General features: G+C 42.1%; 1 long non-coding RNA gene across 1 annotated transcript; it reads left to right on the top strand.

Moving 5' to 3' along the window:
* Positions 1-2,713: 2,713 nt before the first annotated feature.
* Positions 2,714-50,344, top strand: LOC142491069 (uncharacterized). Its single transcript, XR_012800256.1, has 3 exons — positions 2,714-3,093; positions 4,600-4,655; positions 49,109-50,344. It is a non-coding gene; the product is annotated as an uncharacterized LOC142491069 (long non-coding RNA).
* The last annotated feature ends 21,745 nt before the right edge of the window (positions 50,345-72,089 follow it).

The raw sequence follows: 72,089 nt of genomic DNA on the forward strand, positions 1-72,089 counted from the left end.
TTTGTGATGGGCAGATTTACTCTGGGCACATACCGGACAAGCACTAGTGAAATAAAAAATGTCCTTGTTCATCTTAGGCCACCAAAAAGTCCGTTTAATAAGGTCCGCTGTCCTCTTGAAGCCTGGATGACCGGCCGATCTAGAAGAATGTCCCCAGAGTGTGCCCTGCGGGGAACGCGCAGAGACGCCGGGAGAGCGTCAGGGACTGCAGCAGAGGGACTGATGCGGGAGGAGGAAGGTAGAACCGAACGGGGAGGCGAGGAAGGGACATGAGAGGCAGGAGGGAGCACAGTGCCAGGGACACATGGAGGGGAAGGAATCCCCTGAACCGTCACACCCGCCTTCCCCACTCCTGCCGCCGGTGAGGAAGTCGCTCCTTCTGGGACTACTCCATGTAAGGCGCACTCATGCGCACCCTGCTCCAGGCTTAATGCCTTTTCTTGCGGCGTGCATCCCCGCGCCGATGTTAGGGGCGTGCGGCCGGGTCCTGCCTCCTCGGACCTTGTCAGGAATCATCATCCCACCTGATCCCTGCTCCGGATTCTCCCACCACGTCTCTTGCTCCTGACTTCTCATTGGTTGCTCTCTCCTACTTATGATCAGCTGCCCCACTGGCAAATTGGCTGAGCATAATCCAAAGTTCCGTTGTGTTTATTGCTTCCTAGCCTTGCAGTCTCGTCTTGTCCTCTTGTTCGCAGCTCTCTGTTATTTACCCGGCTTGTTTTGGACTCTGCCCTTCTGTATTCCTGACCCGGGCTTTCTATGACAATCCGCAACTCTCCAAACATGACCTCGGCATCCGTACAAAGACTTTTCTCCTCTCTCCAACTCAGACCCCGGCAAATATATCGACTATCCATACCTCTCCAATCCAGAACCGGCTACCTTGACCAACCTGCACTCCAGACGCTCCGCGCAGCTGTGGGTGGTGTTTATATCCATCCCCACCTCGGCCCTGCGGTCACGCCTTGTTTGTGGTTAGCACATCGTGACAGCGGTTAGCCGCTAAGGTAATGAAGTTGCCTGTAAATGCATTTTAATTGCATGGGATTCATGCTGGGTGGCTCCGGTGCTGATATTAATGGGTATCAGCTGCGGAGACCCCCGGCATAAATACAATGCAGAAAAAAAGCATTTTATTTTCTAAGTCCCATCTCGCCGCTTCTCAGCAAGTTCTCACCACCTTCACGCCAACTTTTCCTGGTGTGAGTATTTCGTGAGAAACTCGCCATCCTAGAGCCGCGATAGGCCTCAACCTAATTGCGGCTACAAGAATTGCACGAGTTTCAGAACCTGCCGATAAGTGGCGTTTGGTCACTTACTCTGCGATTGTTTTTGTTCAACGTTGATATTTTTGAAGCATCATTATTTTATCGCCCACTTATCGACAGAATTACTTTTATAGAATCGTAGTAGGCATTTTGGGCGATAAGTGCTCGATAAGTGGCTTATGTACGCTTAGTGCATAGGCCTCATAATCTTTCAAGAGTTAATCTTAGAAATAATTTAATCAGCATGCACAAACATATGCTTCCATCACATTACTTTCAGTATAGCAGCTGCTGTGTTTAATTGTAAGAAGAAAAAAAATTCTAAACTGCAATCAGATAAAAGAGGATGAAAAGAAAGCTCAGAACCACTGTCAAATAGAATAATATATTAGAATAGAATAATATATATAATGGTTGTATGAACAAAAAACATGTAATCTGAAATGCAGTAGCAAGAATTGCTGTGTGAAGGCCTTTTCAAAGACTTCAAATTTAGTTCCTGTTTGAAAGTGACTTATCATCACTATCTCTATTTAATGAATAACCCCTTTACATTAAAAGGCAGAATGATTTGAATGATCCTGCACTTACTTAACATTCATGTTCACCTTTTTTGTAATGCTTTTATTTTGGAATACTAACACAGTTCTATTCAAGCCAATTCCATCACATACCCCAACACAGGACTTAATACATATATAATAGAATAAATATTCCTTTATTCCATAGTACATGTGTACAATGCCTTATCTGATATTATTTATTCTAGAAAAGCAATGTCTATGGGTAGAAATTTTTAAAATATGGATCCTAACACACACACACACACACACACACACACACACACACACACACACACACACACACACACACACACACACACACACACACACACACACACACACACACACACAAACACACACACACACACACACACACATATATATATATATATATATATATATATACAGTGTTCGACAAACCTATTCCCCCACTCGCACCTGGCGAGTGGAAATTGGCTCGTGGCCAGTAGATTTTCCCTGCTCTGCAAAAAAAAAATCCCCTGCACCAAAAAAAAAAAAAAAACATCTCTCTAGCTCTGTGGTTCCCAATCTGTGCACCGCGTTGCTGGCCTACAGGGATGCCGCGAGTGTGTGTGTGGATTCCCCCTCGTAGCCCATCCGTCCTGTGCTGGAGTCCTGTCCACCGCACTATACCGGCAGAGAGAAGAGAAGCTGCAGCACGGAGAGGAATCTCCACCCCCCCCCCCTCCTTCCTGCACCGGCAGCCGCAGGGACAGAGGAGAAGCTGCAGCAGGGAGAGGAATCTCCCCCCCCTCCTTCCTGTACCAGCAGCCAGGGATAGAGAAGAAGCTGCAGCCCGGAGAGGAATCTCCCCCCCTCCTTCCTGTAACGGCAGCCAGGGACAGAGGAGAAGCTGCAGCAGGGAGAGGAATCTCCCCCCTCCTTCCTGTACTGGCAGCCAGGGACAGAGGAGAAGCTGCAGCACGGAGTGGAATCTCCCCCCTTCCTTCCTGTACCGATAGCCAGGGACAGAGGAGAAGCTGCAGCAGGAAGAGGAAGCCATCCCCCCCCCCCCTCACCTCACTCCGGTGACTTCTGGAGAGGAAGAGGAAGCTCTCCCCCTCAGCTGCAGGGAGAGAGAGAAGCCAGCCGGCTCCAGCCACTGCATGAATGTAAGAGAGACCTCGGCTGCAGGGATCCCCTCCCTCAACATTCCACCCAGGAGCCATAGTCCGCCACAGCCTTCTGAGACCCCCCCTTCCTGGCTGCCCACATACCACCACCCCCAGGGTGCCCAGGTACTGATCACCCCCCACCCCCCCACCGCTGCTCAGAGCCTCCTTGCAGCAGCACCCTTTCCCATCCACTCCTCTGCTGCAGTTCCCCTGCACTTTACGCCCCTCATGCATGTGTATATGAGTGTGTGTGTGTGTGTATATGAGAGAGTGTGTCTGTGTATATGAGAGAGTGTGTGTGTATGGGAGAGAAAGTTTGTCTGTGTCTGGGAGAGAAAGTGAGTGTGTGTGTGTGTGTGTGTGTGCAGGACACCAGAAGTATACCCCCCCCAATCAGTCACCCCCCACCCAGTCAGTCACCCCCCCCCACCCAGTCAGTCACCCCCCACACCCAGTCAGTCACCCCCACCCAGTCAGTCACCCCCCACCCAGTCAGTCACCCCCCCACACCCAGTCAGTCACCCCCCCACCCAGTCAGTCACCCCCCCAACTCCCCACCCAGTCATTCAATTCAGTCACCCCCCCACCCAGTCAGTCACCCCCCCACCCAGTCAGTCACCCCACCCACTCAGTCCCCCCCCACCCAGTCACCCAGTCACCACCCCGCACCCAGTCACCCCCCCCACCCAGTCACCCAGTCACCCCACCCAGTCATCCAGTCACCCCACCCAGTCACTCCACCCAGAAACCCAGTCAACCCACCCTCTACCCAGTCACCCTGTCACCCCAACCCACACCCAGTCACCCCCCCATGAAGTCACCCAGTCACCCCCCCACCCAGTCACCCAGTCACCCCACCCCCTACCCAGTCACCCAGTCACCCCACACCCCACCCAGTCACCCAGACACCCTCCCCCACTAAGTCACCCAGTCACCCCCCCACCCAGTCACCCCCCACCTAGTATCTGTCTCCCTCTCTCTAAAGCTCTGTTTGTCTCCCTCTCTCTCTCAAGCTCTGTCTGTATCCCTCTCTCTCTCAGGCTCTGTCTGTCTCCCTCTCTCTCAAACTCTGTCTGTCTCCCTGTCTCTCAAGCTCTGTCTGTCTCTCTCGCTCTGTCTGTCTCTCTCGCTCTGTCTGTCTCTCTCGCTCTGTCTGTCTCTCTCGCTCTGTCTGTCTCTCGCTCTATCTTTCTCTCGCCCTGTCTGTCTCTCGCTCTGTCTGTCTCTCGCTCTCTCTGTCTCTCGCTCTCTCTGTCTCTCGCTCTCTCTGTCTCTCGCTCTCTCTGTCTCTCGCTCTCGCTGTCTCTTGCTGTCTCTCACTCTCTCTGTATCTCGCTCTCTCTGTCTCTCGCTCTCTCTGTCTCTCGCTCTCTCGGTCTCTCGCTGTCTCTGTCTCTCGCTCTCTCTGTCTCTCGCTCTGTCTCATTCTCTCTCACAGTCTCTCTCACACTCTCTCTGTCTCACTCTCTCTCTCAATCTGTCTCACTCTCTCACATTGTCTCACTCTCACACTCTGTCTCACTCTCACACTCTGTCTCACTCTCTCTCACTCTCTGGATATCTTATTTACCCTATATATCTTAACTGCCCTATACCTACACCGAAATAACCTATACTGCTTTCATTCAGATCTGACTCAAGCTTCACATGGGAGACATCGGAATCCCCCCTAACTCAGAAGACAGGTAGGGAACACCTCCCCTCCAATTTATAACATTGCGGGAATGAGGGTACGGAAATCACCAGGCGCTCCTGAGGGTGTTTCAGGTGGAGTGTAATGACATACTGTACAATAAAAAAACAGTGATAATGGTGAAATGACAATAAAAAGTAAAATGGGAAGGAAATATACAACCAGTGTTCAAATGCAGCTCAACCTTCAATGGATCTTCCTTGTTGATCCTTTACTAGTTGCTGTGTCGAGGAGTCAGGGAGCACAGTACACCAGGGTGGACGTAGAACGAAAAAGCATAACACAGATAATAGTGCAACACTATATGATAAGATGGTCTGTAACCTGTAACTGGGATAAGCACAAAGGGAATAGACAATAAAGAATGGCTACATGGATTGTAAGGACATAAAGTGGATTTAGTGCTCTATGCAGTAAGTACCGAAAAAGTCCTCTTGCCAAGTGTTCCTTTTTGGCATTATTTTGCTGTTTTTACCTCGCCGTATGCAATAAGAGCTGAACCCATTCGGAATCAAGCAGAAAACAGTTGTTCCCACTCTGACGATATTTTGCCGATCACACTCAGATGTATCGGCGGCCATGGCGAGGTGGTGTTAGCTTCTCAAATTAAACTTCTTGCTGAATCTGGCGAAGCAAGCATGTTTTTGATTGCGCGGCCCATTTAAAGGAAGCGTGTATTGTTATTGATTCTCTGTGTTGTTGTTGGGAGAGAGAGATAGAGAGAGACACACAGAGCTGGGCAATTTACATATTTCTGATTGACTGACAGAGTTGTTGTGTATTGTGAGTGCTTTGTCCTGTGTTGTTTTGTTAACATCTTTGTCTTGTTATCACTTTGTATTTGTTCAGTGCGATTGTCTTAAACTTTCTTTTCTGTTCTTTGTGAGTGCTAGAGGTATGGCCGATAGGCGTGGGAAGAGTGGTACTGGTAGTCGTGTGAGTACGCGTCAGAGTGAACGGAGGAATCAGGGGAGTGATGTTGCTGCGAGTGTGAGTGCAAGTGCGAGTGCGAGTGATGTTGCTGGGAGTGCGAGTGCTGCTGGTGGCTCTGTTGATGGTGCTGCTGGGGTGTCTGGTGGTGGGCCGTTTTTGGAGTCTCTTCCATTGGAAGAAGGAGAGTCCAGTCAGCAGCAGCCAAGCTCTGGTGCTGGACGTGGTCGGAAGAAACGTGTGGAGCGGCCACATAGTCCTCATTTCAATGAACAGGAAAACACAGTTCTGGTCAATGGGATTTTGGAGCACTATGATTGTCTGTATGGGCATTTACTAGGTAAGTTTATCTTTGCATTCATTGGACAAAGACATGTTATCCTATCTCTTGTGAATTTTTTTCACTTAATTATATTATTATATAATATGTATCAATAAAACTTCATTGCTGCACACATAATCCTTCAAGCGTTATTTTTTTCACTAACAATCATGATCAAAACGTCCACTACGTTCATACAATATTCTATAAACCTTGCTTAGATTTATATGTGTCATCGTAAATGCTCATGTGCTACACATATTATACGTAAAGCAGCAGGTTTGTTTTTTTTTGGACCATGTAGCAGTTTAGCAAACGTCTCTATTTTTTAAAATTGTAGTTTTTTCATTTTTTTTTATGTATTTCAAGGCCGTACAAGATCAGCATCCAAAAAAGAAAAGTGGGACAAAATAACAGTGGCTGTGTCTGCGTGTGGGAATCATGTCAGGACCCGGACGAATTGTAGGAAGAGATTCGATGATATCAGGGCAAACTTAAAGAAGAAAATACAAGCCCAACGGATGCATGCTTCTGGCACTGGAGGTGGGCCGCCAGCACAAGCTCTAATGTTAACACCATTGGAGGAGCAGTTGCGTCAAAAAATTCTTCCTGTCGTCGTGGAGGGATTTGCAGGGGACAGAGATATCGGAAATTATTCGGCTCAATTTCCAGCAGGTGACAAATGTTACTGTACTACGCGTTTAGTATGTTACAAGTCTTATCTATATTTGCGCTTAAACTTATAGTTTCTTCACAATATAAGCATAGCTACAAAAATATATCTGTCTCTCTCTCTCTCTCTCTCTCTCTCTCTATGTATGTATGTATGTATGTATGTATGTATGTATATTTTTTGGTTTGTCAACATGTATTGTCTCACCTATCATGGATTACATCATTATGAGTAGACATATTCAACTTCACCTGCATGAAGTGATTATTTGTAATTTGCTTTCAAATAACACACACTGCATTCCTTCCTCTTTACAAACAATTCAACATATTTGACCTATTTATGAAATAATACAGTATATTTAATATATGTTACAAACATTGTGTTAACATGCATAATCACAAAGCACACACTCACTCATTGTTTGCCACAGTTATGTATAACTTCGAAATACTGTGTTTGTGCATACAAAAGCATCATTCACTATTTCACGTACGTGTCTTACCATATAGACATATATTGATTACATTTATAGATTTTGCAATATAGTAGTGACAATCCATGTTACACCAAAATATAGACCATGAGTGTCTGAACATGTCTTGCATGAAATATTGTGCATTCAAATGCAAGCACAAAAAAATTACACAGAAACACTGTAATTGCTTTATACAAATATATTGCTTCGACCTTTGACCATAAATAGGAACATGTACCATATGCTTGTAAATTGGGTTAATTAGTACCTCATTTTATATGTGTATTTGACTTATGTTACGTTTTAAGTAAACTGCAGAAATTAACATGTAATCACACAATATAGGTTCATACGGGAGGGTGGGGTTGGCAGACACAGAGTAAGATCACACGGTCATGGTATGGTCAAGTGCAGTGGGAGTGCTTACAGGTGGTACAAGTTAATCATAGCTCATGGTGTGGTCACGTCTTGTGGGAGGGACAACAGTTGCTAGAAGCTGACCATGTTAACACAAGTACATCACATTAATTTTAAATGCTAATTACAAGAATACTTTCACCCACAGCTGAACTATATATGTAAACGTACGTTAGTCATTCTTTCACTCCTAGATTCTTCTAACGTTTGTGAGACGCCAACATTATGACACCAGTACCATCTGTGAGCGACACACTGCATGTGTTGCTGAGTGTCAGCCACATAGAGCGCTACGCAAGCTTATCTTCAAATGTTATGCCACATCTGTTAACACATTCATTAACATTACCACAATTAGTAAATGAATGCAAAGGCGAGTCAACTTTGCTTTCCTGCTAGTGATCTACTAATTTGGATGTATATTAGTACACAACTTATGTTTTTATTCAACCTAAATTTTTGTAAAAAAAGAGCATTCCTGCATGAACAATGTCTGCTGTTTCAAATAAATGTGCTGACTATGTTCAATTATCCATTTATGTAAAGATTCATTCTATACAGATTGCAATACCAATATAATTGTTATGTTGTTCCTTGAAGCATAATTTTAGACATAACTAAGTTCACAAAAGAAAATGCATGTATATTCTGATCAAAATACAGTGAACATCTTAATTTAATATTGTGTATAGTTGCTGTTGTGTCACCTGGCAAGGAAACTGTCTCATCACCTGGATCATCAAGCTCACCAGCAATGTCATCATCAAGAATGGAAGGTGAGTGTATGATGTGAAGGCCATATATTGTGTAAATGTTTGGTAATACAATAGACATGCTAAATACATACTTTTTAAATTAACTTTATATCATGTATTGTCACAGAACATGTAATGTAGACTCTCCACATGTATTGTGTGTTTTGTTAGTATTCTGCTATTATTGTGAATGTTACAACATCCTTTCATTAATTCTTCTTTCACACTGAGTCGACACATATTTGTTAATTAAATAATCATTTTTTAATAACACACAAACAACAAAAAATGGTCTGATATGTGTGACACTATGGTTCCAAAAGAAAAAAAAAGATAATTAATTGAAAGATGCATGCCAGTTCATCATGTGTTTATTTTATTTTATAAAAAGATGTTGGCGGCCAAGCACACATTCAAACAAGTGAACATGAAGATGTGCACACTCCTGCATTAACACCGCAACCACGTCCTCCTGCTCGTGACACGTACGCAGCTATTGCAGCTTCAGAAGAAAGAATCTAGTGTGAAGACAATCGTCGCCATTCTGAATTGATGACAATGCATGAAAGGAGGATTACACAAAATGAAATAATGATGTCACAGAATGAAAGGATGTTGACACTGAATGAAAGGATGCAGGAAAGATCAATATCAGAAATGACACAAATTACAAAAATCATCCTACAAGTTCCAAAAGAAATCAAAAATTTAAACAGACATTAGAAGCATTAGTTCTCAATGTAAGTCAAGCCAATATGTTGCGCAGTACAGCAAGAGAACAATTCCACTTTTACCCATCACAGGATGGATCGTTTCATGGTACAACTTTCTCGCCACAGTCATCAGTTCTTCATTCCCCAGTTCATGATGATAACGGTACAGTAGCTGCTACTTCACTCCGTATCCATGACAACCTTCAACCGCTTACATCTGATCAACAAATAGAGAAAAAACCTACAAATGAGACACAGAAAAGAAAGTTAGGCCAACAAATGCTATTAACCAGCTACTGGAAAAAGAGTAAGAAACCAAAATTGGAAATTGGGACACCATCAATCATACAATGTTTCTCAAGTGCTTCACATCTTCCACAACCCACACCCATTGCCCCAGAAGTACCACAAGCCACACAACTTCCACAACCCACACCCATTGCCCCAGAAGTGACACAGGCCACACAACTTCCAGAACCCACAACCATTGCCCCAGAAGTGCCACAAGCCACACAACTTCCACAACCCACACCCATTGCCCCAGAAGTGACACAGGCCACACAACTTCCACAACCCACACCCATTGCCCCAGAAGTGCCACAAGCCACACAACTTCAACAACCCACACCCATTGCTCCAGAAGTGACACAGGCCACAAAACTTCAACAACCCACACACATTGCCCCAGAAGTGCCACAAGCCACACAACTTCAACAACTCACACCCATTGCCCCAGAAGTGACACAGGCCACACACAGTGGCCCTGAAGTGACACATGCCACACTTACAGGCATTGAAGTGCAACAGGCTACTACAAGTGTTATTGGTAAGGGCAGAGTAATTGGCAGAGGGAGAAAGAAAACACAGCAGCCAACAAGCAGGCCAGTTACTCGGTCTCAGAATCTACAGAAAAATTAAAAAAAAACATTATGCAATTTTTTTTTGTAATGGTGTTTACTGCAGACTAAATCATGCATAGTGTATGTATGATCATTTGCATATGCTTCATAATATTCAAATCTGTAATTGTACACAATAATTTTAATTAAGGCTCCTTAAATTAAGTAAGGCATATTGCCAAACATTGAATAATGTACTATTCATCAGTTTAATAATGGAATTACATTATTGCACACTTGTCATGATTACAGAACATTACCTATTGTTAGAAATTAGATGGCATTGGCCTATATTTTTTGGTACATACTCATTTCATGGGTAATGTGATTGATATTTAAATTTATATAGTTACACCTAAAAAAATGCTTTTCAATTTCAATTTTCTTTGTGTCTTCTATCTAAGACATCACTGACCTTATTTATATAGCAAAGTTAATAATGATGGCATCTTACCAGGTTTTTTTTTGTTGATGTTAAATTATTTTAGGATTAAATATCATTTTATCAGCAGTGTCTCTGTATATGTATCTATATATGTACAGACACACACAGTGTGTGTATATAAAGATATATATATTAAAATATATATATATAAATATATATATACATATATATATATATAGACACACACAGTGTGTGTATATAAAGATATATATATATATATATATATATATATATATATATATATATATATATATATATATATATATATATACACACACACACACACACACACACACACATACACATATATATACACACAGAGATATACTTTGGCAATGTTTTGTGCAAACAGGCCTTCTGTTAATGTTATATCAATGTAAGGACTATAGCTACTATTATAGTATCACTCTGGGTGAGGCCCTAATTCACTCACCTGTATTAAAAGGTCAATGTGATTACAACAAGGCCTAGAAACACAGAAAACATTATTTAATGTTACACTATATATACACACACACATATACATATATATATATATATATATATATATATATATATATATATATATATATATATATATATATATATAATCACAAGAAAAAAGTGAGAGAGAGCAAATACACATAGATTAGACAAAACATTCAAAATAACAGAGAGTACAAAATATAACTGGCTAATAGACACATCTTTATGCTTAATTTAACAACAGTATTCTTTGTAAACTAATCATCATACCCAAGGTTTATATTACTCACAAATTAGTTTGTACAAAAAATGACTAAACTTGTTTTTCTATTTTTAAATGCATAATGGCAAATTTAAGTTTCGATTCCTGAGAAAATTTTAGTTTAGATAAAGACTTTCAGCCAATTATTTTAACAATTTGCTTGTGGGAGAAAACTTAGACGTATAGCAGTTACTTTGTCTTATAACCTTGAAAGAGACCACGAAGATAACATTCATGTGTTCATACAGTAAAAACACCACACATCCGCCTGCTTCACAGTTACACACAAAAAACACTAAGGGAGAAGCAATGGCAGAAGCTTCTACATCTAACACCAAACCTGGAAAATCATTTAAATATTTAATCTCTGAGGCCATCGAAAAAACGGTCTCAAAGAAGGCAACAGTGGGGGAAATCTATGAATTGATACAAAACAAATATCCATACTTCAAAGAAACAGGCAAGCAACGAAATTTTAAAACTTCATACGTTACACGTTATCCTCTAGTAAATGTTTTGAGCGTGTCCCTGATGGTACAGCTGAACGATACGGATTCTGGCAGGTTGCACCAGCATTTAAACTTACCATGGAACATGGAACATATCTTCTGCTAAATATCATGTATTTACCTAATACCAGTAACATTGAAGACGCACAGCCTGCTGCGCCTGCTGCTATACCTGCACCACCCATTCAACAACACCAGATCCAAAATGGAGAGAACGACTATGATATGTATGAATACTTATATGGTGAAGACGGTTTTGCCGGTGTAAACAACCAACAAGTGAACGTACCTCAAGACCTCTTGTATGAAGAACCCAATGATGAGCCCGATGACGACATCATGGAGATGTGTGTGATTCAGGATTCAAAAGTTGCATCAAGCATGGATGAGTCTGTTGTGTATTCCTGGAGCGAACTGATGCAGCAACATCAGTTGTAACTTCTACAAGAATGGTAAATATAAATGTCGTTAGTGGTATTGTCAAATAATATATGTGTACATTGCTCAAATGATAATGATTGTATAAAGATTAACATAGCTAACAGCCTAACATGTAGCGTTAAAAAATTATTTAGTTCATATGACACAATACTAAATGACGAACAATTAGTACATATTGTTGAGGCACACAGAAATCCGACATCATTTAAAAAAAAAAAATATCATTTAAACTTGTTGCACTAACTGTAATACACACACATACCTCTTTGTTTAGCATTCAACAGGTACAAACAACATGATGCCCACATATGACATGGGAACGTGTTCATGTTTCAAGGCGTCCTTAAAAAGGTTACCGATGCAAGACGCACCCCCAACACACGTGCGCGCGTGATTATATATTGGCTGTTGTTGTAGCTTATTGTAACGCTCTGTGCAGTGTGTCATGTGCGCGCGTCTCTGTGGCGGTGCGTGCACATCGCTGTAAGCCAATGTTAATGCAATGTGAGGTGTGTTTGTGTACAGTTCACGGTGCCTTAACATGACGTCACCCGTATTTAGTGCGCTCATTGGCTGATCGCTCGTTTTAGCAGTTTACACACGTCTGTTGACAAAGGTTACATATGTACATGTTTATAATTAAAATTTATTCCCATAATTTCCATAAATTTCAGCAATGATATGCGTACTTCTAGCAGAACGATGTAGGGACATTTATTGAACGCACAGCGTTCACATCGTTTTGCGCATGCGCTAATACTTTGTCCACACATTCGTGATGTGCGCACGCCACAGACATTGTGCGCACACATTATTATGTATACAGGCACCGATAAAAAAAAAAAATATATGCCAGCAACGTTACGTTTGAAATAAGATACATATGTATCTGTAGTTCAATACTTGCAGTTTAATAATATACGTTACTTAGGAGATAATAACCTGTATCATATAGAGATGTGTGAAGCGTTGTAATGTTGCAACTTATATAAATGCAGATTGTTTTAAATACTTGTGTTTGGTGTATTTCACAGATGTCGATGAAAAATACATCGGAACAATGTCTGATGTCAGAAGGGAAATCGTTGTATTAGATAATTGAGACTACTAGCGAACAAGTATTTTACAAAATATATAAGAAAGCTTTCACTGTTTTATGCGCAGATTAACATTCACTATGTGATATGTGATATGTAAGCAAATATAACATATGAATAATATAAATGTCAAGACTCAATAGAGTGCACATCATTGTGACACACATGTCACACTACCAACTAAAAAAATTATGTGTCAATATTGCATTAGCTATTGAATCTCGACATATTATAATTATTGTGTATGCATGAACAATAACAACATGAACAGACAATTTGCATGTACGACATCTTTCTTATACACGGACACACAACACATTTCACTGTAAATAAGTATAATCCAACCTGTTGCTGAATGACATACCGGTGCCACATTTAATTTTCCACACAGCAGAGAACATAAAGGTGGTATAGCCATATTCATCTGTTTCCTAAGAGAAGGTTATTTGGAAACATTTATTTGTAATAACAAGGAACGAATCCATCTATGTAGTACTATGAAGATCTAGTTTGTTGCTTACATGAAAAATATGTGTTGATGACATTCCTTCGTGACTCAACACCACTGTCTGTTTGCTCAGTGTCAGCTGGTAAAGTTACGGGATGCTCCTCCTCCAAGACCTGACTAATGTCGGGTTCGACATTATTGCTGAGTGCCAGATTGTGTAAAATGCAACATGCAATGATAATATCTGACACTTTAGCAGGCTTATATTGAAGTGCCCCACCTGTTCGATCTAAGCACCTAAATCGTGTTTTGAGCAGGCCAAATGTCCTCTCTATGACGGATCGTGTCGAAATATGTGCCACATTATACCTCTCCTCCGCATCACATTGAGGGTTTCCTACCGGGGTCAACAGCCACGGCCTAATTCCGTATCCTAAGTCACCTATAATCCATCATGCAACAATAAAAAAAAAATTGACATGACATTCGTACATTACATATGAGATCATAAAAACAAAGTTCTTTGTTAACACATCCTAATATGTACTCACCCAGCAGCCAACCAGGTCCAAAATAGCCTTCTTCTAAAGCATGGAAGACTGATGAGTTCCTCAGGATAGAGGAATCGTGACTGGAACCAGGGAATTTGGCTACAACATGCATAATCTTCATTGTGGCATCGCATACCCCCTGTACATTCAGGGAATGGTAGTGCTTAAGGTTGCGGTAAGCATGCTCACTCTGACTAGGCGGGATCAAGGCAACATGGGTGCAATCGATTGCACCCATCACACATGGGATCCCGGCTATGTTATAAAAGCCAGTCCTCACTTCCAGCCACTCTGTCTGCTCAGTAGGAAAATGAATATAATTCCGAGCGCGTCTATTGAGTGCACATAGAAACTGGGTAAAGGCACGCGAGAATGTAGATTGCGAGACCCCGCCCACTATGCCCACAGTTGTCTGGAATGATGCAGAAGCAAGATAATGTAATGAGCACAACATTTTAACAAGCCCAGGGACTGCACGACCTCTGGCTGTTATAAAATCTAAATCTCCACGTATCTCTTCATAAAGAGATAATATTGTTGCTGAACTCAAACGATAGCGACTTACTATCTCCTCCTCACTCATCCCATCTAAGATGGTTCTCTCCCTGTAGACATGAGGACGAGGCACTACTTGTCTCCTCTCTCTTCTCCTCTCATCTCGTAGCCCTTGCCCTCTCCCTTGCCCTCTCCCTTGCCCTCTCCCTCTCCTCTCCGCGTCCCTGTCCCTTCCTTGGCCTGTGACATCCTGATCCTCAGCTATGCTCTCGTCCAATATAATCTTCCTCCATCTCATAAGCAATCGCATCATTTTGTGGTCTGTAGCTGTGAATGCGCAGGTAATTGCCCTCCTTTAAATACCTATGTGATGATGTTAGGTGAGTTGATGAAGTGCAAGGTGTTACATTAACATATCCATGTAGTTGAATGAAAACTGATATCAAGTACAAAAGAAAAGGATTTTTTGTGTATGTTCAGCAACCAATAATGATATTTGAGAATGATGTAATGTTACGCATTGTCAACCGTTTAGTTAACAATCATTTTTGGAATGTGTAATTCATGTTGCACTTCAGAACGCTAGACACAGTCATCTCATTAGGATACAACCATGACAAACTATGTTGCAACATGTCTAATTGGCCATGTTATTGTCACCTATTCACATGAAGTAATAGTACTGGGAATATCCATATTGTAATCCCATTAGGATACTTCCTATTGATTATGTTAAAATAGTGTTAAAGATGAGTAACTTCTGTAGATGTGTGGATACCTTTCGGAAAAGTGATTGTAATGCATCGTGTACTATGTAAACATGCAATGTTATAGTACAGGTAAACATGAAAATAAACAGATACATGTCCAAGTGTTAATGCGGCACAAAATCAAAGCATTGTGTATTGCGTGACATGACAGTACGCTGAATGTGTTAGATGTGTGAAATCTGTCATAACATATAATATTTTGATCTCCACTTAATAAAAATGTTGCATATGATGGGAACTGTTCCTTTAAGAGTTTCCTATTGGATTCTCCATTGACACATTCTAACATGAAGAATAATGTTGCACGCAACACATGATCACATACACAAGTAAAATGTTGTGCCAATACTAAACGTAAGCGAGGACACAATGAAGTGAATGACATGGACACTGTAATGCCAAGCACATTTTAATTATGACCAATATAACGTAAACATTCCTACACAGTTATAAGTCCCCGCTCCATTGACTACATTGATGTAGAGATGTTTTTTTTTTCTAAGTGCCGCCCCGCCAACCTTGCCGATCATTCTCATCTCCAACTTGCCAACTTTAGTTGGCGGGACAAATTCCCGATGAAATCTCCATTTTTGAGTGCCGATCAACAACGATAAGCTTATCGGGACTACTTGAATACAGCCAAATAAAAAAAGTGGCGAAAAGTGGCGAAAAGTGGCTTATCGGCAGCCACATGGCGAAAACATTTTAATGACAAGAAAAAAAGCCGATTTTGAGCACTTTTCGGCGTTTACTGAATCGCAAATGCAAATGTTGCGTGAAAATGCCGAAATTAGCCTTATCGAAACTTAGTGCATGAGGCCCTTAGTGAGCAAACATCATGGAGCACACAGATGCAATGGGGACTTACAGGAAAGCCCCAAATAAAGGCAATATGAATAGAGCACCGTCAAATTATTGATTTTTATTGATTTTTTATTTCCATCAGGCCCATTTTTATATTGTTTTGATTAGACTATTTGACAATCATTTTTTAAACAACAATTTTTTGTTGCATTGGTCTCGCACGAGCCCTGTTTAAATTTTAATTTTTATCTCATATTCTTGTCTCACATTTTCTCTCCTCTCCCTTTCCCCCCCTTCCCTGCAGTAGCTGCTTTATGTTTTTTGGTGATGTTTTCTAATCCAAATTTCCTTTGCTTTTTAGGACTAATTTTTATGTTATGTATTGTAGCTTTTAATTGATAGGGATTTTTCTTATATTTGTGCATTAAAGTTATTATTGTATGTATTGTGAATATAATGGACATTAGACCCACCTCTTATGAAGATGAAGATGGTCTAATTTCGAGCAACACACATCACCATTGATGAGAAATGATGTAAGCAGCCGATTCCCGATTGGTTGTGCCTCTGCATATGTTGCAGCCAACCCATGACAGACATCAAAGACTCCTGACGAAGCTGCCAGCGAAACGCAGAAGTGCCATTGCGTTGAGTCCTTGTTTCCTGTGCCATTAGAAGCCCGTTGTGTCCGCAGTGTGATGCTGTCACGTGTAGCGGAAGACTGAGTGAGAGTATCCAACCCGGAAGTCCTGTGATGTTTAGCAGTGGAGGAATCGCCCGCGCAGCCTGACCCCCCTGCAACAGCTTCATCACTCACAGGTTTTTTACCTCCCACAACGGACACCGACTGTGCTCTATTCAAATTGCCTTTATTTGGGGCTTTCCTGTAAGTCCCCATTGCATCTGTGTGCTCCATGATGTTTGCTCACTAAATCCACTTTATGTCCTTACATAAATTGGCCAATTCTTTGCGCATCCCCACAGTGGGAAACCTATTGGCATTAAAACTGCTATTACTTGTAAGTCGCAATTTGTTGTCTATTTTATTAAATGTCCTTGTGGGCTTTATTATATAGGCAAAACGAGCCGTATGTTTAAGGAACGCATGGCCGTTCACAGGTCAACCATCCGAAAGGCACTATTGGACCAAAACACTTAAGATGATCTCAAACTTCTTCCGGTGGCGAGACATTTTAAACAACATCGACATTCTCTTTCGTCACTTAAATGTATGCCGATCCTGCAAGCTAATATATCTACCCGTGGTGGGGATCGTAACAGACTGTTGCTATAATTGGAGGCCAAAGCCATCTATGACCTTAGGACCATGTCACCATATGGCTTAAATGAGGACTTTAGACTGGGATGCTTCATTTAAACTTTATTTCAATCGTGCATTTTTGCTCAGTCCTCTGCCCTCTTCCCTGCTCTAATTTCTTCCTGATAATCTCTGCATTTGATGTTTCATTGTTCTGACTGTATGCATTGGTCTTTACTGTGTATTATTGTTTATTATATTTTTTTTCCTCGTCTGTATTTTCTTTCTTATTCCCTACCTTTCCTTCCTTGTTCTCCTGCTGTGTTTTCCTTTGTTTGTTTACCCCTGTATGTTGCTCTTTACCTTCCTTCTCTTTCCCTTCCTTTCTTTCCATACACTAATTGTCCTCCTTTCCATACACTCCATGTATCCCCTTGTGGTTTCACTTTAAAGTGGTTCTTTTGGTGTTTTGCAAATTTTTGGTGATTTTTTAGAATTGCAGCTTATCTCTGGTTGCCTGTGATCTTCCTATGCTGTCTCCTGACTGAGCAGAGCTATTGGGGGTCACTCGGTACCATGCCAGTTTATCAGGCTGCAGTGCTGCTAAACTGACAGCGCTATGCATGCGCAATGGTTCTCTATTTATTCGAGTGGTTTCCCTGACTACAGAAGACGCTCCGTGTCTCTGCATTTGGCGCTACTGCACCGACACACTTTATTCGAGCAAATACCCAGTATGTACCTGGCAGATACCTGGAATGCGCCACTCCTCACCTCTGACAAGCCCCGTTGCCTTTGCCTTCCCAGCCTGGGTTCATGCCTGGCTGATGGGCGGCTGATCTGTTAAATGATAATGATTAGGATTTAATAGGCTGCAATGCTTCGCGTGTCTACCAGATGGCATAAATTCATGAATTGTAATGCAGTATATATATATATACTGTGCAGTATTGCAGCCAGCGGGAATAAAATGCTTCAATCCCTGCTTGGAAAATAACTCAATGCACTCGGGCAGAAAACAGTCACAAACCTCAATACACCCGGGTATACCCGAATTCGTGGGACTAGCCAAGCTCGAATAAAGTGTGTCGCCAGTGTACGCATGCACAATGTACTTCTATCTTTATAGGTGGTTTCCCTGACTACAGGAGACGCTCTTTGCCTGTCGGGAGCGGCGGGAAACAGGGCGCAGTGATTACGTCATCTTTCATTGAGATGGAGTTGTATTCAGCTGTGCTGCAAAGGTGGGGCAGGCTATTAGGTGTATTTTGGTGTATAATGTGGGTGTGGGTATTTAATGGTGGGTTTTGTCACTTAGGGTATGAGCACTCCCTTGAGAAATGTCCAGTTTTAAGGACCGAAATGTTGGTTGACTGTGCCTGTATTTAATACACTTTTTTTGGACTTTACTCTGAGTGGTGTCTCCTTTCTTGCTGTGTGGTCTTGGATCTCCTGATATGCCTGGTAAGGAATTCTGTTTCTTATTTATATATATATATATATATATATATATATATATATATATATATATATATATATATTTATTTTTTTTGCAAAACAAATGGCACACATCTCGGGTGGTGGAATAATTGAGTCAACATTAATATCATGCGCATTAATCGTGTTGCATTGAATCAGCGTAAACAGCTACATGGATCAAAAGGCATTGAAATTGCTATTACCTTAGCTAGCCCATTAGTCTTGGAGGTATAGTAAATCACAATTTGAAGTGTGTGCAGATAACATTGCTTGTGAGGTGATCATTACTCAATCAACAATATTAGTTCTCGTTGCACTCTAGGTATGCGGAATGACTTGATTTACCTCACTGCTATTTATGGTTCATTACTTTCATTAGCATTCTTTTCTACATTGCAGTGTACACTTTAAAAAAAAATTCTGATACCCCTTCAAGATAATAATAATAAGTTTTATAAGCATTCAGTCATTTTATAGTACAATTTTACCTGAATAAATAATATGGTACCTTAATTTTTTTAATTCTGAGTTCCTATAACTGTATCAGTCCTGGTGAAAAGTTATATATCTTTTCAGCTAGCAGTACCTTATATGATGTGATCCTTTATAGAAAAGATTGCAATTTTCTAAAGAACCTTCCAAACACCGTTCAAACACTAATAAACTTCTATGTTGATACTATAAGAAATAGCTTTAACTTAAGGTACTGCACAGTCTTATTGAAATAGGAACTTCATAACAAAATAAGTAATAATTAGTAGCTTAAAATAGTGCCTTTAAATTGTGGATTTATTTTTATTTGGTTTAATATCAGTGCCAGGTCACCTTGGGCATGTCAGGTTCTCTCACTATGGGGCCTATTTTAGAAACTATACATGTAAAGTAACAGGTACATGTATACTCCTACTTTTGACATCTTGCAGTAGACAACAGTAGACAACAAATCACCAGGATCTCAAGGAGTTAAGCTCAGTAATAGGCAAACCATTACATTTAATATTCAAGGACTCCATTTCCACATACTCAGTACCACAAGATTGGCGTAAAGCAGATGTGGTGCCTATATTTAAAAGGGAGCTAGATCACAAATGGGAAATTACAGACCTGCAAGTCTGACTTTAGTAGTGGGGAAACTACTTGAAGGTTTAATACAGGATAATATTCAGGAGTACCTACTGTAATGGAAAACAAAATTATTAGTAATAGTCAGCATGGATTTATGAAGGCTAGATCATGCCAAAATAACCTTATTTGTTTCTTTGAGGAGGTAAGTAGGAATTTAGACAGGGGTTATGCAGTTGATGTGGTCTACTTAGATTTTGCAAAGGCTTTTGACACGGTTCCACACAAGAGATGGTGTACAAAATAAAGCAAATTGGACTCAGTAATAATACATGCACAGGAATTGAAAACTGGTTGAAGGATAGACAACAGAGGGTTGTCATAAATGGAACATTTTCAGGTTAGGCTAAAGTAATGAGTGGAGTACCTCAGGGATCGATACTGGGACCCCTGCTTTTTAATTTGTTTATTAATGACCTTGAGGTTGGCATCGAGAGCAAAGTCTCCATCTTTGCTGATGATACTAAATTGAGTAAGGTAGTAGAATCAGAGCAGGATGTAATTTCTCTTCAGAAGGACTTGGAGAGACTGGAAACGTAGGCAGGTACATGGCAGATGAGGTTTAATACAGATAAATGTAAGGTTATGCATTTGGGATGCAAGGATAAACAGGCGACTTACAAATGAAATGGGGATAAATTGGGGGAATCCTTGACGGAGAAGTATTTAGGAATGCTTGTAGACAGCAGGCTTAGCAATAGTGCCCAAAGTCATGCAGTAGCTGCCAAGGCAAATAAGATCTTCTCTTGCATTAAACGGGCAATGGATGGAAGTAAACATAATGATGCCCTTTACAAAGCATTAGTAAGACCACACCTTGAATATGGAGTACAATTTAGGGCACCAATCCTAAGAAAATACATTCTGGAACTAGAGAAAGTGCAGAGAAGAGTCACCAAATTAATAAAGGGGATGGACAATCTAACTTATGAGAAGAGGCTAGCTAAATTAGATGTATTTACTTAAGAAAAGAGGCATCTGAGAGGGGATATGATAACTATATACAAATATATTCGGGGACAATACAAGGAGCTTTCAAAATAACTATTCATCCCACGTGCAGTACAAAGGACTCGGGCAATCCCTTGAGGTTGGCGGAATTGTGATTTCACCAGCAACAAAGGAAAGGCTTCTTTACAGTAAGGGCAGTTAAAATGTGGAATTCATTACCCATGGAGACTGTTATGGCAGATACCATAGATTTGTTCAAAAAAAGGTTGGACATCTTTTTAGAAAGGAAAGGTATACAGGGATAAACCAAAAAACTATACATGGGAAGGATATTGATCCAGGAATTAATCCAATTGCCAATTCTTGTCAGGAAGGAATTTATTTTTCCACTTATGAGATATCATTGGATGATTTGACACTGGGGTTTTTTGTTTGCCTTCCTCTGGATCAATAAGTAAGCATAGATATAGGATAAAGTATCTGTTGTCTAAATTTAGCATAGCTTGAACTTGATGGATGTACTGATGGGGCGGCCGTTATTCGAACGGATCTCGAATTGGAAGTCGATATAATCCCTTAATTCTCCCCGGTTTTGGCACAATATTTTTAAAGAAATGACTGCGGCGCATTAGATGCACAAAGCAGGGACCCCTGCTGTGTGAATGCTACCGGCGTCTGCCTTTGTGTAATAGGTCTGAATCAGTCAGTCTAACTGCGCGCCTCTCACAGGCGATCGCGGGGGTTTTATTAAAATTCTAAAATTACAGTTTTGTAGCAGGGGGTCTCCGGAGCTGAACCACATTGAGTTCAGGTCTGGGGACCCCCTACTTCCCGAGTTACAGGCCCCGTTATGGGGTGCCGGTACACCCGCCATGTTAAAATCCTGTGGGATCGAATCTAAACAATGCAGGGGGATACCGGCACACCCTAACAGGGCCTGTATCCCGGGAAGTAGGGGGTCCCCAAGGCTGAAATCAACTTTGTTTAGCTCGGAAGACCCCCTGCTCCCCCACACTAGTATCAAACATCCCCCCCCCCCCCATAAAAAATAATACCTTAGCGGGTAGCTGCTAAGGTAATGAAGCTGCTAACATTTTAATTTTATTCATAGTGTGAGTGAGCAGGGGGTCTTCTGAGCTGAACAAAGTTTATTTCAGGACCGGGGACCCCCTTCTTCCCGAGTTACAAGCCCAGTTATGGGGTGCCGGTATCCCCGCCATGTTACAATTGTGGGTCACGTGACCGCGGGACTAGAGGGATACGGGCACCCCATAACGGGGCCTGTATCTCAGGAAGTAGGGGGTCCCCGAGGCTGAAATAAACTTTAGCTCATTTCAGGGGACCCCCTGCTCACGCACACAATAAATAAAAATTAAAAATGTAAGCAGCTTCATTACCATAGCGGGCATTGCATGGCAATGAAGGGGTTAAGACACCGGTGCCAACCCTGTGTGTAAAAAAACTAAAACATGGCATACACAGTACAGTACATTTAAATAAATCACCCCCCTCCACCCCCCACACCACCAAACACACATACATTACATTAATGGGCCAAATAACTATTATCCAGATATGGATAATAGATTATTTGGCCCATTATTAAATACATTAACTACAGTAGCATAATAAAATAAATACAGTTCTACTGTACTTACCACTGCAATACAGTATGAATCCCCTCCACCAGCAAAGCCCACCTGTCCTCCGTTGCCAAAATACATAGCAAATACATTCTGACACATACAGTAACATCTCCAAAAAAACACACCGCAATGCAAATTAAAATAAATCTCATCTCCCAAGAACACAGCACCTACAGTACAGTACAGTTGGCAAATCAATATCTAACAAATGGCTATCCTAAAATGTAATTTTACCATGTCTACAGTACATGATGCAAATAATCTGTGCATCATGTACTGTACACTACAGAATGCCAAGCAATGCTCTAAATAAAATAAAATAAATAAAATACCAATCAATCAATTCACAAATCAATTACAATACTGTACAATCCAAATCAATTACACAATTCACTATTCAAATCCTAGAAACAAAACAAGTAAACAGAAATAAATGACCATCAATGAACAAAATCTAACCAACATAAAGCCACTATTAACCCTGAAATAAACTATTGCAAACACATTTGCACACCAAGCTGCAAAATACAGTTACAAATGCATCAACAAAAAGCAAGCAAACATGAGCAATACAAGCTTTTATTAGCTCTGTATTATGTATATCCATGGGGACATACATATATACAGGGGCAATAAATGGACATAAAAAAAAAATCAATCACATTAAAAAAAAAATTCAAAACCTGTACAAGCTAAATAAAATACAGTACATTTCTCTTGTTTACTTACCATTAGATGACCCACTCACCGACTCGGAACAGCATGCTCTCGAACCAATCCACGCACAGGAAACAGGAATCCATAAAATAAAAAAATATAAAATAAAAAAACCATGTCTTTGTCTTCTTTCTTCTACTGGACTTGTACTCCATTGCGTCAGTCTTGGGGCTTCTTTACCTTCTCCGGGTCTTCTGGGGTCTAATGCTGCCACGCCCCAGACTTCTTCTTAGAGGGGAGGTTCTCCCTCCATGCCGTCTGGCTCTAAAATGAGACGACATAGGCTTTTATAGGCCTATGACGTCACATTTTCGTCATATGGTTCCCACGGCCCTGTATGGGCCGTGAAAACCATGGGATTAAAAAAAATTAATAAACAAATGATGACGTCATTTAAAGGCAATGACGCCAGCCAATCAGAATTGCTGTGCTTCAATTGCCTTTAAGACTACGTCATCAAAAGAAAGATGGCCACCCTCACATGGTACAGTAGCCAATCAGAACGTGGGAACTACATCACAACTCTGATTGGCTCTAGTAGACCATGTGACAGAGGCTTTGGGGGGAACGGAAGTGACGTCATCCAAAGACTGTCACATGGTACGCTAGCCAATCAAAAGCACAGTAGCACAGTACTGTACACATTACAATTCATTCATTTCATTGCATATAATTGCACACAATCCATAACATTCAAACAAAGCAACCGCGATAAGCATGTGTGCCTGGGGCAATAGGCTGTGTTCATGCTGCGTGGAGTACAGCAGCTCACAAGTAAACGGCACCGTGATGCCTTAAAATAACGGCCGTTGCATCTGTAGGTGTCTTGAGCCTGATGTTCCTCGAGGAAAGCCACACCCTGTCTCCTGTTTGAACTCTGGAACCTTGTGTTGATGACGATCCACCTCAGATTTTTGCCTGCGAGTGGCCTCTCCAAGAGTCTTTTGTATTCTCCTCCAGGATTCTTGTAGAGAATTGATTCTGTTGTCTGTCTCTGGGACCCCGGAAGAAGAGGAAGAGATGGGAAGGCGTGCAGGGTGTAATCTGTAATTAACGATAAATGGAGATTCCCAAGTTGACTCATTCCTAAGGGAGATGTGGGCGAAATCAGACCAGGGAAGAAGATCCACCCAGTCGTCTTGGGCATCGGAAATAAAGCATCTCAAGTATTGCTCCAGAGTTTGATTTGTCCTCTCGTCTGACTGTTGGTCTCAGGGTGGCATCCGGATGAAAAATCTAGAGAGATGCCCATCCTCTGGGAAAAAGATCGGCAACATTTGGAAACAACTTACGAGCGTCAATCAGAGACTATGTTCGAAGGCACTCCATGGATGCGAAAGATTTCCTTGGTGAAAATATCGGCCAGAGTGACTGAGTTGGGAAGACCTTTTAAAGGGATGAAATTAGATTGTTTAGAGTAACGGTCGACAACAATGAGGATAGAAGTCATACCTTTTCAGGGAGGTAATTCAACAATAAATTCCATGGACAAGTGACTCCAAGGACGGTCTGGTATGGGCAGAGGACGTAAGAGTCCAGATGGTCCATTGCGAGAGCTCTTTTTACGAGCACACGTGAAACAAAACTTGACAAACAGTTCGGTGTCTTTCTGCATGGTGGGCCACCAAAAAGTACGTTTAATGAGATCGGCAGTCCTTTGGGTGCCGGGAAGGCCTGCAGATTTAAATGAATGGCTCCATTCCAAAATGTCTTGCGAAAAAAAGGCGCCGCATACAGACATCCATCCGGAACCTCTAGACCTTCCGGAATATGTGATTGGTTGCCAAAATGTCATCCAGCACGTTTAAAGAATTAGCGGACAAAACGTATTTAGATGGAAGAATAGTCTGGGATTGACACTCTGTTTTGTCTTCGGCTATGAACTGGCGGGATAAGGCATCCGCTTTAAGATTTTTTGACCCTCAGAATAAAAGAGATAATATCATTAAAACTTGAAAACAAAAGTGACCAACAGGCCTGACGGGCTCCAAGACGACGGGCGCTCTCAATGTACAGCAAGTTTTTGTAGTCTGTAAGAATGGTGATAGGTTGTTCTGTACCTTCCAGGAGGTTTCTCCATTCTTGTAGAGCGAGTTTTAAGCTAATAATTCACGATTACCGATGTCATAGTTCTGTTCCGCTGACGACATTTTTTTGGAACAAAAACCACATGGATATAGCTTGGTCTGGGGTGTCTGTCTCTGAGATAATATGGTGCCGACCCCAACATTGGAAGCATCCACTTACAAAGTGAAGGGAAGTTTAGGGTCAGGATGGACTAAGATGGGGCAGAGATGAAAGTCTTTTTGAGAAGATCAAACGACTGGAGCACAGCGGGTGGCCAAAAAGCAGCATCTGCCCCTTTCTTTGCTAAGGCTGTGATTGGGGCTTCTGTGGTGGAAAAAATTTGAATGAATCTACGATAGTAGTTTGCGAATCCTAAAAAACGCTGGATTGCTTTGAGAGAGATTGTGGCCAGTCCAGAATTGCCTTAAGCTTGACAGGATCCATGGCAAAACCAGAGTCCGAAATAATGTATCCTAGAAATGTGGTAGAAGTCTGATGAAACTGGCATTTCTCCAATTTGGCATAAAGGTGATTTTCACGAAGACGAGATAAGACCATTTTAGTGTGTTTGATATGTTCAGACAGAGATTTAGAAAATATTAGAATATCATCAAGATAGACAATAACAAAAAGGTTCAGAAGAATCTGAAAAATCTCGTTCACAAATTCTTGAAAAATTACACAGCCCAAAGGGCATGACTAAATACTCGTAATGGCCATCTCTGGTATTAAAGGCCGTCTTCCACTCGTCGCCCTATTTTATCCATACAAGATTATAAGCACCACGTAAATCTAAAAACGAAAAGATGGTGGCTCCTTGGAAGCGATCAAAAAACTCGGAAATAAAGGGAAGCGGGTAGCAGTTCTTTATGGTGCTTTTGTTTAACCCCCTATAGTCTAGAACAAAAAAACTGGAAAAGGTAGAGCTAAAATTCAAATAATGGATGTCTTCAAATCTGTGTACTATAGTAGGTGTAGAGTGGCGGCTGCCTGTGATATAACACTGACCCCCAGGTCAGAGAAACGACATGTGATGTGGAATATTATATCTCTGGCGCCCCGCACATAACCCCAAAATATTAAAGGATATATACAACCCGGATCAGATGCTGGATCAGGTGTAGGGATGTGCTCCAAACGAAGAAGATTCGCGTATAAATAAAAACAAATAGAAACTATAGCGTAATATTGTCAGATAAATGCCACTGAATCAATGCAGTAAACAAATAAAATAAATAAAAACAGAAAACAAAACTAAAACAAAGACCTGAGAGAAAACAACATGTAAAATAAATCACATTTAATATTAAAAACAATAATAGGACATAACCATAGTTAAAACAGAAATAAAGGTCTGCTGGTATTGCTGCTGCTGCTGAAGCTGAAGTGACCACTTACCAGACATGAAGTAGTAATGCGCAGTGGATAAATCAGAGAGTATCCCCTCTCGTATAAATCAAGTGGCTCGTAGTGTCTCCCCTGTGCTGTAAATGTTCCGTCTTTTAGCTCTCCCTTATGTGTTGCTCGCTCCTCTTGGTCTTGTAACCATAGACCTCAGTGCGTAGTCTGCTCGTGGGTAGAAAGAACAGCATCCGCAGATTCGCCAGACGGGGATCCCACCAGGCACGTGAATGGCAGCGGCAGATTCGCCGTGTTCTGGGTATCAAACAGCGTGAGCAGTATAGTCCCGTCGGTGGTGGTCACAAAAGTGAGCAGCAGGGCCAGCAGATCCCACCCTACGCGTTTCGGAAGTAGAACTTCCTTCCTCAGGGGTAAAAGGTTAATGTTTCAGTCCCTGTGAGTCCATACATTTATAGTCCTGATTAAAAGGTACAGTGTACCTGTTGGTCAATTCTGACATGTGCAATGATGATTACAGCGCTGTTAGATGTCTCAGCTCATACAAATAAACAAAACCAAAAAACAAGACAGTTTACAAACAAAAAATGAAATAAAATGACATAAATGTATAGCTAACATATATAACTGGCAATTATAGCATACATATTAATGATAACAAACCACGTATTTAATATCCATAATAAGGTATGTGCGACGCGCCAGCAGATACATTTATTAATACTATATGTGAACTTAAGTGTAAATAGTGCAATGTGTGTGTGTAGTAATAAACACTATAATAAAAAAAGTGCAAATAACTTAATAACTAATGCTGTGGATATGTGCAAAATGGGGGTATATATATTTACAAGTAAACAGAGATTCTTGGCTTTTGGATAGAAATGTTTGCGATTGGTCGAAGATGTGCAACATTCTGGAATGATAAGATGGATCCATATTGGTTGATCTAGACAGAAAATACTTATAAATACAATAGTACTATGATGGAGAAACCTACAAATAGGGTTTATACTATTCTATCAGTAATGAGTCTATCTATCTACTAAAAAAGATTTTAGGTCAAATTCAATATTGAGACCCGAAGGTACCAAAGTGCAAAGTTCATAAATCCAAAAAGACTCACCGGGAGACTCGTCCGAGAGCGAGAACGTTCAGCCTTCCTCTCCTGAAGACATTGGTCCACTCTAATGCAGAAAGCAATAAGTTCCTCTAGGCCAGCAGAGCATTCTTGAGCAGCTAGTTCATCCTTAAGAGAGTCAGATAAACCTTGCCAAAAAGTGGCCGACAGAGCCTTATTGTTCCAGCCTGTTTCAGCTGCTATGGTACGAAATTCCAGAGCGTAACGAGCGACTGGGCGCGAACACTGGGAAAGGTGATATAAATAAGATGCAGCAGTCACCTTGCGGCCTGGAGTGTAAAAGACACGTCTTAATTCCATAGTGCAGTGGTCGAGATTCTGTGTCAGATCCGGTCTCCGTTCCCAGATGGGGAAGCCCATGCCAGAGCGTCTCCAGAAAGTAGAGCGATAATGTATGCACCTTAGATCTTAAGAGAGGAAGCGAGAAGGTGTTAACTCGAATTGAATAGCACATTGGTTAAGGAAACCCCGACACCTATGGGGATCACCAGAGTAGCGATTAGGAGTAGGCAGATGGAGGTTCAGCAGAAGGATGGGTGTCTGGTGACAACAAAAAAGGGGTTACGGGTCTCAGGGGCCTGGCCTGCTGGTGTTGCAAAGTAAGAGCCCCAAAGGATTGCGCAAGGGAAGCAACACGAGTCTCTAGTTGGGAGCATCTGTCCACAACTGAGGACAAGGCCCGACCCACATCAGGGGGGTCCACGTTTGTGGGGCTGAGCATATGGTAACTCTGTGCTCACCTCAAACAAGGTGGGACCCGGGTACAACCCACAGCCATGGAGGCACGTCTGGAGTGCGGATGGTCATGCAGCCAGGTCAGGATTGGAGAGAGTAAAATGGCTAGGTACTTGCCGAGGTCTGAGGTAGGAGCCAGTAGAATGGTCATTGCTGTTTAGCTGTGGTCAGGGGTAGGAGCCAGCAGAAGCGTAGAGGTCGGTAAGCTGTGGTCAGGATTGGAGAGATGCGGAAGGTCTGAGGTAAGCCGGGTCAGTAAGCCAGAAGTGAGGAGTCCAAAGTAATAGCCGGGTCGGTCAATCTGAAAGCAAGGCAGCAGGGAACAAGACAAGGCAGGACAAGGAACCAGGAAGTGGGAGAACAGCGCTAACTGGAACTATGCTCAGAAAAGTGCAAGTGGCACAGCTGAGCATATATGTGACAGCATGACTAATGAGAGAGGGGGGCAGAGCGGAGGCGCGGCCTCCGTGGAGGCATGGATAGGAGGAGAGACACAGGAGACAGGTGGGCATAATAAAAATTGTTGGCCCACAGCTTGGGTGCAGTGCACATGCATCATGTGTGCGCGCCGCATGACATTGATACGCGTCGCAAGCGGGGGGCAGAGCCAGACTCTGCAAAGTTAAAAAAGCTGGAGTTGCGCGAGACATCAGGTAAGGAGGGAGTGCGCCGTGGGTGACATGCACTCCGATTCCTTACACTAGATTCCCTCCCTTTAAGATGACTTCACATCATTAAAAAAAAGCTAGCCATCACATGGTACAGTACATTCACAAATCGGATTGGTGATGTACCCTTTTTAAGTCAAATGTGACATCACAGGCCTTATTTAAGGCCTGTCACGTTTCATTTAACCCCAAGAAGCCATCGTATCAATATCTCCGGCACCTGTTGAAGAAGAAAGAAGAAAATAAAGAAGAGAGAAGAACTACTCACCAGGGACTCCTCTTCAAGCAACTGAGGATCATAGACTTCTTTGCATAATTGCTGATAAGGATCATTGCATCCTGGTTTAAGAGCTGGTGCCACTGTTGGATGAGGAGGATGAATCTTCATCCTGGTATAAGGTAAGAAACACAGTGATTATATTTGATTTAATTGTGTATTTTTTAAGGATGCCTATTGACTGGCAATGTGTTTATCTATGCCCCTTTGAGCGTATAGATAACTAAATTGACTATCAATCAGAGTTTAGCAAATTATTTTTTAATATTTAAATGTAATTTATTTTATTTAGTATCGTATGTCATTTGTAGCTTGCCCATTCATTGTCGTTGAATCAATCCATGCCAATATTGTGACATGATTTACCACTGTGACAATCAATGGGTTTATTGGCAAATGTTTTTATTTTATTTAAATGTAATGTGTTTTATTTACTGCTTGTTTGTCATTTGTAGCTTGCACATTCATTGCCATTGTGTCAGTCCATGCCCATATTGTGGGCATGGCTTACCACTGTGATAATCAATGGATAGAGAGGATGAGGGGTGGAGTAGTTACCCAGGGAGGGGGGTTAGACTTCCCACGTGGGTAGCAAATTGGGAGGGGATTAACCCTTTAATTATTAAGTTAGTTAATAAGGTATTACAGACCAGTAGTTAGTGTTATTTATTCTACTGTTGGAGCCAACTCAAAATTAGGAGGATGGCCTTCATCCTGGCTGGGGTAAGTACAACAACTGGGTAATGTTTTATTTTTAATGGGCAAATTTGCTATTTTCCAGATCTGGATAATAGGGATTTTTTCCATTACTGCAATGCATGTGTTGGGGGCAAGGGGTTGTTGGGGGTAGAGGGTGCCACGGGAGACCAGGTACTTTTTACACCATTTATATATTACTGGGATCATTCATTAGGCTGAACAAGATAGTAAAACACATTGCATTTATTTTGGTAAACCCACGTACAAGAAGAAGAAATACACATGGAGCAGTTAAAAATATACTTACTGCGGGTCTGGGGGAAAAATCTAGGCTTTCCTAGGTGTAAGGCGCCCACTTGGATGAGCTTACCCTGCTTGGGATATACCCTTGTTCTCCTGGTCCTCTTTTCGGCTGCAATCCTTAGCCGTGACTGCTTCGTTTGATTTTGAAAACTTGAAAACTGGTAGTTTGATAACGCTGCCAGCCATCGGTGGCCGATCGCATCTAATTTGGCGGATGTTAGTATGTAGGTGAGGGACTTGTTATCCATCCTCACTTTGAAAGAAACGCCATACAAATAATCAAGGAGTTTGTCAATGATGGCCCACTTGAGGGCAAGGAACTCCAACTTGGTAGAGAGTTATTTTGCTTGTTAGGAGTCAAACTGCGGCTGATGTAGGCTACTTGTCGGAGACCCTCCGGGTGCTTCTGGAGCAAGACAGCATCTAGACCGTTATGACTCGCGTCTATATGGAGGACATAGGGCTTTTCCGGATCGGCATAAGCAAGAAAAGGTGCCTTGGTTAAACTCCTCTTCAGGCCCAAGAAAGCCTGTTTGCATTCAGTCATCCATTTGTCACCAAACGGCTGTCTAGCAGAGGTGGCCTGTTGCCCGGTATCTTCGGGGTATATCTTGAGGAGGTTATATAGAGGCTTGGCCTTACTGGAATACCCTTCCATAAAGCGACGATAGTAACCACAGAAGCTGAGGAAAGAGAGTAATTCCATGACATTCTCAGGTGGGGGCCTATTCACCACAGCCTCGAATTTGACCAGATCAGTGGCGATCCCATTGGCAGACACAATGTGTCCCACGTAGTTCACTGAGGTACGACAGAACCGTCATTTGTCGAGTGACAGTTTCAGGCCCACTCGGCCCAGATCGTCCAGCACTTTAAGTAGCCATTCTTCATGTTCTTCCAGGGTGTAACAGGATCTTATCCCCGTTAAACAGGCTTGACTCTAATCCAGCAGTGTGCTGATTAATTGCTGGTGCAATCAACCCCACCTGCTAATCACAGCTCTGTGAAATAGCCTGTTCTGAGACAGGAAGTGAGGAATTCCTTAGTCTCACACGTGGGGCTGAACCAAGGAAAGACTGCATACGGACACTGTCTTGAGCTGCAAAGAGACTGCATGCTGCCAGCAAGACACATGGGAAAATACTTCTAAACCTGGATTCTGACATTGCCTTATCACACAAAGGTGTTTACACCAGGAGAACAGAGAAGCCTTCCCCTACAACTACAAGAAACAGATAAGACTTTCTTATGGGACTGTTTATATATCTGTTTATATGTATATATATTTTGGGCTGGTAAATAGCTTAGCTAACCACCCAGTTATAGAGATGGCTGAACTACATGTGTAGATAGTCTCCAAAGCGGAGATAGGTTTTTGTTTGGCTTATTTTCATGTTTTTCTGTGTTAAAGGGACAGGCGCAATAAAACCTAATTTTAGTTTCACTTTAAAATGCGGTCTCCATTGCGTACCTCTGCACATGTCCTCTTACACAGGGTCTTACCGAAGACAATAATATCGTCCAGGTAAACCAAGCATTCCTGAGGATTCACGTCTCCAATGGTTTTCTCCATTAGGCACTGGAATGCTGCTGGAGCCCCGCAGATGCTTTGGGGCATGCGCGTGCTGGTAGAAGCCCAGAGGGCAGATGAAGGCAGTCTTCTCCTGGTCTTCTTTACTCATCGGTACCTGGTAGTACCCAGATCGCAAGTCCAGAACACTGAACCACTGGCTCCCAGTTAGTGCACTGAGAATCTCTTCAATACGAGGAAGAGTGAATTGATCGGGTACGGTACGGTTGTTCAGTGTCCGGTAGTCGAAACACAATCTTACAGATCCATTCTTCTTTCTCACCACCGTGATGGGCGAGGTGTAGCGACTCCAAGATTCGGTCACAATCCCTGCTTTCTCCAGCTCGTGCAAGACGTCTCTTACATCGTCCATATCCCGAGAGGCAATGCGACGAGAACGTTCTCAAAAGGGTGTAGTGCCACTCAGGATGATGATATGCTGGGCTCTGTGACTGCAACCCAGATCCATTTCACTCGTGGAGAACACAGTCCGGTGTTCTTCCAATTTGGCCGTTAACAGGTCTCTCCACTCAGCCAGTAGGGTCGAGTCTTCAAGGTTGAAGGTCAGTTCGGCAGGCGGCTCAGACACCATGGCAGCATTCACCTGAGGCATTGTTTCCACTGGGGTGATGGGGTATATACAGCCCAATTTTCATCCTTGATCGAAAGCCATGGGTTACAGAGAGATATTTTGGAAAATACGTCAATTCAGTGAGGGATCTCGGAAGTCCATTCTCCTACTTCTGGTATTAATTATAGCCTCGCTGAGCATCTTCCTCCGGGGTGCTTTCCAGGGAGAAGAGGTGATCGGACTTGTCTCGGTCAGGGTAGCAGCCATGCGCTTCACTCCCCCTGGTGGATTCTCTGTTAAACCTGCTCGCTGTTTAATGAGATCTTCATGATGGTCTAAAGCAGGTATCTTGCAACACTATTCCAACATGATGGGATGGAAGTTTAGGCTACTCAGAGGCAGTTCACCGACTTCTTGTAGGTAGACCCTGATTATTGTCCGTACTTGTGCTGCTCTTGGGCCTTCAGATCCATAGGGCGCGATTTGCCTGTGTTCAACTGAACTATCTCCAGATGAACATTCACAATCCCATCAATGGGGTAGTCCCCATTACTCAGCCCCCTCAAATTCTTATGTTCCACCGACTGCGCCGACTGCAAGGTGGGAAGGTGTTGGTTTTAGAAACCTCAGTACACAATGGTCACGTGGGACCCAATGTCCAACAACGTTGAGGAGTATACACCATCCATAACGACGCGTATGATAGCGGCTGGTCCTACCCGACTGTAAGCGTCCAATGGTGGGTTTCCATCATTGGGGCTTTGCTCAGGAGGGTCATCAGAGGGCGGAGAAGTGTTCTCGTCCAATGGGGCAGGGACTTCGGCGGTGTAAACCCCGGAAATCATTATGTTAGGGTGGGAATTCTAAATTGGAGGGGTTTTTTGTTGTTCTTTCTCGGGGCAATCAGAGGAGAAGAGTCCCTTCTGGCCACAGCTGTAGCAGATGAGGTCCCTGGGAGCGGTGCGGCTTTTAAAGGTAGGAGATACTCTCTCGGCCGGTTTGGACTTGACGGCCCATGACTTTGATTGAGAGTCCTCCTCTATACTATAGGGCTCCTTAACCCTTGGAGCGGATGTTCCCTTGGGTTCACCCTTGAGGGGTCCTTTGGCCTTCTTGGGGTCATGGAAGTGCAGCTGGACTTCATGCTTCCTAATATGCTGCATTAAGTCCAGGTAGCTCGGTGGCACTGGGTTGGCCTCAGCGGTTCGCATCACCAGGGCTATTGGGTGGGACGGTAGTGATCCCTTCAATATTTGCTTGAACCTGTACCGGTCTATTTCTGTAGCCAAATAATTCCCTTGGCAAGGAGTGTCCCAAAGTATAGCTAGAGCCTGCGGACGAAGGCGGACAATTCCTCCTCCTCCTTCTGGCAGAGAGCCTTGAACTGGGTCATGAGCTCATCCTCGTCATCTACGCTTGTGTAGGACTGGGTCAGTAGTTTCACCAAGTCGCGAGCAGAGACCTCCTTCGGTGTCCCGATGCGTTCATACCAATTAGGCAGTTAGTGGGACGGGGACACACCATCAGTCTCTGTTGCTTAACAGCTTCAGAACACGACCCCTCGTCTAGCACTTGGAGAGCGTGTTCCCTCCAAGTCTCAAAACCTTCGTCTCCTAAGGGCATTGGCACTATCCCAGAGAAGGCCTCGAGCTTTCGGTAATTATGAGCCTGAGAGGACATTGTTAGAGCGTCAACTAGTTGGGGGAGAGTTACACCCAAGCAAGAGCCAACCTTTGATAGGTGACTGTGATAGTCCTTCCTCGGGGTGGGTGTAGATGGTGATTGTGGAGTTTTGGTTCTGTGGGGTATCTCTAGCGAGGCACTGGAAGTAAATTCCCGGGGTATGGGTGAACTTGCTACCGAAGTACTGCTCCTCCATGGGGTGTAAGAGGTACTTAAGAGCTCAGCCGGGTAGGGTACACCAGCGATTGGTCCGGGAGTAGAGGTCAAGGGTAGGGAGGCCAGAGCTGGATATATCACTGGGCAGCCTGTGGCTGGAGCGTCTGGTAAATACAAATCTTCTGGAGCCTCTTCTTCCCATAGGTCATTGTCGGCAACCACTAGAAACATGGCCTGCCGGTGCGTAGGGTCATACTTGCTCCCTAAAATCCATGCTTTAGCTAGACTAGGGAGTTGGCGGAGGTATTTGCAAAGTTCGTGCGCGGGGCTTGTGCTGGGAATATCTCCCACTGCAAGCATGTGGCTGGGACTCAAATGCAGTCCCAATGCCCAGTCACGGACCTCTTGTTCAGATGGTACAAACATGGTGTTCGGGTCTCAGTAATTTAACTGCTGAGTAGGGCACCCAAGGTCTGAGAATCTCAGCAGCACCTCCAAATGTAGCGCATTTCCCCCCACCCCCTTGGAGGATGTGTGGCTATGGTGTGTGTGGTGCAATACCTGTGGCTCACAGGAGGTCTGAGCCTCCGCTGCAGAGAGCCTGGGATGTATACTGGTACGATGTCCTTCAGCGCCTCCACCTGTAATGGATCCTACTGTGTGGAATTACCCATTACAGGACATATAAAATATATATATATCTGGAACTGACATGTAAGCCTGCAACTAACTAGAAAAATAATACCTAATTGCTTAAATTAAAATATAAGGTCAAACTATTATAGATAATAACCTAATGACGGTGCTGGGGACATATAATATGGAAACAAAAGAAGAAAAAAGGGTCCCACTGAAAGCACTCAAGCAATGATAAATAATAAATGGATTTATTCAATGGAAAAGACACATGAATTACACAAAAAATGTTAAAACAGTCCCCTCAGAACCCCAACACATATATACTGGTTTATGCAAAAATGCAGGATATAAAGATATCCTAAATATAACCTGAAGTAAGGAATATGTGCAAAATGTATAAACCAGAAAAATTGAAATATACCTGCTTAATAATCTCAAGACCGGCCAGTCAAAACAAAGATCTAAAGTAGTATGCAAAAGTACTCTACCTCAATGCTCAATAACAGTACCACTCAATCACCAAGATAAATATATAACATGTTAAAATAACCACAATAAAGGAGCCATGCTAGATGACTAAATAACCACCACAAGATTAAATGCATGCAGGTCCCAAAAGGGAGATTGAGCAATGGCATGAGAAGCAGAGGTGAGTGTCCAGCAATAGTCCAAGGCAGGATAAGGGGGTTCCTGGGTGAGTATATTTATATACCATACAATACCGGTTGAAGCACGACATCAAGGGACAGCATACAGGTAAGTTGATCACAAGTTGATCACAATATTTCACACACTGTTACTTTAAGAAACAAAAATAAATCATATAAAGAAATCCTATCCCATTCAGGGATCTAACTACACAGCAGAATCAGCCTCTTTAACTTCTGCTGGGCCAACTAACCTGGTTCCCCAGCTTAAAACAATGCCCTCTCATTTAGGGTCACTAGATACAGCATTCAGTCTTTAGACACAGTAATAAACATTTGTTTGTCTTATCTGTTCGTGGTGGGAACTCGGTCCCAAGGAAATATTCGGGTACTGCGATACTTGAAGGGGGTGTGCTCCCCGAACTGGATGCAGGGGAGCAGCGATACCCCCAGCCTCCAGGCTCTAAGAAGGGAGACTGAAATGCAACCCTCTCTGCTCTAAATACCTGGTATAGTGATTAGGAAAGCAGGTGAGGGAGAACTAGACACATTGTAAACTGTGGTCTGGATTTTCCATCCACCAGCCTGAGTTAATGGAAGCTGTGGAACGGATTATTTTGCACTATTCCTGCACTTTCTGACCTAAAACCGGACAGAAAGCTGCCTAATATATTTGGACTATGTCACAATATATATATATATATATATATATATATATATATATATATATAGGCAATACGATACCGTATGAGCGAATATCAGAGGCAGCACTCCACGAGGTAGTCAAAAAAGATTTGTATTTAGTGAGACATCATATCCGATATTCACTATATATATATATATATATATATATATATATATATATATATATATATAACAAAACAAGCGAAAGAAATTGAAGTAGCGCCTCTATAATATCCTGACTAGAATGAATTCTAGAAGAAACAGTAACTAAACATGGAAGTGTTTAGTGGGGCGGCTAGATATGGCTGATACACTATGATAAGACAATGTTAATACAATATAAAATGCAATTACTCAACAATTGATCCCTAAAAAAATGAATGTATAAAAATCTAAATTTATTAAATGAAAAAATATATATAAAAAATATGTTGTACCAAAAATTTAAAAATAAAAAACAAAAAATGAAAAAACCTTTAATACAAGTCCTGTTCCAATGGCAATGACACCAGGTTCCTGCAGCCCGCTTCAAAGGGATCACCAGTCCCTAATGATATCTGAAAAAAAGAAAGAAAAAGAAACAGGCACACACCTAGTGCATTACCATAATAAAATTTGTATTAGAGGAACATAAAATCTATAAAATGCCCACTCACAAAAGTACAGCAATCAATAGCATGTATGAGATAGGCTCTCATGTGCCAACAGCTCGATCATCAGTGTCCGGTTCAGGTTAGTGGCGTCGTCACGTGACCTTCCCTCGTGCAGCCGAAACCGGAAACGGAACTCCTCGCATTCAGTGTTCAACGAGAGAGGTCCCTCCAGGGAACAGTGCCTTGAAAGTTCTTTGAATTGTTGTTAAACGGCCGTGAAACACACACAAGAGCCAAGATCTGACTGCAAGCAGCAACAGTGTTCGTGGGAAAAATGGCGGCCGCAATCTAACCACGCCCTACGCGTAATTGTACCACATCTTCGGAATTCGAGGAACAAGCTGAGCTCATGAAAGAGAGGTTTGAGGACTGTGGATATAGTAGGAATATGATAAGAAGGGCTTATAAGAGAGCCAAAAGTACCCCTAGGAAACTCTCCTCAAGGATAAAGTTCACACTATAGGATCCCATTCAATTAGATTTATTGGAACCTTCAATTCCCAATGGTAACAAGCTAAAAGGATATTCCAAACTCATTGGCACATCTTAAGAGCAGACACAGACTTACAAGAAGTCCTAAAAACGTACCCGGCAATGACATTCAGGAGGGCCAAGGATTTACGCGATCATCTGGTAAATAGTAATTTTGAAGGAAAAAATAACTTTTCTGGTCTTGAGCCAAATCTGGCTCCTCTAGATCCTATCTATACTGATAGGTAATATAGCTACCCAGAGGGATTTTTGTCCCTATATGTTGCCCCAACATTATACCCACCCTGATTTTAATTAGCTAATTGTTTTTTAGGCTCTGCCTTTCAAATAGGCCATAGGTTTGTTGACCTTAATTTACTTATTTTATCACTTGAGTTATTCTCCTAATAAAGTTTATTTTAATTAATTCACCATATCAATTCAATGTAGCTGTCACCCCCTCAGTTTGAGGCTATCCTTCATTGGAGATATCAGTTTATTATCCTTCTTAGCCTGTTCAGAATGCTCTCATTATAGGGGATTCTTTCTCCTCTGTGATATAATAGTTATTTTGCCCATTACTGTACTGTATGTGTTAGGGTGCAGGGGGATGGGGGGTGTATTTATTTAAAAGTATTTATGTATTTTTTGGGGGGCACAGAATTGTTACTGCAGGCAAGCGGGGACCCACGGGCACCTGCAGGACCACCGCTGGCCTGTAGTAAAATTCCTGTGCATCCAAAAAAATTAAGATATTTAATGTATGTTGGGGGGTATAGGGGTTGTTGGGGGCACAGGGAGTGGGTGTGTTGTATTTTGCAATGTTTATTGGGGGCAATTGTCCCCAATAAACATGCTATTGTGCCTTAACCCCTTCATTGCCTTAGTGGATAGCCGCTATGGTAATGAAGCTACTTTAATGTCTTTTTTATAAATAGTGTGTGGGAGCAGGGGATCTCCTGAGCGGAACTGCTTTGATTTCTGGCTCAGGGACTGTGACGATTCAGGGGACTCCTTCCCCCTCTTATTCTCCTGACGTCACCCTCTCTGTCCCTTCCCCTGCCAACCTCCCTTCGCTTACCCACTCCGGTTCCGCTCCGGCAGCCTCTGACACAATTCCCTTGCCACGGCGCGCGCCCCGCAAGTCTCGCGCACCCGCACATCCCCCGAGCCCCTGCGGCGACACTCCCACGCTCTGCGGCGTCTCGTGACGCAGCCTGTGCGCGCGCACTGTCAGTTTACAGAGGACGCGCGCACACGCTCCTTTTCTAAGGCCTGTCAGTCTCTTAACTCATCCTCCCATGCCCTGCAAGCAATCTCTCTGTCTGACTCCCCTGTCTCTTCCTCTTCTCCTCTTGACCTATCCCTGCTGTCTCCCACTTCTCCCTCTGCTCCTCCTCTCTCTCCTATTGGTGTTCCCTCCTTTATAATCCCTGTCTGTCCTCTCTATCATTGCTCTGCATAGTTCCTGTTATCCCTGTGTGTGCAGTCCTATGCTTTGCTCTCTTTGTGTTCCAGCCTGTACCTGCTCCTGTTTAGCTTTGGATTTCCCTGGTTTTGACCCCTGCTCATCCTGGACTACCCTTCTCTCTGTTACCCTGGAACCTTGCTACGAACTGTACTTTGCTGACCTCTGGAACCCTTGGACGTGACTTACAAACTTGACTACTCTGCTTTCTGGATCCCTGGAATTTGGCGCACGGACACGACCATTCTTACGTTATACCACCAAGACGTTGCAAGTATACTAACTATTTTCCAACATGCCCAGCAACGCCATACCACACTCCGGGCTTGCCCCCACTGCAGTGGGTGTGTGGTAATACCATTCCCACCTCAGTATTGGGGTCTTGCCAGGTCTGCGGGCATACAGGCGTGAGATTATGCAGAGCCCAACAAACGCAGACCCACCTGAGGTGGGTACAGGTCTTTCTATAGAGGACTTACAATTTGTGAGCAACCAGCTGTCTACAGTCTACCAGCAATTGGCTAAACTCTCCCTTAAGGAGACCCCCATGGCTCCAGCACCCCCGGTTGCCACAACCTATGCCAGCTCTGGACCCAGTATTCCTTCACCTAATCGCTATGATGGGGACCCGCTCGCCTGCCGTGGTTTCTTAAACCAATGCGAGGTGCAATTCGAGATGTCCCCCTCTCTTTTTCCCACTGGTCGTTCTAAGGTAGCGTACATCTACGCCTTGCTCACCGGAGACGCCCTCGCCTTGGCCTCCCCCCTCTGGGAACGTAAAAGCGAATTAACTCAAGATTACCCTCTGTTCAGACGCGAGTTTCAACAAGTGTTTGATACTCCTGCACGGCGCGAGACAGACGCATTCTCTCTCTTCCATATTTCAGAGGCCCGAAGATCTGCTGCCAAATACGCCATTGAGTTCCGTACTCTTGCCGCTGAGACCCGATGGAATGATGCGGCACTCGCCGCCGCATAATGGCACGGACTCTCAGATACCTTGAAAGACTATCTTGCTACTCATACCCGGCCTTCGTCCCAGGAGGAGTTGATTACATTGAGGGTACGCATGGATCAGCGTACTCAAGAGCGACGGCATGGCAGGCACTGTTCTTGCTCTCTTTCTTCCTCTGTTGTCTCTCACAGGTAACCTACAACACCTCTCCAGGCACTAGAGGCTCCAGAGCCGATGCAAGTCGGCAATCAGCAACTTCGGGCCACGGAAAGAACGCGACGCCGTCTGAATAGACTCTGCTTCTACTGTACTTCTCCGGAACATCGTCTCCAGAATTGTCCCCTGAAACCGGGAAAAGGGCACACACAGTAAAGGTAGAGGGGCTTCTACTGGGTACTGTCTCTCCTTGCCCCTCTCTCCCCAAAACTCTCCCAAAGAAGTTTTTGCTTCCTGCCACTCTGGAGGGTCCTAACCTTTTCCTGCAGGTAAAAGCTTTCATTGATTCTGGATCTGGTGGTAACTTCCTGGACCAGAACTTCGCTTCGGAGAATCAAATTCCCATGGTCAGAAGGAAAACTCCCTTTGGTCTCGAGGCCATCGACAGCCGACCACTCCAGCCAGCGTTTATCATTTGGGAGTCTATTCCTCTCACACTGACCTTGTCCGACGGTCATAAGGAGGTAATAATCTTCGATATTTTTCAATCTCCTACTGTCCAACTTATTTTAGGATTGCCTTGGCTTCAACTCCACAATCCGCGCATTGATTGGACAGGTACCCTGCAGTGTCTCCTGTTGCGGTGCTTGCCGGCCTGGATTCTGTTCCTTCTAATCTATCGATCCTGCCAACAGTGTATCATGAGTACTTGGATGTGTTCAACAAGGTACAAGCTGAGGTTCTGCCTCCCCATCGCCTGTACGATTGTACTATCGATTTGATTCCTGGGACCATCCTGCCTAAGTCGAAGTCGTACCCTCTGTCCGTTCCGGAAACCGAGGCCATGACGTCCTACATTCAAGAAAATTTGGGAAAAGGATTCATCCGCAACTCTAACTCCCCTGCCGGGGCTGGCTTCTTCTTTGTGAAGAAGAAGGATGGATCACTTAGGCTGTGCATTGACTTTCGCGGACTCAATAAAATCACGGTAAAGAATCGGTATCCCCTTCCTTTAATCTCCGAACTGTTCGACCGTCTCCAGGGGGCCTCTATATTCTCAAAGCTCGACTTAAGAGGTGCCTATAATCTCATTCGCATAAGGGAGGGGGACGAGTGGAAAACAGCATTTAATACACGATCAGGACACTATACTTGTTATGCCCTTTGGTTTATGTAATGCTCCTGCCTTCTTTCAAGAGTTCATGAACGACATCTTCTGCGATGTGTTGGGAACATTTGTCATAGTATATCTGGATGACATTCTCATTTTTTCTTAAACCTGGAGGAACACATTCAATATACCAAACTGGTGCTGTCTAGGCTCCGTTCTAACCGCCTACACTGGCGACACACTTTATTCGAGCTCGGCTAGTCCCACGAATTCGGGTATACCCGGGTGTATTGAGGATTGTGACTGTTTTCTGCCCGAGTGCATTGAGTTATTTTCCGGCAGGGATTGAAGCATTTTATTCCCACTGGCTGCAATACTGCACAGTACATATATATATACTGCATTACAATTCATGAATTTATGCCATCTGGTAGACACGCGAAGCATTGCAGCCTATTAAATCCTAATCATTATCATTTAACAGATCAGCCGCCCATCAGCCAGGCATGAACCCAGGCTGGGAAGGCAAATGCAACGGGGCTTGTCAGAGGTGAGGAGCGGCGCATTCCAGGTATCTGCCAGGTACATACCGGGTATTTGCTCGAATAAAGTGTGTCGGTGCAGTATATGCCATGATTGAGAAATGTTTGTTCCACCAGACCTCTACTGCCTTCCTAGGCTACATCATCTCAAGCCAAGGCTTCTCTATGGATCCAGAAAAACTAAAGGCTGTTCTCGATTGGCCGCTGCCTAATTCACTCAAGGCAGTGCAGCGTTTTCTCGGCTTTGCCAACTATTACAGGAAATTCATCAAACAAATTTCTTCTATTGCTCTTTCCATCAACGCATTGACCAAGAAGGGCACCGATACCACCTCCTGGTCCCCAGAGGCTATTCTTGCTTTTGAGGTGCTCAAGAAAGCTTTTGTGTCCACACCCATCCTACGCCATCCGGACACCTCCCTCCCTTTCACTTTGGAGGTCGACGCCTCAGACGTGGGAGCTGGTGCAGTTCTTTCCCAGAGGTCTTCTCCCAAGAAAAACTCAATCCCTGTGGGTTTTTTTCACGGAAATTTTCTTCTGACGAAAGGAATTATGATGTTGGTAATCGTCAACTTTTGGCCATTAAACTGGCTCTCCAAGAATGGAGGCATCTTTTGGAAGGTACCAAGGAACCGGTTGCTATCCTCACCGACCACAAAAATTTGCTGAATATCGAGGGGGCCCGACGTCTGGGATCCCGCCAAGCTCGGTGGTCTCTCTTCTTTTCCCGCTTTAACTATACCATTTCATACATTCCTGGTACCAAAAATGTCAAAGCAGACGCTCTCTCCCACCAGTTCGCCACGGAAACCGAAGCTAATGAAACCTCGGAACCTATGCTTCCTGCCAAATGTATAATTTCCGCTAACAAATTTGATGTGTTGGACGAAATCAACAAAGCTCAAGCTCACATTCCTAGCAGGTTCAGGGTACCAGAAGGACGCTTATACGCAGCTCCACTCTTTCGCCATAAAATTTTACTTTGGGGTCATTCTTCTAGAGCTGCTGGTCATCCAGGCTTCAAAAGGACAGCAGATCTTATTAAACGGACATTTTGGTGGCCGAAGATGAATAAAGACATTTTCGACTTTACTAGTGCCTGTCCTTTATGTGCCCAGAGTAAAACGCTCCACCACAAACCTTCTGGACTCCTCTTGCCTGTTCCCATTCCGGAACAACCCTGGAAACATATCTCAATGGATTTCATTGTCGAATTGCCCAATTCCAAAGGAATGAACACCATTCTGGTCGTAGTAGACAGATTCTCTAAACATTCACACTTTATTCCCCTCAAGGGCCTTCCTAATTCTGCTACTCTGGCCGATGTTTTTTCCAAAGAAATTTTCAGATTACATGGCGTTCCCATTTCTATTGTCTCTGATTGTGGATCGCAATTCATCTCTAATTTCTGGCGGGCATTTTCGCAGAGACTCGGAATTTCTCTCCTGTTCTCCTCTGGATACCATCCTCAAGCCAATGGTCAGACCGAAAGGATGAATCAAACCCTAGAGCAAATTCTAAGATGCTTCGTATCTGACTCACAGGGCAACTGGGTGGATCTTTTGCCATGGGCCGAATTTGCAATCAACTCTCTCAAAAATGAGTCTACCCAGGTGTCTCCCTTTTTTATTAATTTCGGCTTCCCCCCCAGTAGTCTTCCTCTCTCTTCTTCCCCTTCGGGCGTTCCTGCAGCGACTCTCATGTTACGACCCTACAGGAATCTTGGAAAATGATCCTCAAAATCCTACAATCTGCGGTTGCCAAAAAAAAGACCAAGGCGGATCGTCATCGTCAACCTGGGCCTTCTTTCAAGCCTGGTGAAAGGGTGTGGTTGTCCTCTAGGAATATCAGGCTCAAAACGCCATCGCCTAAACTATCTCCAAGATTTCTGGGCCCATTCAAGATCATAGAGAAAATCAACCCAGTTGCTTATCGTCTTGACCTACACCCCACCATGAGGATTCCTTCCGTGTTTCACGTCTCCCTCCTTTAGCCCATTGTACACAGTTCACACTTTCCGGATCCCTCTCGTAAACCTAGTCCAGTCTCCACCATAGGACAACAAGAGTAAGAGGTCCAAGCCCTCATTGATTCTCGCTGATCTAAAAACAAACTTCAGTTCCTTGTCCACTGGAAGGGCTATGGTCCAGAGGAACGTTCGTGGGTACCAGCACATCATATCCATGCCCCAAGATTACTACAACAATTTCATCAAAAAATTTCGCAAAAACCTTGGTTGGATCGCTCGGAGATCGATCCTCAAGGGGGGATACTGTGACGGTTCAGGGGATTCCTTCTCCTTCTTATGCTCCTGACGTCACCCTCTCTGTCCCTTCCCCTGCCAATCTCCCTTTGCTTACCCACTCCGGTTCCGCTCCGGCAGCCTCTGATGCCGTTCCCTTGCCACGGCGCGCGCCCCGCAAATCTCGCGCACCCGCACGTCCCCCGAGCCCCTGCGGCGACACTCCCCGCTCCCAGGTCCCCTCAGAGCCCGCTTCCATTCCCTCACCTCCGGTGGCTGTCCCCTCCGTTCCTCCGGTCCCCTCCGCAGGTGTGTCAGCGGCGCTCCGTGCGTCTCGTGACGCAGCCTGTGCGCGCGCACTCTCAGTTTACAGAGGGCGCGCGCACACGCTCCTTTTCTAAGGCCTGTCAGTCTCTTAACTCATCCTCTCATGCCCTGCAAGCAATCTCTCTGTCTGGCTCCCCTGTCTCCTCCTCTTCTCCTCCTGACCTATCCCTGCTGTCTCCCACTTCTCCCTCTGCTCCTCCTCTCTCCTATTGGTGTTCCCTCCTTTATAATCCCTGTCGGTCCTCTCTATCATTGCTCTGCATAGTTCCTGTTATCCCTGTGTGTGCAGTCCTATGCTTTGCTCTCTCTGTGTTCCAGCCTGTACCTGCTCCTGCTTAGCTTTGGATTTCCCTGGTTTAGACCCCTGCTCGTCCTGGACTACCCTGCTCTCTGTTACCCTGGAACCTTGCTACGAACTGTACTTTGCTGACCTCTGGAACCCTTGGACGTGGCTTACAAACTTGACTACTCTGCTTTCTGGATCCCTGGAATTTGGCGCACGGACACGACCATTCTTACGTTATACCACCAAGACGTTGCAAGTATACTAACTATTTTCCAACATGCCCAGCAACGCCATACCACACTATGGGCTTGCCCCCACTGCTGTGGGTGTGTGGTAATACCATTCCCACCTCAGTATTGGGGTCTTGCCAGGTCTGCGGGCATACAGGCGTGACAGGGACCTCCTGCTTCCCGAGTTACAGGCCCCGGTATGGTGCATCGGGTGCCAGAGTCCCAATGTTTACATGTCACATGTCACGTGACATTGACGCTATAAAGATGGTGGCGACACTGGCACCCGTTGCCCCATGCCGGGGCCTGTAACATGGGAAGCAGGGGGTCCTGAGCCAGAAATCAATGCGGTTCAGCTCAGGAGACCCATGCTCCCGCACACTATTAATAAAAATTATATTAATTCAGGTTCATTACCATAGCGGCTATCTGCTAAGGCAATGAATTATTGTTTATTGATTTGTGTATTTTGAGACTGCTGTAGATGAGCAGGGGATCTCCTGAGCTGAACCGCATTGTGTGCCAATATCCCTCTGCAGAATTTAAATCCACCGATCACATGACCGGGACATCTCCAAGCAGAAGGATACCGGCACCCCATAACGGGGTGTTCAAAACCCTGCCGATAATTTTTTCGGACTTTACAGCATAGGCCCCTTAGTCTCTGTGAGCAAACTTTTTAGGCTTCCAAACGAAGCCGGTCGCTCTGTTATTTCGAACAGATCCACTTTGAAAAGTCCGCCGAGTTTCATTAACTCACCTCATTGGTTGGCTGAGATGGGCTTTCTCCCTCTCTTTGTCAGCACCTTACATACACTCCGCTGGGCTATATCCAGAATAGATGGGGAAGGAGCAGCAAATCGGATCATTGGAATTCTTCCCCATCAGCCAATAGAAAGAGGAGCTCGACCCTGGCTGGCGTCAGATGAGTAGGTGTGCCCAGCATCCTCGAAAGTCCATAGCGTGGGAAATATGATTTTAGCCAAAAGGAGATCAAACTCTATGGCGGCATCTTCCTTTGCTAACTCATTGCCACATGCAGGGCCAGCTCCACCAAGTCTGGAAAATACAAAAGGGCTCCCTTTGTAGTCCAGACCTGGCCATTCGCCCTTTCCTTGCTCACAAAACATTTTCACACCTCTGGACATCCTCGGTGTGATTCTACTCACGTACCGACAAATAGTGCCTGCACATCGAGTAGAATGAAGGTACCACCGGTAGCTCTGGACACCGAACTCCTGCAAACAAAAGAATTGCATTCTTACCCAAATATCCCACCTAAAACTTACACAGAGCAACTTCCATGAGTCTGGGGTAAAGGGAACATGGAATGTGAAAAAGCAGGGGTCACTACTTTTCATGCCAAGATATCTGACCTCTGGCTTATGTTGCTGGGTAGCTGCCAGGGACCCACAGGAGCCAACGGCAACCAGAGTGCTTAACCTTTATTATGAAGCCTGGTTACCCTTGCTCATCACTGAAGGGGTGGGTAATAGGGTACCCATTCATTGCTATTGGGGTTATATTTGCTCCCATTGAGGGCATAGGTAACTACACTGGCAATCAATGCATGTATTGGCTAGTATTGTTGTTTGTATTGTATTTGAATTTTTACTAGAGGTAGAGGGGGTGGGTGAAAGGGATGGGCGAAGGGGGTAGTTGCTCTAGTGCAGGTGGTTAGAACTACTGGGAAGGTTGTAGAAGGGGTTAACCCCTTCAATACCTTAGCAGTTACAACCGCTAAGCCCTCCAGCCACCTTTCCGGTGGCCTAACATCCCACTCTGGGGCAACTACCCCATTCACCGATCTCCTCTACCACTACCAGGTACTCTGGTTTAACCCCTTAATTACCTTAGCGACTAGCTGCTAAGGTAATGATGTATCTAATTTTATTTTAATAATAAAGTATTAAAGCAGGAGGTCTCCGTAGCTGAACCGCATTCATTGTACTGTATCCTCGGGAACCCCCTGCTTCTTGATTTACAAACCCTGCTATGGGGTGTAGGTATCTCCTGCATTGTTTAAATGTCCCAGTCACGTGGGCTGTGACACGGGAGAATTTAAACATAGCTGAAATTCCTGCACCTCATACTGGGGTTAGAAAAAGGAAAACAGTGCGCTACTAAAAATTGGATAATACGTGAGAATAAGGCATATATATGGCCTAATTTTAACCCATAAATGTTCAAGTGAACACAAATGAGGAATAGTTATGACCTTAAATGAAGGTGCACTAATAAGTGTCTGCAGCCGTCGTTGGGGGTGGCTCAGCACCCCTGGAACTAGGAGAAGAAATAAAAAACACAGTGCACAACGCTAATAGTGAAGTATGAAATAATAAAATATATTATTAAAAAATAAAGGTTCTGCGTACATCAAGTAAGAATAAACAGGCAATCAATATGGCATGGTAGTGGTTACCGCACACTGCAACCGGAGACAGCGACACACATCAGTGATGGGGTCATCCTATCAGGGAACAGCCAAGGGTTTCTGCAGATATTTGGCGCAGGTCAGGGCTGACCTCGAAAGCATTGGCACCGGGAAAGAACGTTGGTAAAGTCCCAGAAATAGAGTCCATACCACTCGCGTGACTCGGATGCCTCGATCGCTCGCTGATGGCGTAGCTCACGCAGGGACTTTCTCCACGGAGGGTGGATGTCAATACGATCATGCGCAGTGGACCGGGAAACGGGGCAGGGATATATAGGATTATAGCTAACCAACTTGCAGGGAAGTACCAATAACATGAATGTGGAGCAGATAAAAAACTACTTGGCATTAATCCAACGCGTTTCGTAGCAGCACGCTACTTCTTCCCTGCTCCACATTCACGTTATTGGTACTTCCCTGCAAGTTGGTTTGCTAACTTGCTATATATCCCTGTCCCGTTTCCCGCTCCACTGTGCATGATCATATTAATATCCAGCCTCAGTGGAGAAAGTCCCTGCGTGAGCTACGTCATCAGCGAGTGATCGAGGCGTCCGAGTCACATGACCGGAAGCGGTAGTGTGAGGAGCAAGGAGACTGGCGAGTGCTCTAGACTCTATTTCTGGGACTTTACCAACGTTCTTTCCCGGTGCCAGTGCTTTCGAGGTCAGCCCTGACCTGCGCCAAATATCTTCAGAAACCCTTGGCTGTTGCCTGATCAGATGACCCCATCACTGATGTGTGTCGCTGTCTCTGATTTCAGCGTGCGGTAACCCCTACCATGCATGTGGATTGCCTGTTTATTCTTACTTGATGTACGCAGAACCTTTATTTTTTATTAATATATTTTATTATGTCATACCTCATACTGGGGCCTGTAACTTTTGAAACAGGGGGTCCACAAAGTTTAAATGAATGTGCTTCAGGTCCAGAGACCCCTGCTTCAATACTTAAAATAAAATAATAGCAGTATGATCGCCTGTTAGAGGCACGCAGGAAGAGTGACTAATTCTATCTACTCTCAAAGCACTTCTTTTCCAGACTGATGTGGCCCGGTAGGATTCACACATCTGGAGTCCCATTAAAAAGCAGGGATGTCTGATGTGTTAATCCTGATGGGCCATTAGTCTGGTCACAGGGATTCACGAGCACACAGGACAAGCACTGTTCCCATGGCAGATTCCGTGTGGACAGCGTGATCATCCATTGTGCTACATCCATGCTGTTTGAAGAAAAACATTAAAAGCAGTAAACAGTACTGTACTTACTTGGTTCTGACCAGCTGACCCTTTCACATATCTATGTCTTCCCTTGGGCATGATACCGAACACGGCTCGTGACACCTGGATGCCTGTTTCCTTATTTCCTCTAGTCACCGTAGGATGTGCTTTGTTCTGTATCCCTTCTTTTACATGCGTATTATCACCAGGCTATTTTCTTTGCTAATTTTTTTGGTCATTGCTGCTTTTTAGAAGGACTGAACCACTAATGAATGTGTGTGTATTCAATGTGTATTGCAGCTTTGTTATACAATATGCTGTAATTTACAGGTAGGTTGTCAGGTACAAGTATATGCCAACATTTCACACATTACAAATGTAGCCCCAGCAAGCACTGACTGCTGCCCCTGTGATGTCAGTGGTTCTGTGCATTAAAGCTCACAGAAATTGCATAGCCAGACTCACTAACCTTGATCAGAACTAACTCTTGTTCTTTTGTGCTTTCAGATACTGTGTCTTGTGCTTAACAATGGATCGATCCAGCTTCTATGGACATAAGAGCCTGCTTTCTGCTGCTGTCCCAGCCAAAATCCTGAGAAAGCAAAAGATGCCAACTGTACCCGAGACCCCCAAAAACAAAAAGGCTAAAATTGAGAAAGAAAACCGAGCAGCATCCAAACCTCCTAAGGTGAAGAATCCTGAAAAAAAAATTTTTCACTCAAGATGTTTGGGCACGGTACCTGCTTTTGCATCCGGCACCACAGTCCCCATTGCTACCAGCTCCGGAGCCTGCTCACATTGCCCTGCATCCAGCACAGCCCAAGCAAGTCCCAGATGATCGCGCACCGGACCCAGGAAAGCCCAAGTCATTCCCAGCTCACCTCACACTGGACCCATCAAAAGGAATTTTAAAACATCATAAAATAATTAGTTAGATTATATATGTAAGACATTTTTACAAGAAACTCTCATGAAATTACACTGAGTGTATTAATTTGCTCCAGAATGGGTTGCTAGATTTTGTCAAAATAATATGTCAGATGCATAGGAGAAAGGGTTAAATTCACTGCGAACAACATCATTTTGGCATTTCAATCTCAAGGACAGACCATGAACCCCCAAAGCACCAGCAGTTACAAAGGATAGCATAACTGCTGGAACAGCTGTGCAACTTTTAAACCTGTAATGCCTTGACAGTGTGAGAGAATGAAACACAAGTCAAGGAGAGGACAGCCAAAATTTATAGGGGCCCTGAGGCATTCGTCATCATGATGCTACAAGTATAATAGACCCCAAATGCAAAATACTGAATACAATTAGGTTGTTATTTTCAGGAATTTTTCGCTGCAGGTCCAAAATGCTGATATCCCACCTTTTTTTTAAGTTTTTAAGATTTTATAATATCTCAGGGTATGTCACTCTACATTTCTTTTGTGCTTCAGCTCGAATATAATTTAATTGGGCATTGATTGTTTGTTCTCTTGTTTATTCATAGTAATTTTCATTGATTAGTTCTCATTAATACTACTATTATCATAAGGGAACTGCTATTGAATATTCAATTACTGATGCAGTTTTAGGCTGTCTGCTTCATTTCTAATAGGCATTTTGTAAACATACAGAAATCTTCTTTCTTAGTTGTTAGGTTTTTTACTCCTTTTTAGGGAAATTATATATGTTTGATTATTTTATTCAGTTTTTAAATGTCTTATTTGTTGTTTAAAATTATTTTTCATTGGACATTACCGGATTGTTCATTTTGCTCATAACGTTTGTCAATAAAGTTTTTCTTAATAAAGTTTGTCAATTAAGTTTTTCCGATGTTTGTGGGCTGATGTCATAGACCCCGCGTCATATGACGCACCAGGAAGTGGAGGGTAACGATCATCGTGAAATTTCGGTATTTCAACATTCCGGTAAATGTCTTCTTAGTGACCTTGAAAAAAGTGCAAAATGTGTAGCGCTATTTAAACTAAATTAATGTGAATATAAACACCCTAAAAAAGATAAAGGGTGATAGGAATAATACGGGCTGCCAAATAAAAACACTAACTACTCAAACTTAGTGACGAAACAAACTAAAAAACAATTACTAGGGGCGCCCTGTGGTCTAAATAGAAGACATAGTACAACAAAAGAGCTAACAATAGAATTAGCCTTAAATTAAACGTGCACAAATACAACCGTGTATTAATAAATGGATGCTGAAAAAGTCCCAAGGTATCCGAGAATGCAGGTAACTGGAACCGTCCGTAACTCAGCACATGTGAATGAAAAAATGAAACAACATAGTGTAATATTGTAGGGAGACAATGCCCCTATTCTAATGCAAATAAATGAATATTAAAAAACAGAAAACAAACAAATTATATATGGAGTGATTGAGCAAGCACTAACATTAAAAATAATTATTTAATAAGGACAAAAAATTGAAAATTACAAAAAATAAAAAAGCATTAAAAACATCCACTGCTCCTGCGTTCGGCAACTATAAGAATCCTACTTACAAACTGCAAGTAGTTCAAGCGCAGTAAAGTAGAATCTTACAGGCTGCTCGTCTGCTACAGATGTATGACCGGGATGTCCTCTCTCTCTCCTACCAGACCCGCTGGGTGTGTGGAAAGGACCACCGTCTGCTAGGGAGCTGGTTCCGTTAGCCGTCAGACCTCTCCTGTCCGCAGTCTCCGGCTCACTGCTCCGCCTCTCTCGCGAGTGAATTCACCATTGGAAGGAGCTGATGCTGCTGTTTGGCACCGGAGATTTTACGATCAGGAAGGGTATAGAGATGTGTGCGTGGATGGCCGAGGCGCAGGGTGTGTGACGTCACCCTATGCGTTTCGCGGATTGATCCGCTTCTTCAGGGGTAAGATGTGCAGTAATAGTCCCTCCGCCTTTGATTAAATAGTCCCAAGAGAGTCCACAAACATAGAAATCCTGTGGAATCAATCATTATAATCACAACTGGCCTGCTCAACACTTAGTGCCTCATTCAGAAAGCCTCGATAAAGCCCTTATCGAGCACTTATCGACCAAAATGGCTACTCGTATTCAGTAAGCCTCGATAAGTGCTCGATAACGGCCTGTATTGACGCAAAAGTTTATCACCAAAAGAAAATCGCCAATTGAGCGGCGATCAGCCGCTTATCGACCATTTTAGGAAGGATCATAAACTCGCGCAATTCAGATACCCGCGAGTCGGCTGTCGGGGCCTATCGCAGCCCTAAAAGGCGATCGTCTCCCCAAATCCAATTCACCTCAAACTTAAGGTAAATTGGTGGGGAGATTAATCGATGAGCTGCGATGTGTTTTGGGACTTAGAAAAAATCAGGCCCTTTTCCTGCCTCGGATTGATGCCGGGGGTCTTCAGAGCTGATAGCCATTAATAGCAGCTCCGGAAACCCCCCGGCATGCATTCGATGCAGGAAAAATGCATTTACAGCAACTTCATTACCAAAGCGGCTAACCACTAAGGCAATGAAGGGGTTAAACACCCATGCCAGGCTTACTGTGGCTAGTGAGGGTGGGTGAAGGGGGAATTTGGCCCTTAGTGGCTGTTTAGGCCTTGCGGGGGGGTTGCGGGGGGACTTAACCCCTTCATTACCTTAGCGGTTAATACCGCTAAGGTAATAAAGGGGTTAACCCAACCGCTACCCACCCGCAAGGTCTAGAAACCCATCCTTATGGCTAATACCCCCTTCACCCATCCGTGAAGGCTAAGCATCCACCCCGGAATAACTATACCCACCCTATACCCATTGAGTAGTATAGTGGTACATCATACCCATATAATAATAATATGGGCATGATAAGCCTCTATAGCACTCAATGGGCACCCTAATTACAATACATTAATACACAAGACACACAGTAATAAAACATAACTAAACTGCAAAAAAACACACTTCACTAAATAAAAACAGCAGCCAGCTAATCCAATCAATACAAGCAATAACAACATCAACAATGAATTAATTAAACCATTAACCAATCAACCAATTAATTCCTAAACCAACTCAAAATGAATAGTAACACTAACCAATCAAAACAATTAATTACTGCAACATTAATGAATTTAAACATTAAAATTCAAAGAAAGAAATTCTAACAATATCTGAAATAACCATAAAACGCATTAGCTAACATAATACAACATTAACTACAAACGAACACCAATCGCAAACATTTTAGTACCATTAAGCAGGAAAAAACAAACAATGACATCCACATAATAAACTGAAATGGAAAAAAACAACAGCAATATCAAGACAGAAATGCCCCCCAAATATTGTCATAATAATGTATTAATCTGTACCCTAAAGTGGTACAGATTCATATATTATCAGTCAATGTGCCTCCCCCAAATAATAAAAAAACACATCCAATGAATAGACCTGTAAAAAGAGACATTTACAAACATTCAATATTTTACTTACCATTAGAAGCGCTGGCCCTCTGACTCCCGGGGTAACAGGAAGCTCACGTACCTTGAAGCCCTCCAACGGCATCCAATGCCATCCGCCATGAAGATCCGGATCAGGTACCCCAATCTTCTTTTTTCTTTCTTTAATCACCTTCTTCTTTCTTCATCTGTAACCATTTCTTGATCTTCTTAATCTTCTATCTTCTTGTTGTAATCCAAAAAGCCCCATGGTAGATCCTAACCGATGCTGTCTTGTCGTCTTCTTGGGCTCAAATGAGGCGTCACAGCCTTAAATAGGGCTTGTGATGTCACATTTAGCCTCCAAATGTTTAACAGCCACCTGATTGGCTGTTAAATCCATGTTCCGACTTTAAAAATTTTTTTTGACATGACGTCACTTAAAGGGATTGATGCCAGCCAATCAGAATGGCTGTGCTTCATTTGCCTTTAAGATGACATCACGAAGCCGGCATCACATGGTATTTCAGCCAATCAGATCATGGGAACCAATTCCACACTCTGATTGGCTGAAATTCCTTGTGACACCGGCCATCTTGGATTTTGTGACGTCATCTTAAAGGCAAATTAAGCACAGCCATTCTGATTGGGTGGCATCATTCCCTTTAACATGACGTCACTAAATCCAAGATGGCCACTGATAAAAACAGGCTTGGTTTTATTTAGAGTTTTCACTGTATAACATAATTTGTCCCCATCGGCTATCTGCTATCAGTCTGCCGATATATGTTTACATTGTTAGCTGTTAATCATCACCATGTACCTCCCCTTTGTGGGAAGGCTGTTCAATCAGGTCTGTATTTAAGTAACGTAGTAACTAAGCTTCACCACCCCCTGAGGAAGTGACGTTGAGTCACGAAACGCGTAGGGAGGAGTTGCCGCGCTTCTCTCACATGTGACGTTGTTCATCGCTCCCCAGCTGCATGGCAAGTATTCAATTAGCCCACTTGTCTCCTGCAGCCAATCCTTGCCTCCACGGTACTGGTTCCTGTTTCCCATAGGTACCCTGCTCTCACTCCCAGCCATTGCTAAGCATAACCTCTTGTAGCCTTGAGCTCCTACGTCCATTGTGCCCTGCTCCTTGGCTTGTGTATACCTTGCAGTTTAACCCTTCGTTTACGGACCCGGCTTAACTTTGATACCTCTCTGGATACTACCCCGGCTTACCCTTGACCTTGCAGATATCTCCAACCCAGACCACGGCTATGGGGACCTCATGATTCTAAACTCTCCAACTCCAGACCACAGCTATACTGACTTCCACAATTCTGACCTCTCCAACCCCAGACCACGGCTAACGGACTTGACTATTCTGAACTCTCCATTCCAAGACCCTGGCAAGTATCCACTAACCCACTCTCTCCAACCCAGACCCGGCTACGTTTGACAATCCGCCTACCAGGCACGCTTCCGCTGCTGTGGGTGTTATGGATTACAGGTAGCACAGGTACATACATAGCATACATATGTCTTAGTACAGCTTTGAGCATACTGTCACATATTAACTAGTTTTTTGCTTTGGAAAAGGTACATAAGATCTGAAGTTTGCAAATAGAATTTCTATGATGAGCCAGTAAATCTTAGCAGAGCAGGTTTTAACACCTTTTGTCGAAGAGCATGAGCTTACGATAAATGGCACGGATGTGAGACCGCAGACATCCTGTGATTAATTTGCTACGCAGGTAGAAATAAGTTAGGAAACTCTGCTACTTTTTGGGTTATTTCCCTTGTTTCCACACAGATAATAATGACGTATGACAAGGGCAATAAAAGGTTAACATTAGGCCAAGTTAGATCAGAACCGAGTGGCAAGCCACATGAGACGAGACCTACCGAGACTGGCATGACATATCGTAATACCTAGTTGGTTCGTGAGTATGATGGCATACTGAATAAATAACCTCTGCAGGGCAAGAAATTGCGATAAAGTGCTTCTGCTTAGAGCAGAAAATAACATATTGCAAGACGTTACCTGGGAGAAGAGGGTATGGCATATGACCCATGATATTTGGCGCCCAACGTGATTAATACTCATGAGTTGTATAAATAAGTACTAAAAATTGTATGTTACCCATTAAAACTTTAAAGTACACGTGTATGCTATTTCCTCTTTATAATAGAGTTGATACAAATTTCAATCATATATCATGGCTGTCAGGTTTGCACGAGTTGTAAACCTTGAAAATTTTATGCGAAATCAGTATCAAAGAGAACTGAATGATGGTGAAGTTATTGCATTTGAAATCCAATTTGGTCCATGGGGACCTGGTCCCAGATATTCATATATAACTATAAATACAGATGTTGATCCAGTCACATATCGATACATACAACAGGCATATGACCCGTTGACACATACAATCATTAATTTGACATATAATGATGTAACTATTATTTTGGGATGACAGCCTGTAATCGCTACTGGCATAAAAAGGCATGGTCCCATAAATTCTGAACAAATTCAAAATAGAAAGTGGAGAGGATCATACAATCAATATCAGACTCCAGTTTATCCTAGAGATGAACAGTGGGACAGAAAAGGTAATTTTAAAAGAGACTGGAAGTCAGACAATATTGGTTATCAAGGTCAGGGACCACAAGAAACTCCTATCACACAAACACCTCAACATACACATTATGAACAGACACCTCGTTATGAAGGTGAAGGGTCCAGATATAATCTGAGGGAATACACTTTCACATCCGACAGATATGGACAAAACAGAGGAGGTGAAGTGAAATATCGTGACAAACGCACGAGTTATAATACACAGACCTCCAGGCCAACTAACAGTTAGCGAGAGGTTAAAAAGCAAGCCGCTACTCTGGCAACTACAAAGAAATCTGTGCATAAAGTTACACAGCAGCCCACAGAACCTAATGAAGAATGAGTGACTTAAAGTTACGCATAGAATACAAGGGAAATACTTTTGAAGGTTTTTTAAACACACAAGCTGAAATATCCCTTGTAAAAACTGACATTTTAATTGATGAGGAATATATCAAAGATATCCGATGCGTAGTTTACTATTTCCCCACCTCAGTACCGGGGTCCTGTCTTGCTTGTGGGCAGCACAAGTGTTTCAGCTTGCAACTTTCGAGTCTCCCTCTATGCTATAGTATCCCGCAGAATGCTATATCATAGGCTCAATCAGATCCCGTCGCTGCCACCACAAAAAAGCCTCTCACAGGAGACCAGCACTTTTAACACATTTATACCCGGATCCTTTGATTGAGCAAAGCAATGCGATAAAATAAATTGAAATTTATTTCCACAAATGACATACACACTATGTTACACAATTTCACTAAAAATACACTTACTGGGACAGGGGCAAACAAATTATCTTGTTCCCAAAACGAAATCTTGCAAAACAAAGTCTCTGGGAGCAATTTCCCAGGAGCGGGAGATGCTCACAAACAGAGCTGAAAATAGTCCTCAGTCAGAGGTGCAAGTTGCCACAGCTGTGTACTCTGATGGAACTGCTTCGTTAGTTCTTCAACTGCTGTATTGGTACTTGGGACCTTAGTTCTTACGAACATTCACCAATTTTTATATGACTGTATAAAAATTGCGCTATATGACTTTTCATGGTTTAACCTGAACAGCGCTCACAGAAAATCTTAGCTATGTAGGAGCTTCCTAGCCAAAGTCAGCAAAAAGCCGCTTTCAATGCTGCCAAGCCCCGGACATTAAAACCATTTTTTCCTTTATGCATTCACATGAAAAAACTGCTACATTTATACACTTTAAACTTAGAAATGACATTACTCTCCTCACCTTATAAAACATACTGGACACCTAACAAGCTCCTATTGAACCCCCAAAATAAACACAACATATATATATAAGAATATGAATGTCACAGAGGAGTGCTACTGAGCATGGCAATATATATTTAAAACCAGAAACAGAACATAACACACAGACAGAGCTCATTGCACATCCAGTGAAACTCATACACGGTACAGTGCCTAAATATATATGTATAAATATCTATTAAATAAAATGGTCTTTTAGTTTAACATTTTTGGCCAAAATTGTTGTAAGCCCCTGAGCCACTGCACGGCAGACCACATTTCCAGGGGTCCCTAACACTAATATAAATTCTTAATAACCTGTGCATTACCAGGAAGAAGGATTTATAATAAATCTGTCAATATTAGTTGCAAAGTTTTAAGTCTGATTGAAGCAAGATGTTCTGAACCTCAATCTGAGTTCTGGGGTTTCAGGCATATACCAGGGGACCTTTAAATGTAATTCATTCCCCTGCCCGGTCTTACTATTTGGGTCTCTGCTGAAGCAGGGAATCTATGTTGCTGGACACTCCTGAAATAGTAAGACACACGTACATTTTCATTACATTAGGTAGCCACGAATGCAGGGATGCAGCGCACAGCAAAGGAACAGGATTCCACGGAACAGCAGCGGTATGGTAAAAAAGTCCTTTATTATAACATCATGGTGCAGACAGGAATGGGTGCAGAAAAACCTCCGTCTCTTACGCGTTTCACGCCTGTGTGGCACTTCGTCAGAGAGTACAGGTAGGTCTGCCATATTCGCTCTCTTATAGTGATGCCAATTTGCTGAATTTGCAAACAGCCGTGGTGATCGAAAATCGGAAGTGACGCGGCCGTCTCACTAAACCGGAAGTGACGTTGCGCAATGCGCGAGTCAGTGTTGTTTACATTCTGTCTCGGTAGTGATGTATATGTCATCTCACCAATGGAATAAGTAGTGGGGAAACCATTTAACCAGGTTACAATGTATCATGATGATCGAGTAACCGGAAGTGATGTGGCCGTGTTTGTCAACCGGAAGTGACGTGTCGCAGCTATGCGCGAGACAGACTTTGTTTACAAGCTGTCTGGGTAGCATGACGCCCCACACGTCAGCTCAACCCTAAGTTGATATAGGGAAGGGAGAGAAATAATACATGAGGGGGAATATGGCACAAATATCTTGCTAAATAGTCATTTGACCTAAATAAAGCAAGGTATATTAAAAACAAATTCACATAGACAATAACATATCAGAGGACATAACGACATATCAGTTCATAACAATAGTAACTATATATGTGATGGAACAATTATTGGAGCAAGAACAAGAATACACAATATATTGCTCAGAATAAAGGAACATGTAAACAGAGCAACAGAACTATGAATATCATTATTTGGAGAGAATATCACTTTTAATCTTGACCAGACACTTAAACCAAGCAATATACAATTCTTATAATATTTATAAGTAGTTATTAGAATTATTGTAAGAAATGTTTCAACTCCCAATCAGTATTTATACCCCCGGGTGATAATGACCCGAGGGTATAAATCCAGAACATTTCTCTTTGATTGAGAATCCCTTCTCTGTTGCCTCCCCTAGTATGTTTGGGAATATGTTCCAGGGCATTGAATGTAAATGTTTCCATGGAGCCATATGGGCAGTCATGAAAGTGTTTGGCTACAGGTAAATTTAGGTCATTCTTTTTAATAGAACGTAAGTGTTCTGAGATTCTAATTTTTAACGGACGAATTGTCCTTCAAATGTATATGTTGCCACAAGCACAGTTTAGTTTGTACACTACATAGTTTGTGTTACACGTCACATCACTACCGAGACAGAATGTAAACAACACTGACTCACGCATTGCGCAACGTCACTTCCGGTTTTGTGAGACGGCCGCGTCACTTCCGGTTTTCGATCACCAACATCTAAGGTCCTTAGAGCACTATTACTGAACTATGTTCTCCTACCTTGTGTCCAACAGTACAATAGTAGCTCATGACCTATGAAGTTTTATGATCCAGGGCAGGAAGGGAGCGATGTCATCAGGAACACCCAGAAAAAAACACATAAATAATCATAGTGTAGTAAATAAATTAAATGTGAATCAAACTAAAATATCTTGGCTCTTATAGATGACCTACTTACAAAATGTAAGATAAAAAACAGCAGGTTTGTTTAAAGATGAGTCTTTAGGCACCTCAGCTTGAGACCGCAGCATACAGCAGTAAATACTGACAGCAGGTTGAATTATGTTTTCACGGAGGCTTCAGCTCCCAGTCAGGTATATGCAATCATACAAAAATGGAGACCATAGTGTTTTACCAGATAACACCAAACTTTATAGAAGAAAAGTATAAGACATGTACTCACAATGCGGTCTCAAGCTGAGGTGCCTAAAGACTCATCTTTAAACAAACCTGCTGTTTTTTATCTTACATTTTGTAAGTAGGTCATCTATAAGAGCCAAGATATTTTAGTTTGATTCACATTTAATTTATTTACTACACTATGATTATTTATGTGTTTTTTTCTGGGTGTTCCTGATAACATCGCTCCCTTCCTGCCCTGGATCCTAACTGTTTGTAAGGGAATCAGTGCATATTCCCTGGAAGGTTGAGAATTTTTCAGAATCACCATATTTTATATTATCTTTGACCACATTCACTGTTTTTTATAGCGCTGTTCCAAGTCACTGGGTTTCACTATGAAGTTTTATATCATATCAATTGGGACTTACGGACTTTATAGCGGTCTTACAGTATATATATTATAAGAATTGTATATTGCTTGGTTTAAGTGTCTGGTCAAGATTTAAAAGTGATATTCTCTCCAAATAATGATATTCATAGTTCTGTTGCTCTGTTTACATGTTCCTTTATTCTGAGCAATATATTGTGTATTCTTGTTCTTGCTCCAATAATTGTTCCATCACATATATAGTTACTATTGTTATGAACTGATATGTCGTTATGTCCTCTGATATGTTATTGTCTATGTGAATTTGTTTTTAATATACCTTGCTTTATTTAGGTCAAATGACTATTTAGCAAGATATTTGTGCCATACTCCCCCCTCATGTATTATTTATCTCCCTTCCCTATATCAACTTAGGGTTGAGCTGACGTGTGGGGCGTCATGCTACCCAGACAGCTTGTAAACAAAGTCTGTCTCGCGCATAGCTGCGACACGTCACTTCCGGTTGACAAACACGGCCACATCACTTCCGGTTACTCGATCATCATGATACATTGTAACCTGGTTAAATGGTTTCCCCACTACTTATTTCCATTGGTGAGATGACATATACATCACTACCGAGACAGAATGTAAACAACACTGACTCGCGCATTGCGCAACGTCACTTCCGGTTTAGTGAGACGGCCGCGTCACTTCCGGTTTTCGATCACCACGGCTGTTTGCAAATTCAGCAAATTGGCATCACTATAAGAGGGCGAAAATGGCACACCTACCTGTACTCTCTGACGAAGCGCCACACAGGCGTGAAACGCGTAAGAGACGGAGGTTTTTCTGCACCCATTCCTGTCTGCACCATGATGTTATAATAAAGGACTTTTTTACCATACTGCTGCTGTTCCGTGGAATCCTGTTCCTTTGCTGTGCGCTGCATCCCTGCATTCGTGGCTATCTGACCTTTACTCAACCTGCAGAAGCACGCATCTTGGAAGGCACTATGGGCATGGTCACGTGAGTTTGTACTTCAATTTGGTACTTTGAGGTATTTTATTGGTGTTAACAGTCGTTTGTCAGACCCAGTCCACATTGGCACTGAGGGGGTGGGGCTCATATATCTCCATTACCCACACTTACCAGGACATTTTATCCAGGTCCTAGACATATACGCTCACCCATATATACCTCATTTACTCACTTATACACCTTAACCCAGCCTATTACCGTTCTTCAATCAAGAAACCAATGCATTATTACATGTCTAACACCTAAGGTCCTTAGAGCACTATTACTGAACTATGTTCTCCTACCTTGTGTCCAACAATACAATAGTAGCTCATGACCTATGAAGTTTTATATCATATCAATTGGGACTTACGGACTTTATAGCGGTCTTTGGGACTGATTTTTTCTGGTTACATTTTTATTACATGGTGATAGACAGGCAGTATGGAGTGTTTATCAGAGGACTCAGACACCAGTCAAAATAAATCCACATCCTATGCACATAACTACACTGATAACACCAAACGAAGCAAACAAGCAGCACAAGTCTTTGAGGGCTCTACACTGCCAATTGATGATGAAGACATTGATTTACCTATGTTTTTCAATAAATTTGAGAAGGTCCTATCAACTGACATACGTTTATGGTGGGACATAACAACATTAGAAATTTATCGAATGATGAAGCGATTACCAAGGGGTCTGAGAATAACAAAAACACCATCCTTTGGATTCCCATCAAAGGAATTTGAGACCAAATGGATCAGACTACTTGATGAATGCTCCTTCAGATTGATTGATTTCATTATTGAACATAAGATGGAAGAGAAAAAATTCACATCAAAAACAGTGACAGACCTACAACTAAATCTGAACAGCTTAGTAGACATGGATGATTTTGATCATTGTGATGAAAAACTGAGCAAACATATTAAGACAATGGAGCAAGAACTTATGACACAGAAACAAAAGAAATATGAGAGAGACAAGATGGACTATGTACATAACCAAATTTACACGTGGCAAAAACCCATACAACATAGAAATGCCAATAAAAATAAAAATCAGAAAAGAAATTCACATAGAGAGAGAGAGAATCCAACCAAATCTACACCAAACAAATCCATCTTAAAGAACAGATCAGAATTGTCTAGCATGTCAGACACATCAGATATTGAAACACGTCCACCATCAGTCTCCTTTTCCAGAGGTCCAGACGCAGAGAGTTATACCCGTGACATGGGGGAACAGGACAGTAGATCATCAACATCATACACACGGAGATACGAGTCATCTTCATCATACCAATCCAAGGCCCCAAAAAACGGTTTAAAAGAACAAGGCGCTCGGCCAAAAGAAAAGAGTCAGTAAGAAAAAAAGAGAAAGATGGAAAGATAAAGAGAAAGAAAGAGAAAGATAAAGACTTAAACATAGAAAATAATAATGTCATAAATATATCTGGGATACCATTGAAAAATGAAGAAATTACATTGTTAAATAAGGGTCTGAACTTCGCTTTGAATGACAATTTTGATCTTTTCTACACAGTCATTGACGTGCAGAGGTTTATTAGAAAACTGTCTTTAAAAAAATGGTTTATGAATAGAACTGATTCCACTGTTACCTTGTCTCCACCAGAGGCTCCTATCTCCACCAGAGAGCCTCTGATGGACACAATGAATCAAGACCTCTTTAGTTTTAGAGAATGCACTATTATTCAAGACCTGAAAGACCTTCTTACAGAACATGAGGAAGAAGAAGTAGAGGATGTTACCACATTCCTAACACATAGTAAAAACTCAGGCTTAAAGAGTAAATCACTTTTTTGTCCCACATACAATAAAGGACCCTTTTTAGAAACATTTGAAAAGTTAGTTGAACGTGACCTACAAATATTAGCAAAGGGATATACCTTCTCCAGTATAAGACCTGACAACCTTACCAAAGAAGAACGCAACACACTTTATCATTTAAAAACAAATGACAAAATAATGATAAAAAACGCCGACAAAGGCGGAGCTATCGTGGTCATGCTAAAAGAACAATATCTTAATGAAGCCTTGAGGCAACTCAATGATAAGGTTTGTTATCTTAGACTGGAGAAGGACCCGACTACAATATATCTTTCTGAACTTAATACCCTTATTGATCTTGGCAGAGAGTTGCGGGTACTATCTACTCAGGAATGTCAGTATCTAAGTAATCGTTTTCCAACCATACCGGTATTTCACCATCTCCCGAAGATCCACAAATCCCTGGTTAATCCACCAGGGAGACCCATCATCTCTAGTATTGGATCTTTGGGGGATGGTGTATCCAGATATGTGGATGTTTATTTACAACCCCTGGTGAGAGCTCTCCCCTCCTATCTCAGAGATTCTACACACTTACTTACTATGTTAAACAAAATCACTTGGTGTCACAACTATCTCTGGGTAACACTAGACGTGACATCCTTATACACTATTATTAGTCACGAATTAGGCATTCAAGCAGTCACTCATTTCCTTAACACTTCTAATTTACACCCCCCCAAATCACATTTTTATTGGATTGTATCATTTTTCTTTTACAACACAATGATCACCACTTTTATTTTCAAAAACAAGGCACGGCAATGGGGACTTCTTTTGCACCTTCTTATGCGAATTTATTTATGGGATTTTGGGAAAATATTCACATTTTTGGTGTCACTAATCCATTTCGCAACAATATAATTTTCTATCGTCGGTACATTGACGACCTCATTCTGATATGGAGGGGAGACTACTCTACACTAGGGGATTTTATTGACTATCTCAATAACAACACATTCAACCTAAAATTTACCTCATTAATACAAATTAATCATATCAATTATTTAGACATTAATCTATATGTAGATACTGACTACAAAATTCAGACAAACCTGTTCCGTAAACCTAATGCCCGCAATTCCCTCCTTAGGGCCAATAGTAGTCATCCGAAACCACTACTACGTGGCATTCCAATTGGACAATATCTTAGACTAAGAAGGATATGTTCTACTGAAGAATCCTTCTTGGAAGAATCTGAGATATTAAATGAAAGATTCAGAAACAGAGGTTACTCTGAATTGGATATTCAATCTGCATTTGAAAAAGCCTTAAATACAGAACGAGAAGAATTATTAATCACTTCCACAGGCAAAAACAAATCCAAAAATAGGAATTCAAAAGAACAAGTCTCAGAAACACCACTTTTCATTACAACTTACAGTAATCAGGCAAAGCTTATTAAACAAATTGTAGAAAAACACTGGAGGATTTTACAGTTAGACAAAGATCTTACTACTGTTGTATCAAATACCCCCAAGTTTGTATACAAAAAAGCCAAAACCATCGGGCACCACCTATCACCAAGCTTATTTGTCTCAGATTCTAAAAATAAGAAACTTCCTAAAGGGTTCCACAAATATGGGAATTGTTCTTACTGTAAATATGCCACCCCACTGTCAGAAGTTATCAATAAACATACAGGTCACAAATATAAAATCAATCATTTCATGACGTGTAACACAAACTATGTAGTGTACAAACTAAACTGTGCTTGTGGCAACATATACATTTGAAGGACAATTCGTCCGTTAAAAATTAGAATCTCAGAACACTTACGTTCTATTAAAAAGAATGACCTAAATTTACCTGTAGCCAAACACTTTCATGACTGCCCATATGGCTCCATGGAAACATTTACATTCAATGCCCTGGAACATATTCCCAAACATACTAGGGGAGGCAACAGAGAAGGGATTCTCAATCAAAGAGAAATGTTCTGGATTTATACCCTCGGGTCATTATCACCCGGGGGTATAAATACTGATTGGGAGTTGAAACATTTCTTACAATAATTCTAATAACTACTTATAAATATTATAAGAATTGTATATTGCTTGGTTTAAGCGTCTGGTCAAGATTGAAAAGTGATATTCTCTCCAAATAATGATATTCATAGTTCTGTTGCTCTGTTTACATGTTCCTTTATTCTGAGCAATATATTGTGTATTCTTGTTCTTGCTCCAATAATTGTTCCATCACATATATAGTTACTATTGTTATGAACTGATATGTCGTTATGTCCTCTGATATGTTATTGTCTATGTGAATTTGTTTTTAATATACCTTGCTTTATTTAGGTCAAATGACTATTTAGCAAGATATTTGTGCCATATTCCCCCTCATGTATTATTTCTCTCCCTTCCCTATATCAACTTAGGGTTTAGCTGACGTGTGGGGCGTCATGACTACCCAGACAGCTTGTAAACAAAGTCTGTCTCGCGCATAGCTGCGACACGTCACTTCCGGTTGACAAACACGGCCACATCACTTCCGGTTACTCGATCATCATGATACATTGTAACCTGGTTAAATGGTTTCCCCACTACTTATTTCCATTGGTGAGATGACATATACATCACTACCGAGACAGAATGTAGACAACACTGACTCGCGCATTGCGCAACGTCACTTCCGGTTTAGTGAGACGGCCACGTCACTTCCGGTTTTCGATCACCACGGCTGTTTGCAAATTCAGCAAATTGGCATCACTATAAGAGGGTGAATATGGCACACCTACCTGTACTCTCTGACGAAGCGCCACACAGGCGTGAAACGCGTAAGAGACGGAGGTTTTTCTGCACCCATTCCTGTCTGCACCATGATGTTATAATAAAGGACTTTTTTACCATACCGCTTCTGTTCCGTGGAATCCTGTTCCTTTGCTGTGCGCTGCATCCCTGCATTCGTGGCTACCTGACCTTTACGCAACCTGCAGAAGCACGCATCTTGGAAGGCACTATGGGCATGGTCACGTGAGTTTGTTCTTCAATTTGGTACTTTGAGGTATTTTATTGGTGTTAACAGTTGTTTGTCAGACCCAGTCCACATTGGCAGTGAGGGGGTGGGGCTCATATATCTCCATTACCCACACTTACCAGGACATTTTATCCAGGTCCTAGACATATACACTCACCCATATATACCTCATTTACTCACTTATACACCTTAACCCAGCCTATTACCGTTCTTCAATCAAGAAACCAATGCATTATTACATGTCTAACATCTAAGGTCCTTAGAGCACTATTACTGAACTATTTTCATTACATTTACTGTGTTTCTGCCATCATTGGGTTGCAGAGCTGCACTTTACAATTCCCCAACATGGCTCAAGGGCACACAGCCAGGCATAATGCTTTTATTATTGGCCTGGGTACCCCCTCACCACCACACCCTCCCAAAACAATAAGCCCAGTAATACACACACAGAGTATGGGAAACTGTATTTACTGGGAGGTAATAAACAATGACATCAATAGGAATAGCAATAGAGATATACAGTATGTATACTAACCCACAGAATATCCCCACAGTACTTGGGTGCAGGGGCACCACTGTCCCAGTGTCCAGACCTCAATGGCTTTCCCACCCACAAGTGTGAGACAGCGCTGCCTACGTGAATGTTGGTGCACATATGCGGATACCTTCCTGGGAGCTCCAGCCCCCAGGTGTAGCTGAACAACAGTCAACGGGCAGTCTTTCCAACGACGCCTTCCACCTTCTCATGAGGTGGTCTCCAGCAGGAGCATCCCGCCATAGACAGTCTCTGAACATAGGTGGTCTGATCCCAAAGCACAAGTTACTGTACGCATCACATCATGACGTAGACACTGTGTCCCTGATACTGCACAACACAGGAAAAAGGGTCCCTAACTATGGGCTTCCCTATGCAGCTGCAGTTGCCTACTGTGAGTCGGGAACAAACTGGGGCCTGCAGGGGAAAGCTGGCCTAGTCCCAGGGCTAAAACAAGAACAAGGGGGAGCGAGGTGTTAATGAAGCAGTATAAATGCAATTCTAGCGTATCCAACCCTCCTAAATAAAGGAGGCTGGGAACAGCATGGGAGGGGGGGGAACTGGAAATAAATATAACAAGAGAGAAAAAACCAGCGCACTGCAAAAGTGGGTCCCAAGCAAATGAATAGTAAAAATCTTCTTTATTTAATTCATCTAAAAGTGGAGGTTTACACCCTCCTACGCATTTCGTGTAAACATACACTTTATCAAGGATATCAAGGATAAAGTGTATGTTTACATGAAATGCGTAGGAGGGTGTTAACCTCCACTTTTAGATGGATTAAATAAGGAAGATTTTTACTATTCATTTGTTTGGGACCCACTTTTGCAGTGTGCTGGTTTTTTCTCTCTTGTTCTTATTTGCTTCCAGAGACCAGCATCTCTCTACCAGGCTGCACGCCTCATAGGACATAGAAAAATGGATTTTGTGAGTATTATTGGCAAAAAAAGACGGTGTGAAACAGCGCTAAAAAATATATGAATGTGTACTTAAATAAATACCAGTGAAAAACAAGGCAGCCTGGCAAATACTGACAGTACAGTCAGACAACAAAGCATAGAAAAAAAAGGAATTACCGGCGCCTAAGAAGTCCATTAAATAAATGTCAATTAAATGAAAATCCAAACCATTCAGTAGAGAATCCCAAAAGTGCCCTTAAGTGAACAGGCAGTGAAGTGATACAGCAGTGCAATATGTGGAAAAAAAGACAACAAAACAAATTATGGTGCAGTATGACAATCAATGTTCACAAAGAGCATTCAGGACTAACAACACACAACAAACATGACACACAGACAACATGTCTTCACTGCCTGTTCACTTAAGGACACCTTTGGGATTCTCTACTGAATGGTTTGGATTTTCATTTAATTGACATTTATTTAATGGACTTCTTAGGCGCCGGTAATTCCTGTTTTTCTATGATTCATTATTGAATACTTATTGTGAGTCCAGAAACCATCCCAATGAGGGCTTGATCTAGGTTATTTTAGCCTTTTTTCTTGCCCTTCAGGGATTATTGGTTCTCTTGGGGACTTTACTTCTATTTCTCTCACAAACCCTTATGTCCCATACTGTTCATTTGTTTGTTACAATCATACAAGGGATCAAATGTTGAGCGCCTTTATCACTTCAATTTGTTATTCTGGAAATAAATATAATCCACTATACTCACACGGCATTGGCTGCTTAGTTTTAGTTTGAGGAGCGCTTGTGTAATCTCCTCTTCAGATACTGGGCCAAATTGAAAATTGTGGGCAGTGTTGGGAGGGGGTGGGGCTATGTGGGTACTCCCAGGATGAGATTCAGGTTTGTGGTTTGAGCTGCGTTTCGCTAATAGGTTAGTGGCACACCCACAAAGTAATCATTGAATGCATTTGCAATGTCAGTGGGGTTTGTCAGAGTAATATCCCCCTTAGTGATATTACTTGGTTGTTGATGGTTAGGAGGCTTGAATATATTGTTGATTACCTTCCAGAAGTTAGCTGGGTTTGATATATTTTGGTGGAGATTGTCAGAGTAATATTGTGCTTTTGCGTGCCTTGTTTGCCTTGTACACATGTTCTGCAGGCATCTGTAGTGATTGAGATCCTTGGTAGTGCCAGTTACTTTGTAGCTTTTCCACAAGGTATCCATGAACTGGTAGAGTGCTATAAGGTCAGTTGTAACCCATGTAACCCATATGTGTTTATTAACTTTGTCCAGCTGGTCTCAGCTGTTTTGGAGGTTGATGGCTCCTCCCTCCCAAGGGTTAAAGCTCGCCCCTCCCCCCTTTTCGAGTAAGTAGTTCTTTCATGCATCTGGTAGTGACAGATCCAATGTGATCATTCTTCCTATAACTATTCAAACGGATATCTACAGGAAACCAAACTCTCGTAATGCTTTTTTCATGTCCAACAGCGATCACTCTAGACTCCTTAAGAGGGGTATTTTGAAGGGACAGTTTTTGAGACTAAAAAGACTCTGCTCTACGGAGGAGTCTTTTGAATTGCAGTCCACTGATTTGGCTCATAGATTTCAAATGAGAGGGTATGATCGCTTACACATTATGGAGGCTCTCCATGAAGTCATATTACTGGATCGGGGGGATCTTCTTTCTCATGGAGATGTTCGAACAAATGTAATATGGGGGGGGTTCTTCTCATAAGAGATCCAATCAGAATGTACCCTATTTTATTACACAACAATGTAAACAAGCGGATTCAATTAGACATATTATTTACAAACATTGGGATACCTTAAAGTTAGACATGGATCTAAAGAAATTTGTCAATGATGGACCAAAATTTGTGTTCAAGAAGGCCAAATCATTGGCGGGCTTCCTGTCACCCAGTCTATTTCATTCACATCACCAACAACACATCTCTAATATACCTAAAGGTTTTTTTAAATGTGGCCATTGTGTTGTCTGCCAATATGCTGTTCCGATTGCTAACATTAAATCCATAAAACCAAAAAAGAATATTAAAATAAATACATTTATTAATTGTAATTCTAATATTATTTACATACTTAATTGCGGCTGTGGCAGACACAACGTTGGTCGCACTATCAGACCACTAAAACAAAGAATTATGGAGCATGTAAGAGCTATTAAGAAAAGTGTCACCACACACCCAGTGCCACGGAATCCAGAACTTCTCCTTTTCTTCTGTTGAGCATGTTCCTCCACCCATTCGGGGGTGGGGGGGTGATAGATTGAACATGCTCAACAAACGGGAGATGTTCTGGATTTTTACTATGGGTACTCTCCAACCGGTTGGTATCAATCAAGATTGGGAACTAATTCATTTTTTATAATTTTTTGTAAATGCATATGATTTTCTTTTTTGTTTTTAAAAATTATAATTTTCTTATTTTGTTTATTTCTTTCAGATTTATTTATATTATACAGTTCCCATCAGGATTGATATTGGTTATTGCCCTTGGGCTATATGTGACTTGGTTCTTATGATCAGTCATTCATTGTTAAAAAAATTCTTATTCACATCTTTATTTCCCTTTTATTGATTCCTCATTTTTTCTTGTTCATTTATAGTATGTGAGATTATTTAAGATATACAAACACATTTATAACATTTCTTTTATCAATATTTAATGTTTTCATCAATATATTTTTCACATAGGTTTAATTTATGAATATTTTTGTCCTTATATATCTATTTGCATATGTTTATACACTTTTTAGGTTTCATTCTAATATTAATTAATATTGATAGGATTTCTAGATATTTATTTCATAATTTGGGTTTGATAGAGATATGTCTTGTATTTGAAGTATGTAACATTGGATCTTTAAGAATTTATATCCATATATGTATTTTACATTTTTATATATGCTTGCATATATACACTTTCTCTAAGTGTTGTATTTGTGTCATCCGTGGGTATCATGCACTTTACATTATTTGTTTATATACATTGCTATAGATATTATTTAAATTTTTTCTTCTGAGTATTTTGATTTTAATTCTTATATTTGTTTCTTTTTTATATTATATATTCTCTGTTTAGTCTCTCTATTATGGTTTTCATTGGCAATTTTGATTTGTCATTTTACCAGCCTTGTATTTGTTTTCTATCATGTCTGTTACAATTCCTTGCTTTGCTGCTCTGATGCAGAGGTGTTTTTCCCCTCTGAGGGTTCTGTAGCCCACTACCCGGTCTTGACAAACAGCTGACCGGGCTGGTGATGTTTGGGGCGAAATCACCTCTTCATTGGAGCTGCTATTTAAGGGAGTAAGTTGGGAACGCAGGTCACCCTTTGATAAAGCGCCATGCAGGCGTGAAACGTGTTAGGGGACCCTTTTTCTTTAGCATCTGCTATTATGTATTATGATTAAAGCATTTTTATTTTTCCAACTTGCCTTCAGCCCTATTTTGTTAGCAGTGTACTATCATCTTTTTTATTGTTCCTTCCTCTAACTATAGAGGTAAATAAGAATTTTAAACAGTTAGTGTTAGGACCTGCAATATTTGGTCATGCCTTGAAGTGGCTTGCAGGCTTAAAATGCTTTGGCCTAAGGGTTTATCTAAATCACCCTTTTATCAAGAGATATATAGGTATTTCACTGTGTATTTTTGTCATATTGGATGTAGCTTTGGTCTTTTTGTTTTTTTGTTGTATATACAGTATTTGGCCACGCCCAGTAGCACTCCAATTGACACATTATATATATATATATATATATATATATATATATATATATATATAGAAGTCCTGCGAGAGGTGAGCGGAGCACAGCAGAGCAGATGCAGGGGCTATACACCAAGGTGAATAAAAATCCTTTATTGCATGATCGACATCATGGTAGTGGGTAAGTAAAAATCTCTCTCTATATATATATATAAATGTGGTAATTTGGGGGGTTTCTTAGTGCTTGCTGTGTATCTGTGTGCGGTTTGAATTACACAGGACCCATCAAAATAAAAATGTAGGCGATTTATGTATTTTCAAAACATTTAAAAAAATCATAAAGTAAAGAAGGAAAAACATATAAGGAATTAAGGCAAAAAAGAGAGAAATAAGAAATGGTCCAGAGGCATATACAGTATATGCAAAATGATATGCGTCAGTGCTTATTATTATTATTACTATAATAATAATTATTATTATTATACTATAATAAACCATGAACACTGCGATGTTCTTTTAGCCTTTCTTGTGGGATAGGCAGGGATTATCCTTCAATTTCTCATAGGGTTGGAAAAAACAGAAAAAAAGCCAATGATTTAGAAGGTTATTGAGAATTTCTGTTGTGGTGGATATGGTCTTTGGGGATTCTGTGGGTCCTGCATTCTTCAGAAGGTATTTTCAGGGGAAAAAACATTATACAGGTTATAATTTATTATGCCACACTCATTTTGCTTCAGAAATATTTATTAAACTTTCAGTTTTTCTTGTCATCTTTTAATTTGCTCTTTAATTAGGAATTGAGACTTATTATAATGGTTTTCTTTGCACCATGTTCATTATTGTGATTCACAACTACTGTATACATGACCCTTACATGGATGTGGCATACAACGTTACTAAAAACAGATGTTTGAAACGTAAAACCTAGTCTGTATAGTTCCATGGAAAATATTTCAATACATCGAGATATTTTCAGTAAAGAAATAAAAAGTTTTTACTGTGAAATACCTTATATGGAACCTATTTTATACAATTATAAAGCATTGTTAACTAAATGTATATCACTTTATCCACTATGGAGTAAGTTGTAAAACATTTGTACCAGGGTTTAGTTTCACAGTAAAAATCAGTAGTTCAATATGTCAGATGTGTGTTGATGTGTTATACTCTCCCCTTTCTTAAATCACCTTCACTCTGGATAAGGGAAGTAAGGAACTGTGTCTTATCTAAACTACTTTGAAGATCTCCAGTGTAAATATAAACACTGAACATCTACTGTAGCATGCTACATATGGAAACATTGGGAATTTACGCAACCCATATAAACTCTATCTGATTTCAACCTGCTATTCATCACAGGTCATTGAGGAAGAAAGAATTTAGAAGAATTGCACCAATAAAACAGATAAGCCTTTTCATTGTTTAGGCAGCTTTCAGCTGCTAAATTTAACATGTAGTTAGAAGTGCAGTAAAATATGCCTGATGGGCGGCTTCAGCAAAGGAATGTGTTGCTGATGGTTTATGGTTTCTTTTTATTATGTTTTATCTTTGGCA

The sequence above is a fragment of the Ascaphus truei genome, chromosome 3, assembly GCF_040206685.1.
Source record: "Ascaphus truei isolate aAscTru1 chromosome 3, aAscTru1.hap1, whole genome shotgun sequence".
Lineage (NCBI taxonomy): Eukaryota > Metazoa > Chordata > Amphibia > Anura > Ascaphidae > Ascaphus > Ascaphus truei.